At 37.5% G+C, this 72089-nt stretch overlaps 1 protein-coding gene and 1 long non-coding RNA gene across 2 annotated transcripts; one reads left to right on the top strand and one right to left on the bottom strand.

Annotated features, from left to right (window-relative positions):
• The first annotated feature begins 19854 nt into the window (after positions 1-19854).
• MACC1 (MET transcriptional regulator MACC1) lies at positions 19855-54220 on the top strand. Its single transcript, XM_040549358.1, has 5 exons — positions 19855-20006; positions 37699-37813; positions 40054-42092; positions 44572-44760; positions 50749-54220. The coding sequence occupies exons 1-5, from the start codon at positions 20004-20006 to the stop codon at positions 50962-50964; spliced, it is 2562 nt and encodes an 853-aa protein (XP_040405292.1). The 5' UTR covers positions 19855-20003; the 3' UTR covers positions 50965-54220.
• A 730-nt stretch (positions 54221-54950) lies between these two features.
• LOC121066217 lies at positions 54951-58974 on the bottom strand. Its single transcript, XR_005817594.1, has 3 exons — positions 58830-58974; positions 56161-56305; positions 54951-55259 (listed from the first exon to the last, which is right to left on the bottom strand). It is a non-coding gene; the product is annotated as an uncharacterized LOC121066217 (long non-coding RNA).
• Between the last annotated feature and the right edge of the window lie 13115 nt (positions 58975-72089).

Here is a 72089-nt window from a genome sequence, read left to right as displayed (position 1 = left end):
TCCCCTTGAGAGGAGAGGAGAGGAGAGGAGAGGAGAGGAGAGGAGAGGAGAGGAGACAGCATACTTCAGAGAATAAAAAAAGTTGTTTACTGCATGCAAACCCACATTCAGTTCCAAATATATATATATATTTTTTTTGTAGAATTTAAAATACACTGTATTTTGCATGACTTGGTTGCAAGGCTGTTCACCTACAAGTGTTTCACTTTTCAGTGTTTCCCTCCTTGTGCTGGTCCTCAGACGTGTATGAGTGCTTTTTATTCTGCCAAATAAATGCATGCTACAGGGTGCAATCACTGTTCCTAGGATCCTTTGTTGTAGGCTGTCACTCATGTTTGAATTTCAGCTCTTTATCTGAATAGAAAGAGAACTCTGAAGAGAACTGAGTTTTCTATCCATGTTTTTCTTACCCCTTTCTGAAGATTTGACAAGTTGCTTGGTTAAAGATAATTTTTTTGAAGCACCCCCATCCCAAAGTTTCCTGAAGTCTTAGACACACCATATCTCATATGGATGTGTTTGAGTCTGTTCCCAACAAAGTAAAACAGAATTTTTTCTTTCTTACTTGAATTCAAATCAAACACAGCAAACAACAAGCAACACAAATGCTGACTTCAAGGTTTTGGAACTGCAAAAGCTTAGACATAAAACTTCGCTGAAAGAAATTTTACAATAACCTTATGAAGTATTCAAAAGGTCCTATTATTTTAGGGAGTAAACACCATCAAAACAAAAATTAAGTATATAAATCCTATGTATTTTTACTAGGAGGCTGGATAAATGAGAAACATACAGAAGAAATACCACCAGTCTGCGTTTTGTATGAGATACTGTTATCCCGATGATAGGCCAAAGTACAAAAACCTAATGTGCAAAAAGCTTGTAGTCTCTTGGCTACTACTGTTTCTAGGGCTAAGAATTGTGCAACAGAGTCTTTAATATTCTGCACACTATCTGTATAGCATACATTAATTCAGCAGGTGAATAACACGTTCACTTATAGTCTACTCTAACCTAATATAATTCCCAATATACAAGATCATTTTTCCAAATGTTTAACTGCATATTAGTGATTTTATTTTAAAACATGGTCCTGTAAATTCCATGAGAGAGAATTATCAATTTCAAACCTGCTGAGCTAAAGGAGTAGTAGAGTCTGTACAATGTGCTCTGCAGTATACAAATGATTATGGTATGTTTCACTTTCATTTTATATATATAGGCTACATTTTGGAAGGGCAGCCCGTGAATACTGCATACACAGACATACATTAGGTAGGCACAACTATAAACTATTACTCATATGCATTCTTATTATTATAATGCACTTTTCTCCTTTCTCTCTGAGAGAGGCTGAGTAGCCAGCCAGGCAGCTGGGATTGGCTGCTCCTTCTCTTCATGTCAGGGAGCTGAAGCAGCAAAAGTTTCTCTCAGTGGTAGAGAAGCTCTGCAGAGTCTTGTGCAAATACTACATACATACTTATGTACATACACACATACACACAAAATACTATTATTGTACTTAAATGAGAGATCTGCCTTCAAATCTGTAACAACTGTCAGCTGTGACTTTTTTTTGTTTGTTTGTTTGTTTTTCTTTTCTTTTGGCACTGAGACCTCTGAAATTAAAGTGTGATAGTAGGATAAAAGACTGCAAAAGAAGGCTAGGAGTGAAATCATTTTCCTGTAAAATGAGAAGTTCTTGGGTACTAATCTTGATGAAAAAGGGACATTTTGGTAGAACACCTAACTTATTACAATCATCTTTCAAGGCCTATACTTCTTATTTTAAAGTGGCAAAATGTCACTACAAAGCACACAGTTAATAAGGATGAAAGACCTTCCAAAGGTTTCCATTTCTGCTTATCTAGCCAGTATTTTAAGCCACAGATTCCAGAACTATGGTTAGTCTTTGGAACAGGTTGCTCAGGGAGGTGATGGAGTCACCATCCCTGGGGGTGTTTAAGGAAAGGTTGAACCTGGTGCGTAGGGTCATGGTTTAGTGTGTGACATTGGTGGTTGGGGGACAGTTGGACCAGATGATCTTGGAGGTCTTTTCCAACCTTAATGATTCTATGATTCTATGAACTACAGCCTGTTGACCCCTGGTGGCAAATAGCTGGTCATACTGAGCACTCAAGTAATCTGCAAGCAAAATGTTGATGCTAAAGGTGATAGTTTTCTGTGAGAAACTGTAAAGATTGATAGTGGCCACTGTGCTATGAAGATGATCAGAGGGCTGGAAGACCTATCCTATGAAGACTGGTTGAGAGAGCTGGGGATATTCAGTTTGGAGAAGAGAAGGCTTTTGTGGCCTTTCAGTACTTAAAGGGGGTTATAAAAAAGATGGAGTGACTTTTTACACAGGCCAAGGGGAAATGGGATTAAACTATAAGAGGGGAGGTTTAGATTAGAAATTAGGTGGAAATTCTTCTTTCAGGGGGTGGTGAGGCACTGGAACAGGTTGCTCAGATAGGCTGTGGATGCCCCATCACTGGAGGTGTTCAAGATCAGGATGAGACCCTGGGCAACCTGATCTAGTGGGTGGCATCCCTGCCCAGGGATTGCAGGGGGATTGGGGGATTAGAACTAGCTAGTCTTTAAGGTCCCTTCCAAGCCAAACCATTCTATGACTTTATTATAAATAAATAAATAAATGGCTTTAGAGTCACCCAGAGTTACTGGGTAACCAGGAACCAAACATGCATTAAAGCCACCTTAACTGTTTCCTGAGCATTTACTTGCAGCTTGGAAGTGTTACTTTCCTCCAAACAGTTCTTAGGACGAGGAAAGGTGCTACACTTTATATCCCACAGAGAAAAGAAAAATATCCCACAAAACACAAGAAAACTGTTTTCTTTCCATCTAATTATGACCACTGAGAAGTGGTCTACATGCTCCTTTCTCTCTACCACTACTACTCCATTGAAAATGTATGTTGCAAAATCAAGGGCTCGGGAGCTGGGAAACACTGCCACTAAAATTCCTTTTGTATACAATAAATCTCTTCTTATATGATTTCAAACTACTTTTACCTTTGCTCCAGGAAGCAATTTCTTTCCAGAACCTGATGACCCATGGGACTAAGAGGTCTCAGATTCCCTTAGGATCTTGTAACAGTTCATCCAATGTGGGGCATTTCAGGCAACCCCCAAAATGTCCTCTCCCCCTCTTTTCTGTGTGTTTCTTCTGGATTGTAATTATTTTGAGACAACACAGCTTGTGCAGAGCTGAAAAAGGTATCCTCAGAATGTTTGTAGGCTTTCTGGAACAACACTAGAGTCGGTTTGCAGTGTATCTGGCAACTATCAAATATATCAAACAGAGAGAAAAGACCTCTGGAGTTTTATCTTGCTTAAAATTGTCAGTATTACAAAAAGAAAACACAGAAAAACTGCTCTGGAACAAGAAGAAAGTTTTTCTTTTTCCCTTGACAACATGTGCAGTCTGAACATCAAAGAACAAGACTGAAAAAGAAGCAAAAGAAAGCATAAACTCTACTAACTTGAAGATGTGTAGCAATGCTTCGGTTTGATAATTGGAGTACGTCATTTGCAAAACCCATGGATCATTTCCATTTAATGGGAGCTGTGTACCATGGCAGCAAAGACTCTCTTCTTGTCATCATTGGCTCCTGAAGCTGCTGAAGTTACTTCAGCGAGCCAGTGCCGCTGCAAGGCCTCAGAAAACACTGATTTGCCTAAGGCTATGTCACGACTTGTGTTGAAACCTTGTTGTGTGCCTACTGTACTCACTGTGCTTGGTAAAGAATGATATTAGAGGGGAGCTACTGACAAATTAAGCTTGACACGATACTGATGCCAAGAATCAGCCTTCAAGTATTTGTAAGAACTGGGCTTGTTCTCTTAAGCCCAATGGATTTAATAGGGTCCTTGTGTCTTTCTAAAAAGGAAAAATATTTTTTAACTATATTACAATTAACAATTACATGCAAAGTGTGTTTTCAAGGGAGGGCTCCATAATAAGCATTTTGTTGATGCGTATCACTCAGCTAAAGTTATCAAATGGCTCTACAATGCGTCTCTCCATCTTTCATTCCATTAAAAATTCCAGAGTTGATTTCTTTTAGCCGTCTCTCCAATCGCTTCAGCTGTATCAGCACAGTATTCTTTGTACAAACCAACCCTGACCCATTTGCTGCTGTAGTATATTATAGAGCCAATCCTGGCTCTATAAATCTCTTCATAGGCTTGGACATATCTTTGTTTCAAATACTGTTTTGGAGTTTATGGGATCCTTTATTTTTCATAGATCATAAGGGTAGAATGGACTGTTGTGATAATCTGTTTTGCCCTCCCGGATAAAACACCCCACACAATTTCTCTGAAAATAATTGCACTTGAACCATTAAACTTTGCTTATGATGGAGGATCTGCCCCAGGCCTCTCTAATAGCTCTCTGTAGGCTTCTCGTCCAGGCATGCCAGGGAAATATTTTGATATAATATTTTCCGCACTTTCTGGACTCATGTCTATTGGCACACTTTCTAACAGAACCTCAACAGTAAAGATCTGCATAGCAAATTGTATGATTTAGCCAAGGTGGCAGGGTGCCAGGTCAGTACACTAAAGGTCATCACATACAAATGATTGTAGTGTGCAGCATCTCTCTGCTGCTTTTTTTTTTAAATTTCTGGTACTGCAGCAGAAGCTGCAAGGTAAAAACATCTCATTTACATCTGCTTGCTTCACTTCAAGTCTAGTTGGAATATCCTTAGTATAATAATTTATCAGTGATCCAGAATGTAGATTTTGAAAGAATTTTATGTAATTAACACAAAGCTTAATTATGGTTCGAAAATTCTAAAAGTTTTTAGAAAATGCTTTATAAACTTCCATTTCACCTCTTTTTCTTGTCAATAACATTTAATTCTACATCTAATGATAAGCAAAATGTCTTCATTTAAAGTGAGTTAATTGCTTGACCTATAAGTAAATATGCTTGCCTTTCTATTTGTATTATTCTGCTATAAGGAGGCTCTATGAAAATGCACGTTTTTCTGGTGACTGAGTACACTGTGTTTCCAGACTTATATTTCACGAGGAAAGATTTGCTGTTTCCATAGGAAAAAAAGCTGGCAAAAGAATATGCTCTGGAATAGAATTATTCCACTATCAAACTGATGTGAGTTTCCAACAGTTTTGTGTGTGCGTGTGGAATAGAGCCCTGTTATAGCAGCTTTTTTATTGCAAAGCTTTTAAAATATGACTCATGGGTGTTTCGTCAGTGGAAACATTTGTAAAAGAAGTTAAAGCATTTTCTTTTAAAGATGTCTGGTAACCCTGATTTCAAATGTTTATATACGGCTCACATTCAATAACCTCTAGATTCAAATCATCTGAAAGCAAGTTGCTGTAGATTAAAATCACTTCATCACGTTTTTTTGTTCAACATCCCCTGTGACCTCTGTTACAAAATTAGAGACTTTTAGAATAATTCATGTCACTGTAGAAACAGAGTTTTAAATACGTTTTTTCTGTTTAAATATCTGACACCAGAAAAACATGTAAATGCACAATTCAATTAAATACAAACCTTTTAAATTTAACATACAACTAAAAATCTTTATCCCTCAGAGGTTAAAGTAATAATAATAATAATAAAGTATCAGTACCACTGTGAATTCAACGACCCATGACCAACTGGGACAAGATCCTTAGAGAAACAGTAACAAAAATAAACAGATCACAATATTGAAAAAGTTCTTAAGGTATACATGAAATCATCATGTGTGCTGAAACAAACATTTATTTTGTTAAGAAGCACACCAGTAACATCTAAAACTCAAAACTCAACACCTAAATCTCTATTAATTCTTGAATTTATAGAACAATGTAAGATTTTCTACTTTAATTGGGCTACTGCTTTTCTTCTTGGTAAACAATGACTAAGTAAAGGATAGTTTAGCAAAATCAGAAGGGGATTGAAAGGAATAGGAAGAAAAATATATCTTTCATACTTTCAAATTTGTATTTAGACCAAAAAATCTGGAATATGGCTCATGGCTTTTTCACTGTGTTCCTGGTAATGACATGAAGAAAGAACAGTTCACTTATGTGTTTTTACTTATTTTATTTTATTTTATTTTATTTTAATTTATTTATTTTGTTTTATTTTATTTTATTTTATTTTATTTATTTTGCTTTGTTTTGTTTTGTTTTGTTTTATTTTATTTTATTTTTACTGGAAATCTACTTAGTCCCATGATTTGGTAATGTTTTACCTCTAATAAAGTATTTGATTAAACAAACAAAAATATAAATGCTGAAATTATGATTTGGCAGCATACTTCTTTATCTCAGATTCATAAGTATATTTTTGCTGATGTTTAGAGTCACAAAGACATTTAACTTCTGGTAATGTTGCTCTTTCACGTGAAAATGAATCTGAAACATTTGGCAGGACAACTCCAAAAGTAAATAAATAGTAAGGTTGTTTCTTTTTCTAGACTTAGTAATTTTCCTGGTTTACTGTTTAATAAATAAATAAATACAAATAATTAAGGGTAAATTGCAATTAAAGCAAGGCTGACTGTGAAAATTTGGCCTATGTCATTTCGGAACATTATGTGAGGTACTGAGGTAAGGGTGGATAGTGTGGGAAGGTTAGACTCTACAGCACTCTTGCAAAATCTATGTGTGATTTCAGGAAGATACTTATATAGAAGAAAACAAAAGCTTTTATTTAAAACCTCTGCTTAATTACTTTTTGTTATTGGAATTACTTTTAAAGTATTTTTCAACAAGTTCTCAAACTTTTTGAGGACAGAAAGTATTCACAGAAAACGTCTAACCTTTTATTTCTCCTTTCTTCCTCCCCCACCCCTCCACCCGACACTCTATTTTAACAAACTGGTTATAACTAGTCTTCTTAACACCAAGAAAAGACAATTTTGTGGATAAATAGGAACCTAACTTTCTAACTTTCCCTTCTTCATTCTCCTGTACTTCGGATTACTGTTACTTCAGGTTACTGTATAAAGAACAGTTAATTGTAAACTCAAAGTGATCTAAACAGTTTGGTGTTTGCAATTTGTTAAATTAGTTAAATTTGTTAAAATAGGTGTCACAATTTGTAAGGTGTTCTACAAATTTTTAAAAATCTTTTAGTGATTGAGCAAAATAGAGGGAAAATGTATATATATATTTTTTTAGAATAAAATGAAATATATTTTAAAATGTTACTTAAACAAAAAGAAAATCACAAAAATTGAACATCTTATTTGTGTAGTGATGGGCTATATTTATAATCATGTGAAACAAGAATTGGTGTTCGATTCCAGCAAAATATCTGAGACATTTCATCAGAGACCACTAAAGCCTTTACTTCTGTATAATGATGGAAGATGAAACCATTCCTCCGCTTACTGTAATTTGAAGATTTTCAGGGGTTCAATTTTGACATCTGTGACCATGCACTTCATTTCTGTGGTCATAGAGCTTTTAATTGTAAATTATTTCTGAATAGAAATAATCAGAAGAAACATTTACTGTGCTGGGATCCTCTAATCAGGAAAAGAAGTCTGAGGCATCGAAACTCTTACTTTTTGAGCAATCAAAAAGAATTTCAGTGATCTGAAAAGTTTTCAGTATTCACGGGAAAAAGAAGGAAAAAGGAAAAAGGTAAAAAAAATTCTGAATGGTGTTCACCATCTTGCAACACCAAGACTTGCACCACAAGATCATTGTACTAACTAAGCTGAAGACATGCCTGCCTCTCAGAAGCTGAACACAACTTTATTCAACTGCCTTCTGAAAACAGATGTGATCCTGGAACCTTACAGCAACTGGAAAAGGATCAAAACAAACGCACAATTCCAGTTACTCAGAATGAGATAACAGAAATCATGGCTCTTCAAATTGTGAGAGGTATTTTCGCAATGGTTTCTTGTAAACAGTGTCCAATTGTGGTTGATGAAACAGCTAACTTCCCGAACAAAAAGCAATTGACTTTGTTCAAGCCTACATGGGTAATGACAGAAGGTTCATATAGAATCCACAACATTACTCAGTGAGGAGAAGTAGTCATAATGGTAAAGACACAATATTTTATCAGTCCTAAGGCTCAAAAACTGTCATGGAAACTTCTGTGAGGATGCCAATACTATGGAAAACTTCGTACCATACATAGAAAAAAGAAGGCAAAAGCACCATTTGCTCCTTGCAATGGCCATGCTAGGAATTTGGCATGAGTTGAGGATGAAAAATACTGCTATTGTACCTGATATCCCTGTAATTGTTTACCAAATTCTCAAGTTTAATTTAAGTGACACAAATGAGATGTTATTCTTCAGGCCACACAAAGAAGAGCAATGATGACGTCATAAGGAATTTGACCAAAAAGACTGCATATGTGTAGGGAAGCACTGTTTTTAATTTCTGAGCTGACTAGCAAATGTTGCGATAGGAAAACTGGGAGAGATGTAGAGAAATAATTTAAAATGATAGTTTGAAATGATTGCAAAGTATTGTGATTTTTAAAAATCCCAGTCTTTCACACTAAGTATATGGAAAAGTTCCAAGCAGGGTAGACTTACTTTCCAATGCAAGTTGCAGCAAAGGAAGGAAAATCTTACTTCTGTCCACTCAAATTGCTGAAATCTGGAAATAAGATATCAAGCAAAGATTAACACTTTGTAATTTAAGTGGTGGAATGGGACTGCAGTAAGAGGTTTTTCATAGTACAGAAACAGTTTTTTCAGACTATGTATGCAACAAGGAATACTCACCTGATACATTATGCTAGAAGAGCTCTAGCTACAGAATTCTTGGCACGGAAGCAAGGATAAAAATCTGTGAGAGGTGTAATTTCTGAACTGCCACAGAAATTTTGGCAGGAATGGTTTGCCCAGGGTTATATTCTAGGACAAATCCACCAAAAAAGATGTGAAGTGAGAAATTTTTGAATGTGCCTGAGATTCCAAGGATGAGGAAAGTTCCAAAGAAAGTGTGGCTGACAAAAGTACACAGTCAAATTCAACAAAGTATTTTATGAGTTTTTTGGGGACTCAGATAAATTCATTTACCAATGTCCAGCACTCAACCTTTGAACAAAAGAGGCATCAATTATATAAGATCTGGAAACTTATAACAATGTCAACCTTAATAGAAACATCCAGACATACTTTGGATGAATGGTTCTAATTGCAACTCTGATTGACTGATTTTCCAACTTTATCAGTATATTTCCTTTCAAGATTCATTTGACCCAAGGTGTAAGATTCTGGATGATGGAAAGGGGGATGCGAGGCTGAGACCTGAGTGGAAGGGGCTGGAATGGAAGCAACACTGTTTCAGCCAGAAAAATGAGTCCTTGAAGAAGTCCTTCCATATGTGGCAATTATTAGCAAACACCTGTCTTCTCAGCTTTAGCACTCACCCAGCATCACCCAGCATACTTCCCTACCTGTAACCTATTGCTCCAGTTGCAGCTGGTCAGCAAATAAAGAGCAGTAAAGGAACCAAGGTGAAAGTATTGCACATCCAGTGCATGAGATGCAGCTCAAGCTACATGGAAACAGAAGACAGGAGTCATGAGTATAAGCCTCGCTCTCAGTGAGTGAGACTTGGCAGGTCATATCTGTTACAAGACAGTGTCAGCTCACAACGAGATTTTTCAAGTCAGATCAGAAATATGTATATTTGTTTAACCCCAAAAAACAAATACTCTCTATTTTCAAAAGCAGTGAAAGCAAATAACAATGGACTTGGTGGCACTGATAATAAATGGTGTTTGTGGGCGTATTTAAGTACTCTCTTCATCTTAATGAGCTGTGGCTTTGATCCACAGTTTAACAATCATGACTGAACTTGTATATGATTTTACTTGTTTATGAGGAAACAAAAAGATGACTTACAGCTTGCAGATGTGGCTGAAGAATCCATTTCAAGACACTCATCAGGAAGATCACTATTTGGACCTTTTTCAGATCCATAAGTTGTTATTTTTCCTCATATTTAAAAGATTTATGTGTTAGTGGATAGTATTTTACTATGACTAAATTTGTCCACTATTAATAAAGTGAGATAATGACCTCCTATTCCAAAAAGTGTTCCTTTATATAGAAATGCAGTCCAAAATGCCAATAAACTAAGCAAGTGAAAAGAGTGGATAACAATGTGAAAGCAAAAATGTGGGTTTTTATATGGGCAAATATTTATGAGCATTTTAATTATTTATTTTGCATTTGCATTATTGTAGTCTAGAAATTTTATTGAAATGTGCCAGCATCACTGCCCAATTTATGGATGTTTCTGAACTTGGCCTTCAGCAAGAAAGGCTTGCAAAGGGAATCCTTGTGAATTCTCTGGGATCCAAACTGTTATTTGAAACCATCTTATTTCACAGACATTAACTGTTGTATGTGTGTTTACTGAAATGCAACTATTCTTTTGTTACATTTGAGATAGATTTATGTCATTTTTTATTTGTTGCTCATACTTGAAAAAAAAAAAAAAAGGAGAGAGAGAAATGTGTACAGCACTGGAAGATGCTAGGTTAAGTGATTGCTGATTGTGTTGTTTTGCTGGAAAATGTTTCCTGAAACCACCCATGTCACATAATGAAGTCTAAGGCAGATAATTGTTTGATCTTATCTTGCTCCAGTAGGTGTCAACAAAGGTAAATCATTACATTAAAAATGAAGACAACAAGAGCAAACCTTGCAAGATTTCTGAGTGAGCACTCCCTTGAGCCAGTCAGCACCAAAAGCGTTCAGTGTACTGCAGAACCTGCCTTCCACAACAAGTCCCATAAGAGACTTGCATGTGGGCTTCAAAACCCAGCAAACAGGAACAAAAATGCTCCTATTTCCAGAGCTTTCAGTTATCAGGGACCTCGTGCACCAAAGAAATGTTCCATATTTAACAACTTTGGTGGCAGACATTGGAATTGGATCCTCAAAAGATGCAAAATGGAATTACTCCCTTTACTTCAGTGGAGTTGCTCTGATTAATGGCAGCTGAAGATCTGGCTTATTTTTTATTTTTTATTTTTAAATAGCTGTATCCTCAGCATGTGCTGTACTTAAATTATACTATTTATTACACCTTGCGTATTTTCTGTAAGCTGGCAATTGATTTTTAACCAGAGCCTCTGAAAGCCCTAAAAGAGAAAACTTAAAACAAAGAGAAATGTGATTTTGACAGAGAATGAGGTCAGAATATTATCTTCTTGTACTACTGTTATTGCTTTATTAACAGCCTCAATCCTCAAAATGACGGTATGTGGTGGTACCGCTGCCTCATACGCTGGGAGGAAGTGCCTGAGGTGCCGGCCATGGGTGGAGGACTTCTGTACCAGAACGCAGCGCTCAGGTAACACAGCCAGTAATTAGAGCCATTATTGTCATCAGGGGCAATTGGTGGTATTACTGAGTAAGAGGATTTCTTTCAAGTTCAATGGGCCCAGAGGTGGCAATTGCTATTCCCAGAGCTGGTCGGTTCTGGGAGTGGCTCTTTTGTGGAAATACTCTTCGGTTCTGGTGCTATTGCTCCCAAGGCATCCAGAAATGATCTTCCCTTTTGTTAGGCAACATTAAAGGCCTTCTAGGAAGGTCTCAGGGCCATCATGTGTGCTTCAGATTAGCCATGTGAGGACATTTCAGCTGCAGAGGAGCATGTAGCGGTGGTAGACCTCCAAGTACTCCGTGCTGTGCCTGTGCAGAGCTGACACGGGAGCAACCCCAAGGGTGTGCTGCAGCGTTCTGCCCATGCAGGGTTTGCAGTTCCTTCACACAGCAGGGTGACAACTGGAAACTTCACCTGCAGATCTGCCAGGCTGCTTTTGAATTATTCTGTAGATGTAGCATTTGAGTAATGTCTGAGCAAAGGTCTGCAAAGGTCTTACTGCCTGTGTGGCACTTGGGAATTAAAGTTAGGTCCTGCTTTCCCCTGTGATGATAATGCCAGGCCTTTTCCAAAAGGAGGGGGATCAGCCTGCATTATGAGGAAGCATGATACACTCATAGTGCACCGGACATTTATTGTTATAGAAAAACATATTGCAGTTCCAGAAATAGTGTTTTGCAGATCCAGTGGATGTTCACAGAGCTTTTGGAAAATTACACTGCAGTTATTAAAAGGTGAGGCAGTATTAGCAGGCTGATGACGCTGTCTGGTTCATATCAGTTGCTTGTGTGGCTATGAGACACATACTCCAAAGTTTAGATTCCAACTCAGGAAAAAAACATGTACATATGCAATGCAAGTAATGATAATACCATTCCTAAATAGCAGAACACCAAAATACATGATTAAATATGTATCTGAACTGCATCAGCAACAGCAAGATTAGCTGATGTTTTGCTGACTCAGAAACTTAATGAACTTCTGAATGGTTACATAGCTGAATAGTTTCTTTCTCAGTGGTGTTTTATTTCTTTGCTTTGCTATAAGATTTTTGCCTTTCCTGCTGTACCAAACAGTGAGAAACCATGTGCCTTTTTCTAGGTAATAAGTCCAGAGAATGTGAGAGCTCAGATCCACAGTTCTGTATCTCAAGTCTGGGACAAAGGTATAGTAGAATTTATCTGATTAGAGTTGCTATAAAAAAATAAACATAATAAATTATCAAGGGAAAATAAATGAAAAAAATGCATCTCATAGCTATATATTTTTAATTTGCAAAATTTTACGAAAGTAATTGATTAATAATATGTGATCATTCTATGCTAGCTTTGCACATAAATTGTTTTTCATGCCACAGACATCATATAAGCCATAAGTCCTATTTCTAATTGAATGCAACATTTGAAAGGAAATCTTTACACTTCTTAATCTGAAATACCAATGCAGTAAATATAAATAATGAATTCTTAAGGTATTAGGCATGAAGCACTGGGTGTGACAGGTCAAATATGTAATAGACTTAGACTATTGCAGAAATGTGCTGTCATCTGGTTTATTGTAATTGACTGCATTTCAAAGAAACGTCACTCTAAGCAACAACATGATCTGATTAAGGATCTTGGGTGACTAGTCCCTTCTTGCAGTGCCACTTACAGCTTTGCTGCTGACTTGTTATTTTGCTACTTTTTAGGGTTAGCAAATTAGTTACATTTGAGTTTATCATTAAATACAGGCTATAAAGCAATATTAAACTTAAAATGGGAGAAATGTTTTCTACTAGACTGGGGAAATGTTCTCTACTAAAAGAATCCTCACTTTACAATGAAGAAAACATTGAATTTGTGCCCCTAAATTTTCAGGGTTTATTAGATCCCATATTAGTGGAGATATGATCTGTGATAAAGGAATAAATATTTAGTTTATAGGTAAATTATGCTGTAATGTCCTGGTAGCTTACATCTGATTTTCAGAAAAACCTGCTTTCCAGCTAGGCACTAAGCAAAGGTTTGACTTTCAAAAGCATCTGGTGTCTTATGACTGCCAGTGAGGCACCTGTGGCCAGATTTTCAAGTTCATAACATTGTAGTTGTTGAAAAACTGGTCCATGTTGACAAACTATATGGTCAAAGCCAGGCACATACTACTTAATTCAGTAGACTTGCTTGGGATCTACAGTGAGATTAGATTCTAATTCTTCATGTTTATGTTGTATAATTGTACATAAATACCTCCTCCCCCTCCCCCCTACATGAACATTGACTAACAAAATGAAAAATAAAAATTAATTCCTATGAGGAAGTGGAGCTTCTGGAGCTAATTTTTTTTTTCATGAATTTGTGTTTTGAACTGGATTTTTCACCATTAAAAAGGGACAAGCCCTGAAACCTTTCTATAATTTGTGCTGTCATAGCAGGCCATCTCTGATTGTTTTGTGTGATCCTCTGATGTCTAATAATACAGTAAAATTTTCTCCACTGAGATTCTTAACTATCGCTCTTTACATGGATGAATATTTTCATGAAACTTGCAGCATCCTATCAAATCTGAGATTTCTGTCCCTGCATTGAATTGAATTGAGCTGAAATGGCTAATGGATTCACAAAATAGTGGTGAGGATAGACAGTCACAGACAGACTTAGGCATGGCATGGCATGATTGTATGTGCCTTTTTTTTTTCCTAAGGAAATCAGGCTAAAACCACCAGCAGCAAAAACCCTATTCAGTTCTCTAGTAACCAGTTATTTTCTACCAAAGTACAGCTGAGTACAATGTGTTAATCATTTCTAAAAATATAAGAAAATATTCTGAAATGGAAGAGTTTTTCTTGCTTCTCCATTTATTACTCTAAGACATGAACTCCTTGGCCTGGACTCTGTTATTTTGCTTTCCCACTCCTATGTGCAGAACTTTTGTTTACTGTCATGTAGAACATTTTCATTTGGTGACATGCAATGTAAGTTAAATGATCCATATCAATTAGTCCAGGGGATTTAATGAGAAACTAGGAGGAAAAAAAAAAAGACATTTCTTAACCTGAAAGTTGTTATTCTTTTCCCAGTCTAGCTCTATAGGAATAAGTCTTATGTGGCGCTGTCATCTACTGCTGTTTATGCCTTGGTTCTGGAGGCATTACTGCAAGCACTTCTCTACAATGGGTCTCCCTAAAACACAGCTTGGGCCATGGGAGCCTTTGCCTGTGCCTTATTGACTGAGTTTGAAGGCTTGCATGCTAAAGCCAAATTTGTTTTCCTTTTCTTGAGGTCACCTGGCGCCTTTTCTCTGTGGGAATGGAGTGACTCTTCCCTGCAGAGAGCAGCAGATTCTGCTGTGGATGAAAGAGGTTTACTAGCGACAGAGTGAAAATGGTATAAACACCAAAAAAATTGTTTGTTTAAGGAACTGACTTTGCATAATGCAATCTAGCAACTAAGGAAACTAAACAACTTTAGTTTCAGAAAGGAAATGTTTCCATGTCACAAAAGATACTTTGTGGGTCCTTCCCTAGGGCTCAAGTTCCAACCCACTTGCTATTTCAGGAGAGAAAGATTTTTCTTTACCACTGTCAGAGACCTTCCTCCAAGTTCCTTTTGGCAAACATGCTCCCCATTCAGGAAAGCTCTTGCTCTGGTATTTTTCAGTTCCAATTTTCCAGTTACCTGTTCACATTAATATTTTGTTTAGATGATTCTCTTTAAAGTTTTCTCTTCACTAGAAAACAAACAAACAAACAAATAAAACCACACCTCTTTTAAAATAATAATAATAAAATTATTACATTTCATTAATGTAAGGCCATGGTATACTTATTCTTTCACTAAGATTAGTACTAGAGAAAAAACAACGATTTCCTGATTTCCCTCAAGTTGTTGATATATGCAAAACAGAGCAACTGTGTTTTCACCTGGACTTCATGATTTATTTATTTATTTATTTATAAACAAATTTCAGTTCTTGATTCAGCTCACAGTGGATAACCTTTTTTTTTTCTTTTTTCTTTTTTCTTTTTTCTTTTTTCTTTTTTCTTTTTTCTTTTTTCTTTTTTCTTTTCTCTTTTCTCTTTTCTCTTTTCTCTTTTTTTCCAGAGTACAAACAGATATAATAAACATAGACATAGTTCTTGCTGCTTAATATATTTTCCTTACTAACTTCTATGCTGCATAGTGTTGTTTCAGTTTGACCAATTGCCTTCAGCCATTTTAGTATACATTTCTGCTGTGGACTTCGGCTGTTTGGCTGTTGTTTCCCATATAGTACTGATGCCATCAATTCTATGTTCATTAAAACACAATGAAACAGACTTTTTTTTTTTTTAAACAAGTCTTCACCTTGACTGAAGTCTAAAAGATGTCCTGCTTCAGAGTTGTCCATGCATTGAGCTGTCTTTCTGGGGTTTAAGGTTGCACAAGGCTGTATCCTGCCCTTCAGAAACCAGGTGAAGGCTTTCTGATTGCTTTGGGCCACTGTTTATCAAGAAAGGTGGTTTTGCCTGCTTGGGTGGAGTATTCATTAGTGTTTGTATAGCCTGCATTGTATTAGAAACTTTTGTTGGCGTAAGTAATGTCCCTTAGGAATGTGATTTTTGGCAATGTTTGATACTGGCAACAACCCTAACATGGATGCAGAGCTGGCAGCATCAGTGCTTTTGCTGGTATAGATTATACTCAGGGTTCTGGAATCAGTAAAACCAGCCCAAACTGCTTCTGCCAGCATAGCTATGCTATCAAACATTTTCTAGCATAGACCTGGCAGAAAACCAGCTCTCACCCCCACACATCTCTTGGTTATTAAATATTATTTCACTGGGAGTTAGTTACACTCAAGCTGTTACCCCATGTGTAAACATCTTTGGCCAGTATAGTCTCTGTCATGGAAGCTTTTCTGCCACTGACGGGAGGAAAAAAAATGTCTGTATTTGACCATGTGTGAGTGGCTTATTTATATACAGAATGGCCTGATATTGTCTTTTTTTTTTTTTTAACCCCTCACACACATACGCATAAATGATGTTGCAGTGGCCACAGCTAGTTTTCATTAAAATCATCCTACAGGTAACTGTCATGCAGTTTTGTATTTATAATGCCTTTTTTCTATTGGCACAATGGACGGGGGCTTCATATTTTCTTCATATTTGCTGAAACAAATGGGATGAGAACAATATGTAATGCACATTGAAACCCTAGCGTTTGTCATTCTTTTAATAAGAACTGCAGCAAAATTAAGATCAATCCAAAAAAAGATAGTCTGCTTTCTGCCCAGCTATCCAGTATTTTGAAAACAAAATTTGTTTACAGACAGAACTGAAGTGAACCCTTTAACCCTGTAATCATTGCTGGTTTTAGCCATCAAAATATGTAATTATTTAAGCAAACAAACAAAAAGGAAAAATCACTGAGATGGAAAGCACATACTGTAATCAAATAAGAAGTGAAGACATGGCTGCCACATCCCATATATGTTATGTTATATCAAGCCGGAACACAACTCTTTACACTCCCAAGCTTTCCAGGATCCTGCCACCACTACCAGTAAGGTTGCAAAAGCCAAAGGATGTGGTTTGGTGGCAATCCCCAGCTTCTAAAGTGAGGTAAGTATCCCATGATGTTGCTTGTGCCCAAAGTTGGCAGCCTAAGCTGCTGCTGAACAGTTCTGCCCTTGCTACACTAGTCAATGTTTTCACATCAACTGACCCATTGTGTTCAGCTTTCATCTGGGGCTTCCTATACCTCAAATATATTCCTATACCTTCCTATACCATGTGTTCTCAGCTTCCTAACTTTCCATCTCAAAATTAACATAATAAACCACACTTCTTTCCCAAAATATTCCTCCAAATTCCATTGATTTCAATGACAAAAACATATCTGAGAAGTGGATTGAGCTTAGCAAACAAACACACAAACAAACAAACAATAAAGTGAGAAATATATTGCCAAATGAGCCTGTGAACATCTGCTATTGCTTTTGTCTCCATGTACAGCTTGTGGGTTTCCCCTCTACGCAAACTGTGGTTAATTAAACACACAAAATTGCTTACTAACAGTCCACATAATACTTAGCATTCCTAAAACCTAGCAGTCTAAATGTGTTTTATGGAAGACTTTGCTATGAAAATGAGTCAAGCTGCAGAAGACTACAGTGTCTCATCAAATGATATTCAAAGAAAAGTTGCAGCAGAGTACGGGTTACTATGGTCTGGAAAAGGAAGCAGATGGGTCAGACCTTTTTCTGGAGAGGTAATAGGGTTGCAGTGTTGTTTTTTAAACACCTACTTTAGATGCCTTTAAGGTAAACTCGATTATGTAACATGACAGAAGTAGAAGACTTTAATAAAAATATGGGAACTAATCACTGGTCACCCTTGTACAGAATACCCAGATAAACTCTGGAAATACTCAAGCCCTTTTGTGAAGACTAGAGGTGAACTGGAATTCTGTAGGTGCTTTATGTGGGTCAGCAGGGTCCCACAAAACTACAGGTACAGATATCCTCTATAATAACTTCCTAGCTGAGAATCATATTAGATTGACTGAGCTTTGTTTCATTCTTATGAAAAGAGAAGCTACAAATAATCAGCCTAAACTTAACCCTTCCTGTTTAAGGTAAAATACCATTAATGTTTTTAAAATTGTTCTTTGAATCAAAAGAATGGATTGTCGAAAACATTTGGTTCTACCAAGAGAAATGAAGTCTGAGGTATTTTAGCTAAGTAGAAATTTTAAAGAACAATCTAAAATAATAGAAAAGATTTAGAAATTTAGAGGTTATGATACCAATATCTTCATTTCTAAATAATGGTATTAGTATAAAATGAGCTTCAACAGGTTTGGGTGTGCCATTGTCATCAGTATTAGAGACACATGATAGACAGTTCCTACACACACACAAATGTGTATATATATATATATAAAACAAAAATTTAATATTTGCTTTCTCAACAGCTCCAAGTAAGACACCAAGCATCCCTGGAAATGTTTCCCATATCCTTCTTGTGTCTAATGGAAATTTATCTGAACTACATATTCTATTTCCAGACCTTGAGTTTCTAAACTAGATCTCTAGATCTTTACAGAGGCAGGGGAAATAGAAATCAATTAATTTTTATGTAACACTTTTAGTACAAATTGAGTATCCCTGCTGTGTTGTTTCAGTAGTACTACTTTGGCCTCCTACCTCTGACAGGACAATTGAGCTCTCTCAACAGCGTTATCTGGTTGATTAGGGCACTTAGAGATGGGACATCTCTTTTTTTCATCTCCATCACAGTCAACACCTCAGTTTGTTGTATGAAATAGCAGAGGTTTCCACCTTAAAATCCCCAAAAATCAGGTAGGAAAGGCTGTTTTCTGGATTAAGGGGTGGGTGAGAAAGCGTTTCATTCTGTGAAGGAATTGAAATGTTGTAGGTGCTGCAATGGATTGACCCTTTAGTAGAAATGATGTTGGCACCTTTCCTGCTAATACTTTTCCCCTTTATTTTTTCCAGATGAAACTATTTGCTGAGTTTGACCCCACTTTGCTACAATGTTCCTCACTGAACAAAACCACACATGTTGGCAAATAATAACTTGTTTGTTGGAAATTGCCCTCTAGTATTGACATCATCTCCTCAATAAACAACCAGGATTCTGCTTTTCTCCACCTTTTTTATCCTATTGGCTTACACTTCAGCTTTTTTGGAGGCAGGCTTAGAAAGTCCCTTTTTATCAAAGGAGAGCTTCATCTGTGAATCTTAAATGCCACAAAAACACTGCCAGCAAATAAAAACAGGACAGGAAAATCATTTCTTCTCCAACTCCCCGTGACAACCCTGCTTCAAAGGCCATTTATCTTATCTCTCTGTGGCTATGATCTTTGTCCCTCTAATCCTACAAAACGCTGAAATCAATATTGCAGCACTTGCAATAAAATGTTTAGGAAAACTTACTATTTCCTCAAGGTCACAGAGCCCAAAAGGAAATATTTATCCCTGAATGTCTCTGCCTCACCTCAACGGTAGATATCTTCTCAGGCCATTGCCACCCCTTGTTCATTTGCTTCCTCATACCCACTTGTCTGATTACCTTACATGCACAGAGATGCCCAAACCGGTCCTACAGGTTCATGCGATTTTGGTCACTGTGTTCATTACCTGTAAATCTAATTATTTCTAGCCTCAAACTTTATCAGAAAACCATCCTTTGTCCCCCTCCCAGGGTATTCCGCAGACCTGCAACATGACATGAAAGTACAAAACCTTAACCATTTTCTAGTGTCTTATAAGGAACATACATATCCTTTTTCTTTTCCATGTGTGCCTATCTCTCCTCCCCAAGGCGAAACTCCCACACCGCCTCTCCAGGTTTCAGGTGTAATCATAAACTAGCTGAAGGCAATTATGGGTAATGTAGTTCCTTCACTCACTGCTGTCTGTTTGCACAAGTGGTGTCGGGTACCTGCTAGACTGCAAGTTCCAGCAGGCATTGCTCAGCACCCCTAAGAGACAGGCACACGCCAGGTGTGCTCTCAGCAGCTAACCAAGCCCTCAGCACGCTGGAATTTTTCAAAGCTGGAGCAAAAAATAGGTGCTCTTTCAACAGTGCTGATGTCCTGAGCCACGGCTTAATTTGGATCTAGGAGAAGGCTTGTAGTTTCCAGAATGGTGAGTTGTTTGCTTTTCATTTTTTCTTTCAATATTTTTTTATTGCTTCTGTTTAAAATACTTTGGAGGGTCTGAAAGACTGCAGTAATTATTAACCTGCTACTAATGCTGCAGTCTGCTGCCTTGTTTCTGGACATAGCTAGTGCCAGGTACCTCTGGAGAAGGTACAGAACCTGTGTACGTTTTGGGTTGTGTGATATTGTACCCTAGGGTGGTCTGGGATGTTTGGAGGAGGGCACCATACTTGCTAAGTGTTGGTCATTGCCTTTCCTGGGAGCATAAATAATGGTGAACCTCTTACAATTTTAAATCAGCTGATTTTAAGCTGGCCTTCTGTGTCTTTCTTCTTTTGTGAAATAAGACACGGCTGGTGGGTGGGTGTGCATGTGCAGTGCTTTTATTTACCAATTTATTTACCAATTTATTACCAATTTATTTATTTATTATTTTGTTGTTGCTATTCAGTTCTGTTTTTCTTTAAGCACTGTATGAACTGAAGTATTACTGTTGATGTGTGCAGCAGTTGGACTGGCCCCTAGCTTTGTGAGTTAGAGATCTGGAACATGCAAAAGGGTGCTGAACACCACATCGCCATCCTCTCTGTTAACAAGGCAGCTATTAGAAATCGGAAAAATAGAGTTTAAATAGCACATATACTTCTGACCTTTAACATATTTGTACTGTATTAAAAGAATCCTTGAAATGTAATATCTCTAGGCTAAACGCAGTCAAATGTTGACAGACCTTGAACAAACTCACTTTATGGCTAAAAAATGACAAGTAGAGCTGGCCAGTCTGTTTAAAAAAAATAAAAAATAAAATTCCCACCCCCGCAAACAAAAAAACCCAACCACACATTTAAATGAAAGACAAGGGAGAAACAGTTCTTGTTCTCTTCCCACCTGCCGTTGCGACTCCTCTAATAACACCTCTGCTTTGATATAGATTTCTTTTTTAAGGGAGACTGCTCAAAATCTTAAGAACTTGAGAATAATTTCTGGCTGCCTTCACTATGAAATGGCAATAGGTATCCTACTAAGTAAAGGAGGGAGGGGATCATTATTACTGGGTAGATCTTAGGGAGGCACAAATTACCACATTGGCAACACTCTCCCTAGCCCAAAACCATGTATTTGACGGAGGTTAACGTGAAACACTCCAATGCAGAACTTACACATTAAAATTAGTTGCACAGTGTCTGTGTTGGTGGGTGATATACAAGGGGCTTTACAGCACAAGTGCAAGCTGGGTATTGTCTTCCTGGAAGCCATAAAATAGTGTTTACCTTGGGTACATTAAAAACAAGGAATATCTATAGTCATATCCACTAAACTATCTAGTGCAACGATATCCTCTGGGAATGTGTTCAACAAGCTAATTATATGTTGCAGTAGAAGGCTTATTGAGTATTAACATGTTTGGTTTAGAATGTACCTCTTCCTGCCCCTCTCTCTCTCTCTCTCTCTCTCTCTCTCTCTCTCCCCCCCGCCTCTGTATGTCCTCCCAACCTCCTTACAAGAATGGTTAATTGGGTTCAATTGCACTCTTTGCTGTTATTCAGCTTCCTTTTAATTCTTGATCATAGTGACTTTCAACTTGTGGCGAAAGAATATCTGTTAGGTGGACTGTCTCTGAAGGGTTTCTATGAAGGTATCCTATGGAAGGAAAAATTTTGAAATTCACTATGTCTCAAGTCAGATGCCTTTGCTTTCTCTTTTCCACAGCAGATAAACTCAAACTTCTTGAGAAACCGCTCATGTTCATGCTATTGTAAACTTTGTTGTGAGTCCCTGCAGGGGAAGTTCACTCTTGAAAAACAAATGCAAAATAAGTGGATGAAACACCAAAACACATACAGTGGAGGAATATAAGTTGTGCTAATGTAAAAGCCAAAAGTCTGAATTCAAAGAACTGATTAGTCAACCCAATCTGATGGTCACTGAAGGATCTCCTGTATGAATAACTGAGCTCTCTGGCAATGGCAGCTGAGGCATGTCAGACTTCTGCACCACAAATTCTATGTGGTGTACTTGGATGAAAAAGAAAATAAATAAAAATCATAGAGTAAGCATAACTCTGCCTGGAACTGTAGGAAAAGAGATAGAAGAGACTATAAGATACTTCATAGGATCCTAAGTTACCTCCCAGATCCCATGATGGGAAATGGAATGTGGTTGGAGAAGCAAAAAGGAGCTATGTCAACAATGTCCCTTTCCTGATATTTCCATACTCTGCTGCTACCACTATAAGCTTACTCTAATTTGACCTTACATCTTTATAATTTCTACTTCTTGCGTGCAAGCCTTCTCCACTCATACCTTACCCTCTTTCTTGAATTCTTTTCAGTCCTTCTTCTACTCTGTATTATCAGTAGACAGTTTTCTCAGAAACTGAACTCCAGAGTGAAGTTGAGGCCATGTACTAATATAAAACATATATACATTGGTTTTGTAATATTTTCCCATATTTTCATCTGCTTCTAAGTACAGCCCAGTATCTTATCTGCTTTCTTGGTATCTCTGGACTTCAAGAAAACGTCCTTATTAAACAGTCCAGGATCATGCATAAACTTTTCCTAAGAAACTACAGTTAGTTTAAAACTCAGTCTACATGAATAATTTTAAATGGCTCCTCCAAAAATGCCTCTTCATGTTCTTATCTGCAGCAAGATTAATCTCATGCTATCCAGTTTATTTAGATTTCTGGTAGTTATTTATATTCTGTCCTAGCATTAGTAACTGATGTAAATTTATTTATTTATTTATTTATTGTGAGCAAATGCTTTCACTTCACTTTTCACTGACCTTAACTTCCTACCCTCAAGAACTTTATTTAAAGTGCCTGCTATGTGAGCATAGGTACTGATGTACCTGCCAAGGAGTGGTAGCAAAGTTGAATGAGGATTTTGAACTACTAAAAACGTCAGCAAATTGAAGCAAAGTCTTATAAGTTGCAGCAAGTGATGTTTTGGATTCGTGGTGATGGGGAAGAAAGGCTTTTAGGTTTGGATGTGTCTAGGTATTCCTTTTAAGGAATTTTGTAGGAGGTGTGTGCTATAATGGTAGGAGTCCCTTTCCTGCATGGATGAACTTCACTGTTTGAGCCAGTCTGCTCAGGAGGAAGCCAGCTGATAACGTGGTTGAAAGTTGCATTATGTACCTTTGGGTGCTGCCTCCCTCTTGCTTTATGGGTGACTCTGAAGGATGGAATGCTCTGGAAACCCAGTGAATATTCTGGCAGCCTAGAAGAGGCTCTTCTAAACCTTGTGATATGTACTTACAAAAGACTCTGGATGACAGTTATTGGAATCCAAAATGTAAACAGTTGAATCAGCCATTTTCTTTAGCTTGCTCAATGGGAAAAAGACCTTCAAGTTATCAGAGGAGCTCTGTGAATCCAAGTACTTAATAATCTTTGTATTCCTCTTTACAACATACCTGTGAGATGGGGAACTTCCATTTTACTTTCAGTAAAGACTTGCTTTACATTTAAGTTGCTCTAATGGCTACCTGCTGTTGAATGGCATAGTCCCACTTCTTGTACCTTGACATTACTTCCCACAGACCAGCACAGGTGAACACTGACTCATTGGTGCCTGGGCCAGCTCACTCTAAGACCAGATAAGTAGCAGTGTTGATGCAAAGGAGGAGTAGGACTGCTGTTTTCTGGAGCAGCCAGACAGATGGCATCCCCAAGAGCAGGCTTAGCCTTAATCACAATGCTGGATGAACTTGTCTCTTGCCTGATGTCTTTAAAAACTTGGGGAATTTGACACTAGCTCTATCCCAATCTTGCTCTGAATGAATTCTCTAATGTCTCTCTTTCTCTGGAAGCATATAATACTTACCTGTTTTAAATGGGAGCTCACAAGTATATAAGTTAATTCTAAAATATTGGCTCTTACTTTAATTTGCATTGATCTCTACTTAAAAAGTAATGGTATTAATTCAGTTTACACTTTAATTTACTAGTCTAAACTGCTAACAACATTGATTGTTGTGCCAGTCCTCTTGCCATCACACCAAAGCAAACAACTCCTTGCCTATTGGCTGTATCACATACATGTAACGACTTGATGAATTGTTGGAGTTCCCACCTGAGCCTAGATCTGTCAAGAACAAAAATTTCACCAGTAGACTCAAAGCTTCTGACCTATTGCTGGAAGATCCTACAGCCTTATTTCAATCCTATAATCTAATTGGGATCAAACCTTGGGTATGTATTTACAAGGAGAAGAAACTGTATTTCTACATATGCTAAGCTGCGTAATTAAAAGGAAATGACTTTGCCTGAAATAAGTAGGGAGAGGGGTGGGGCAGCTGGCAAGACTTTTAGGTGGTTTGTTTTTATTCATAGGTGATCTCATGCAATAGCAACTCTGAGTCCTGGGATAAAGCCTGCAATTCAATGATCATCTTTTTGAATTCCCTCGCTTTGATCCACTAGCCCTAATTTAGCATATCCTCTGTAAAGGTGGGGGATGCAATACAGCAAGGAAACAAGAATTCTCCATTTATTTGTAGTACTGTCCTAATTTCTGCAGCATAAATTGTCACCTGTTGCTCCATGTGAAATTATAGTGCCATGAAACTGAGTAATAGCTGTTTGTTCTTCTGCTCAGTGTGTGCATGCATGCTTCTCTCTCTTTGTTGTTGTTGGCTTCCCATTTGAAATTTGGTCTGTTTAACTTGCTTCCTGTAAACTGTATACAACTATCGAGTGAAATGAGCGATGTGACAAATACATTTGTAAAAATGCATTAGATTTCCAAGGCAACATCTAACAATTACCAGCAGAAGCAGCTGAGAACTGAGGGTGGGGGTGTGGAACAGATAAGCACAACCCAAGACAAGTCCCTTGGCTTTCCATGCCTATGACAAACTACAAGCTGGCAAGGGGAGAAGCTGCCCAGTTCTTCAGCTAGATGGTACATAGGCCATGGATTACACTAATTGAACAAGCTCAAAAAGCCCCAGTGTTAAACTCTATATAGCTATATGGACTGTGGGAGAAGCCAGCTTGGCTTTCCTGGTAGGATAACAGCTTTTTTTTTTTTTTTTTTGTGTGTGTGTGCGCTCAGAAGCATCTGAGGGGGGTGCATGGATCTAATTGTAAATTGTAATCAACCTAACATAAGATCATAATTTATCTATCTGATCCATGGAGAGCAAAAGGTGCATATAGTGGCTCCTGGGTTACCTGTGCTCTGGCAGGCAGCAAGGCACTTACTGCTCGCCAGCTGGATTCCTCCCACAGTGACTTGCTTGGCTTGCACCATCAGGTGTCTGCTAATGTGGCTGCTGAGCAGAGAAGTGCTGCTAATCTGGAAAATATGTAAGAGTCCTTTGCACCTTGGAATTCCCCGGTATGTTCTTAACAGTCGTGATTGTACACTAGTCACAAAACATAGTCAGGAGGTCCTGTGTACACTACTGGTGTGCTCCCCCGAAAACTTTTTTTTTTTCCCTGAGAGTTTTCTTGCCCCTCGTGTTATGTATTGTACAAGAAACAGAAGGACAATTTGCTTGAAGGCTGTGCTTTTTTTTTTTTAATTAAATTTAATGTTTTATAAAGTAATAAAATGTCAGACTTTTAAGTTTGGCTGCTAGTCAGTTGTTCTATACAATAAATGAAAACGTGGAAGAGAGGAAAAAAAAACAACAACTGTGTTTATTTATCTACATAAATCAGTAATTTTCTGCCACCTGTTATATGTAACTACCATTTACTTGTATGCAATTTTGATAGGTGATTTCTCCTCATAGCTGAAAAGTGAGGCCAAACCTAGCCATGCCAAAGGCTCTCAGGAGGTGTTACGAATACTTGCCTTGTTCTTAAGTTAATTGCCTTCTCAGAGTGTGAATGCTTTGGGATAGAGAAGGGCTCTTGCGGTATTTATGCAGTGACTGTTAAAGTCCTGATCATAGTGGCAGTTTTCTTCCCAAGGCACCCAAACACCCTGTGCTCTGTCACTGGTTTCCTGTGTGGTCTGGGACAAGTCGTTTGGAGCCAGATTTTTTTAAGGGGCTTAGTGCTTGTTTATGCAGTTCTTACGGTAGGAATGGAAGACACGGGAATGTGGCTATCAATCTCTTTGTGTTTTAGTTTTCCATCTGTAAACTGGTCTATCTCCATTCCCCCTCACCCCCATCCCTGTCCTTCCTTGTCTTGTGTATTAAACAATCAGCTCCTTGTGACCAGGATGTGCTTGCTATATATTTGTACAAAGCTTTGCAGAGGGATGCTGTTGCAACTAGGCCTGCCAAAATATAAATGAAAAAGTAAACCAAAACCCTAGTTTGGATCCCACCATAATATAAACATCAGCTCAGGCTCTCAAGATTGGACGTCTCTAATAATTTCAATTCAATAAAAATGTATTTAGCTTGGCACAGTAATAGCTAGGTGAAAGTCTGTGGCCTTGATTCTGCATAGGGAGAGTAAAGATAATTGCTTTGTTTCTTTTGGCTTTGAAATCCTTGAATAAATCAAATCTAGCCATTCTGAAATAAAACTGGCAGCTATAGGAGCTGCCAGCTTTTGAACTTCTGTACCTGTTGCCCTCAAATCTATGTCTCAAGCCCCATTCCTCTTGGGACAGGTAAGTTTGGGCAGCTGAACTGCCTATACATTTCTTGGGTGGCAAATTGACCCTCTCCTAATATGGAGAAAGTGGAGCGAAAACTTTTTTTTTTTTTTTTAACATTAATCTCTAAAGAATATTAAGACAAAAGTATCTGTGTGGATGTTAGTGATTCAGCATACTGAATGATGATGACAGCCATTGAGTTAGCTTTGTAAAAACTTGCTAAAATCAGTAGTGTGAGGTGAATTTAATGATCTCACATAAATAACGTAATCTGACAACTTTCAGAACAGAACAAACTGTTCTATTACGTTTGTCAAGGCAGTTTGGGCGTATAGTCATGGTGTGAAGCTGAGCACAATCTGCTCTAGTTCTGCAAATCATAACTTGCACCAAACTCGACAAATGTCTTCTCATGTTGCTATTGATGAACTACTGACTGATACTTTTTTTTTTTTTTGGTGGGTGTGGATGGCTATGCAATAGCTAGTAGAAAAACACTACAATATATAAAGTTTTTTATGCCACAGTTAATTCAGATTTTGAGCAAAATTGTGCACATTTCTGCTTATTGCAGACTGAGTTACTATACAAATAAAACCCTAGGCTGAGATGTTAGTAGCTGACCTAAACCAAGTTAATGCTTAGGCAACATTTGGACAATGCAACTCTGCAAATACTTGCCAAATTAAAGTTTAGATGAAGCTTTGGAAGCAGAATGTATCTCCTTGGAGCTTTGATTTTCATACCTTCTACTCTTCTTGCTCTCTGTAATAGACTGCTCTCGGTTGGAGAATCCTGTGTTCTGCAAATTTCTGCTTCTCATCATCAATGACTTGAAACACAGAACGATTACCATAAGAAGGGGGCTGAAAATCTCATGTGATAAATTGCACAATCAGGATTACATGCATCTGTAGCAAAGAGATGTGACAGGAGTCTCCTGTAACAACAGCCAAGGAAAAAAACTTCTTAAGCAAAGTAACTTGCCATCACAAGGTTGTAATGCAAGGTGTGTTTGGTTTGAAGTTGATAAGTTAAATGTTCAAATTATATCTGCATGTTTTGACACTTGTATACTTTAATCAAGGAACCCCTGACAGTGATGACAAGGATACATGTATAATGATAGGAGTGAGTTGTTTGATCTGAAGTATTTCAGCTGCATTGTACATGTGCTCTGTATGTTTGCTTCTATAGAAAAGGTATAAAGTATGAGACTTCATTTAAAAAAGTGTAATTTCACATATATGAATCTGCGGTATTTCACATAACACATTTTGAACCCTTATTATCGGGAGCAGTAGGAGCAGGTTAAAGGTGCAAAAATCCAGAGTTCCTGCAACGAGATGAGATGGGTAGGGAAATGTTTGATCATCAAAGGCAGCAACTTCACAGAAAAGCTGTGAATTCTTCCTCCTACAAGTGGAGCAAGGACAGTAAGCTTATAAAGATGATACAAACAAAAAAAGCATTTCTTTAGGGGTGGCATTTGGAAGAGGTTGCTGCACAGGCTGAATCCTCAGAGTTAACACATGGCAGATACCTCCAGCTTCCCAAATAAGAAAGTCAAACACTAGAAAGCTATTAAACTGAAATCTGGGCCACAGGTATATTCCACTTGTAACCTTTTACCTGGTTTCTTTCAATGTGAAGCAAATGTTACTCTACTATTACTGACCAGACTGAAAATGGCTGTTTAGAGGAACTCCAGCTCCATGAAGGCAGTGACCCCACACGAAATGGCCTGTGCTGGTGTCTGTAGGGCCTCTGAAGCCTGGGCTAAGTGTTCCTTCCAATCTGCTATAACCAATGTATGAGACGCTATTGGCAATTTCTCCCAGCAGGTAGAAATTGGCCTCCCGTTCTGGAAGAAGAGTATCTGACAAGCCTCAACACTTGGCAGTGTATAAGAATTATCTGTTAAAGTAATATTTGTGAAACTAATGCAGCTTTGCATGATGCTTAAATATCCTAGTAGTCCCAGACCAATTTTCTACAACTTTTCTTTGGTAATAGCCTATAGAGCTGGAATCAGTGGAGATTGGAGGTAGGGTGCCTGTAGCAGCCTGAGTGGTAGGGCTGTTAGAAAGAGAAAGCTGGAGCTGTGTTGTTGCTTTTGGGGGTGAATAGAGGCAATAGAGGTTAAAGGCAGTATAGGAATGCCTGGGCAAAAATGGGGGACTCTTCCTATTTGAATAGTTTCAGAGGTCAGCCAGCTCTCTGTGAGAACCTCAGGAATGGTTTCTGCCATTCCTGAGAACTTCAATGTTCTTCAAGTGTTTTCAGTGGGTAACCCTACCTGCAGCATTAAAATATATATATATATATATTTTCTGGTTGGGAAACCTAGCTTTCCACTGAGGTATTGTATCCATGCTAAGGGTATGTATGACAAAAGGGAGAACTGCTGGGAAAGACACTGCCGTGTAATGGAGAGAATGAAGAACGTAGGGACTGGAGGAAGAGGAGAACTGGAACAACTAGCTCACACAACGCTTGTTCTCACTTTTTCTCTTTGAAGTATGACTTTATCACCACTGCATAAACATAGATGAGATTGGACATGCTATTCTAACAAGCAGTAAGAAAAGTATAGATTGCCTCTTCTCAACATAGAGGAGCAACTTGTAAAACAAGATTTAAGAACTAAATTTTGACATGTAAGAGCATGGAATTTATTGGGAGCTTGTTGTCTCAAATCTTCTTGAATTCAACTGTTTCCTTAGAGTAACATCCATGGAGATACTGTAGACCAATTTTTACATATAATAGAATTGTTCCTATTCCAGATTATAAAACTACCAGCAATGTTAGAAGCAGCCCTTCCTCTGTTTTCTTATGTAGCACTTCTTAATTCTTCATCTGAAATATGTAGTCTGCTGTGATCAGAGATGGATTATTAAATGGGATCTGATATTATGTGGCAATTTATCTTCCTCAGACTTTTTTTTTCCTGGATCATTACCACTTCAGAGTCTGTTTCTATTATTTCATATTAATCATATTATTTCAGTAAAAGTATGACATTTTTAACAGTACTGTTGATAAGAAGTAGTTAAGGGTACAATTTAGATTCAAATGTCCTTCATTAGTAGAGAAATTACCCATTTAAACATAAATCGCTTTACATTTAAGAAGTAAGATTACTTAAGAAGTAAGGTTTTCTTTTCTTTTTTTTTTCGTCTTGTGAAAAGCATGTATAATTGCTATGTAAAGGGAGAGTCTGCAGTATAACAAGAGGTACTGGGTTTGGCTTTTAGAGAACAGAGTATGTTTTTATGAATTCCCCTCCCTTCTTCCCTTCAAAATTGACATTTCAGCAAACAACGTCAAAAGTAACTTCAGAATATTGGCAGGTGTAACATAATGGACAGCTCAGCCAGTTACTAGCAACACAGGCACAGATGTTTTAAATGAAATGACATCTTACTGCCAGAGAAAGTTTTAGCCAAGCTTTGGGGACTATAATTGCCATAAAAAGCAACAAAGAAAATGTGAGCTTTCTGCAGTATACCTTGGAAAGTGTCACAGTGATTAAGACTCCATCTTAAATGCTCTCTTCAGAATGTTTCTAAAGTGCCAAGGACTATCAAACAAGTTCTTCAGTCAAAGCAGATCAATACGTGAAAAACAGGCTTTTTTTTTTTTTTTTTCTTTAATATATATATAATCACAATCTGTCAAGCATATTATTTGTTCTGTCACATATTCCTGTCTCTGTTATCTGGTCAGAAGTAAAGCAAAATGTAATTTGTGGTTGTGCTGAAGAACGATTATGCTTATGGTTATTAACTTTTTAAGCTAACCTCTAATGACAGCGAGAAGAGTCCTTGCCAAATGGATTTACGTTTTACTATGTTTAATACAGTTATTTTCTTGACATGGGTAGCTGTTTTAGTCATTTGTTTCCACATTGAGCTTCTTCCATCATTTCTGTTCTCTCTGTATCAATCTCCCCTCATATTTCTTGGGAGAGCCAGAAGTGTATTACTTGATTTCCTCCCCTGCCCCATCTGCAGGCACTCACCTCAATTTCCAGAAACTAGAACACCAGAGAAAAGGTACTTCATACATGCCTAGATACCAAGCTGAATTTATTTTGAGGTTCACATCGCTTGTTTTGCCTGTACAACCTCTTGCTGTCCAAGATAAAGCGTCGACATGTACCCAGACAGGTACAGCAGGCAATCCAGTTTCACAGCTGAAAGTTCAAGATTGGGTCCTGGCACAGTGTCAGCAACATTGCTTTGTTGTATCCATTTTAATTTGGAGTAGGAAAAACACATGCAACCTTTGCAACCTATCCAGCTGATACAGGTGCTTAACATCACTTGTTAACGTTAATTGTAATTATAATGTTAAGAACTTAAAAGCATTGTGAGTGAGTAAAATGGTGACCCTTCTCTGCAGGTGGATTCCTTGGTACTTTGACTTAATGCCATGAAGAAAGCATAATGTTTGTATGGTTTCCGTTATCACATTGATGGTCCAAATGAGACATATTTAAATGTTGAAAGTCAAGAGGAATTTTTCCCCTGCCTGTGCTCAGCCCTTAAATTAAAGAGTAATTACTTCTGTGAAACATGTAACTCAGTGAATGCCAGTTCATAATGGAAAACTTGTTCACAACTTTACCTAGGTTTGATTTTCTGGGAATTGTTGTCCTTAACTTGCTTTATGGGTGGCTAGTGGATGTGCTGTTTTCTCTACAAAACTGTAAGTGTCAAACAGCAAGACGCTACCAAAATTCGGTCTTTGGAGGAGAGAGAGCTTTTTTCTCTTTTTTTTTTTTTTTTTTTTTGTCATGACCTTGTGACTCTGAGACTTTTTTTTTTTTTTAAAGAAATCTCCTTTATTACTCTTGAAGTCAGCCATGATATTGTAAATCATTCACTACTGTTAAAGTTATTGCTGCCCCTCTTCCCTCCCTTCCCCAACTGCTTCCTGCCCTCAAAGACCACAGTTTATATCAGTTTGTATCAGTCCCTTTGCAAATAGTCTTTTGTCACTACTAGGCACAGGCAGGAGCCTTTTCCTGCTAAAAGCATAATAAACACTATGCAGGAAAGTTAGGAGTGCTGCTTAAGCAGAGCCAATATGCAGGTGCCTGAGGTTTCATCTTCACTGACAGGTGAGTTGATCAGTTAACTACCCAGTGTAATTTCTGCATGCAGCTTGGATAGGAGGAAAGGTCTTATTTATTAGAAAGAGAAGAAAGTAGGGGAAAAATACTCAATATAATGAGTATTTTGGAGGTATCTTGTACTTACAAACCTTGTCAAAAATTGTCAAGTATCTAGGACTGTTTTCACAGTACCTCCAATACTTCCTTGCTTCCCATGTATGTATGACTCAATGCGTCCACAGTATGTATGTTTGTATATGGTCAGTGAGAATCCATTGTGGTTTTTAAAATTATTATTGGTCTTAAAGGCTCTCAAGAAGTAGTAAGAAAATGAGTTTATAGAACAATTAAGGTAATAAACTTGCAAAGTTGGTTGCTCTGTTCAGCAAAAAGAAGAAACATTACAACTTAATGATACAAAGTTGGAACTTTAAGGGCATCCTTACTTTCCATTTTCAGTTCTTAAAAAAGTTACTTAGTGACACAGATGGAAGGCAACATTTTTTTTTTCCTAATGTTGAAGAGAAACCTTACTATATTTCAAAGCAGCAGCTAGAACCTAAAACACAACATCAAGGTTTATGTGTGTTTTTGAGGCTTCTGGAAAGCAGTGTTCCCAAATGTGAGGTTTATAATAAAAAATAAATACCATAGCCCTTATGCTTACTACAAACAATTTTAGAAGCGTAGATGTGTGGGAGGAAAGAAAGGGTACTTCTCTTGTAGAGGGAGTGTAGTCATTTCTGTTTGCATAGTATTCTCCAAACTGGCTGTAAAGCAATGAGTCTTAGGTAGCACAGAGCTAAGCAGAGGTTAAAAAAAGCCATTGGTGAAGTTGTGGAAATCTAATGAGAGAATGACCCACTTCAGGTCCCATTCTTATGTTGTGCTAAGACTACTAGCCCTACCCTTTAAAAGGTAGCTCAAACAAAGTATTACAAGCATTGATCACACTAGTTACAAGCATCTCTGTAGAGAGATGTTTTGGTCTGCGGAAACCTTAAACCCTGAGTTCAGAAAGGAACGTGAGCAGATCTGCGGTACTGACAAAGTGGTAAGTTGCCAGAACTTTGAAAAAGTAGGTATCACATAGTCAACTATTTAACACTGGAATAAATTAGTACGTATATCAATTAAAAACACCTCACTATCATTATAGACAAAGCGGCAAGTAAGGGGGTTGCACTAAAGCACTGACGTTGCTGTTAAGTATCAGTAAGGTAGGTAACACAGGACTTGGAGCTCTTTAGCTGGAACATTAAAACCACTTCTGTCTCAGTTCAAAAGAGATATGGATGCAATCCTTAACTGTCTCACATGCATCAGGTTAAGAGAGTAAGTCAAAGACTTTATCACTTCAACTGAAAGCTTTGCTTGCTGTCCTGTACTACCATTGACTGTACTACAGTATCACAGTCGAGCCCTGTAATCAGAGATTGGTAAACTCATATCTAACAACCTGTCCCCAATCTCTGAGCTGTGTAAAGCTCTTCCAGATCATGAATAATAAGGGTCCATTAAAATATGTCCCATTACTGTAACTGATGTTTAGTTAGGAACATGTTAATTTGTTGAGATCAGGCAGTGTTTTAGACTTGATGTGTAGACCCTTTTGAAACCACGTCTCTCTTTTTTTTTTTTTTTTTTTGGTAATTGCTTTCTCTTTATAAATCCTTTTCTTCCCTGCATCTAATGGAATTTAAATAATTCAGTATACTCAGTATTTGGTCAGGTCAGGAACAATGTATTTAACCTTCTGATGAATAAGCCTTGCTTCCTTTTCAGAAGTAAACTCGTATGTTTAGTAACTCAGCCTATATACCTAGCAAGTCATCTTTCCACACGACAGCTGAGTGAGCCTGAGGAATGAAGCACATCTCTATCACCTGCTTGTGTTGCTTCTCTTGTCTCTGCAAATGCCAAAGCTTCCTCCTCTGGATACAAAGGCCATGAATCAATCATTGTGAATAACGACATAGCTGAGTATCAGTGTGTGTGTGCAAGTCCATGGGGTGACACTGCCACAGCAGAGCTCTGCTATTAATACAGCCTGCTCTTGAAGAGGGGCAAACAGGGCTAAGGTTGAATGAAAGGCATATTGCTAGTGTCTTGCTCTGGGATGTTGATCTTTTAAAAACACAAAGGAATGTCTTTGGTTTTGAGAGCAGAGGCAGTGGGGAAGTGTTTGCTTTTAGGCTTTTTTGTTTTCTTCCTTACCACTATTTAAAGCACAGAAGGACATGTTTTCATTGGTATAGACTCGGGGAGGGGAGGGAGTGCACTCAAATTTTAAAAGACCTGGAAGACATTTCTAGAGGCATTGCATGCTGCAGTAATGCAGTTTGCAGCAAATCTGTCTCCTGGCTTTTCTGAAAATTTAACTGTTCTACCTGCAACTTTCTTCTCCCTCTAATATGTTTTTCTTCCTCCGTGACCAAGTTGCAGCTTTTTGCCAGAAGCACTGTGGGTCCTGCTTTCCCTGCTCCTATGGGTCACACAATGCACTCTGAGCTTTAAAAGCAGATTGCACCTAGCAAGCTATTTCTTGGCCTCATACAGAAAAATGCCACGTCTCTCAGCAGTCACTCAGGTTCACTCACTGGTCACCTTCACAGCTGATCTCTTTCCAGCCTCTTCACTTCTTCGTTTCCTGCTCGCTTCACGCTGTGAGCTGACATACTATCAGTCAAATAATTCTCTGTATGATTAAGTACTTGTCAGGTTACATCTTTCTTATTTGGTAGCTACAACAAGTGAAAAGCTTAGCTTCTCTTTCTTCCTGTACATAATTCCGTCTTTTTCACAGCAAAAGGGTTTCATACCTTTCCTCTTCACTTCTGCTTAGCATGGCTTTCTATACCACATGCATTAATCTCTCCTCTCTTGTGGGTGATCATTCTTCCGTATTTTCCCAGGTAAGTTTCTAATTAATAGGGCTGCCCCATCAAAAGTTTTAGATAGGGTGCTGTATTTGTCATAGAATTTAACCATGGAAAAAAGGAGGAATATTAGATTTTTCTTATTTTACAAGTCTTGTACAAAAGCACTGGGGATTTAAGCATTTACAGCACTAAGGCTGGAACACAGAATAGACAGGATCCAGCCTGCAGTCAGATCATTTAACTGTGTTCAGGAGGCACATTTCCCAGTACCCCACAGCATGTGTACAGCTTGTCCTCAGCATTTCCCACATCCCTTGGCATTCTGACAAAACGTGGTCATCTTTTTTGCACAGAAACATCTATGTTGTCCTCCTTCCCTCCTCCTCTTCCTGGCTGGCCTGAAGACGTGCCTAAATCACAGGGGCTCCCTCATCATGCTCAAATACCAAGGAATGCTTTCTTGAGGGGGGTGGTGGTTATTTTTGAAAGTAGTTTTCCTTTTCAGTATCCCCCTCTTCTGTCCTTGTGCCATGCTAGTGCTAAAGGTTTTAAGGAGTTCCCAGAGGGAACTTTTAGGAAATGGCTTATTCTATTTGCAGAAATTCATAGCTTGTATAAAACTTCTATGTGCAATTTTGTTGTCATGTCTCTGTCAATATACTCCCACTGTGTACGAGATTTGTTTTTCTTTTTCATTTTCTCTCCCTCCCCCTTCCCGTAGGGGTTCCTATTTTAGCTTTTCTGCAGCTACTTGCACTGTTGTGTGCTCTTTCCTCATCTTTACTTACTGCCTCCCATGTCTCAGAGCTACTGAAATACTTGTGCTTTTTATTAACTGTTTAAAGAACTGTTCTTAGATTAATATGTCAGTTGATCGATAAATCATCAGTCAGAGATCAGTGCTGGCAACACATACACTGGTACTGTAAGAAGTGAACTTTCTTTTTATACACTTACTGGGAGTTTAGATTATGGATACTTTACACTGGTGATTAAATAACCCTAGTCCGTGATGTAGAAGTCTGAAAATCTTGCATGCTAATATGTGTTCAGTTCTTCAAATTTTGAGTTGCAGCAGCAATGCAAAACACTTTCTTTGTAGTAATGGATATGCATTGTCAAAAATACTGCCATTTACCACAAATGGAAGGAGCAGTGACATTTTTATACAGGTGTGGGATGTCAGATGTTGGGATGACAGTGCTGGGATGAAGGAGGCATCTTCAGTTCCAGTTTGGCATTGGTACGGCATTAGTACCAGAAGCTGCAAACTATTAGTCTTGGATGCTAGCTTTCACTGCCGTCTGAAATCAGACCTTCTAAGGCCAGAGGCTGAGGTTTCTGGCAACAGGGGAACCTGAAAGTCCTTACTGCCCTGCAACAGCAAAACTGCTGGGTAACTTTCAGCCTTAGCCTGACATCAGCCTTGCATCCTGCCTGAGTACAAATCCACATCTGAACAGATTGCCATTTGCTGAATGTAGCCCTTGTGGTAAGAATAAAAAGTACCAAATTACATCTGTAGTGCAGAAAAAATCATATCTTCAACCATCGCCCCGTGCGCAATGGAAACAGTCAGCCAGTTTCTCATTCAGTAATGCTTTGATATAATGCATGCTTCCTTTTTCCCATAACTCACCTACTAAAATTGTAACTGAAAATTCTTTTTTTCTTACAGTCACAAAAAAATCAAGCCCAATACACACACACACACACACACACACATACATACATATATTTCATTTTAATCATAATTAATCAAGTTCTAAGCAGGCTGCAGTTGCTGCTGAAGAAGTGGCAGTTTGCAATATTTCAGACTCTTGAACAAAGCTAGCTTTTCTATCCTGTGGATGCACCGCAGAATTGTGACTTTGTGACTACCCCCCACCTTTATAAAAAAAAAAAAAAAAAAAAGCTTTAAATCCATATGTCTCCATGTGTTTATTGGTAATCATCCTTTACAACCCCAGTATGTGTAAGGACAGTCAGAGCTTTCTTGGAAACTCACTAAGTGATCTCGGTTTATAGCACAGATTTAATGAACTCTCCTGTACAAAGAGGTCTAGAAGACTGTATTTCCTCCAGCTTCTGCTGTTGGGATGCAGTAACTTTGGCACATAGGATACCCAACACTCCTTCAAAGGCCTGCAATTCCTCTTCCTGGGCAGCTGAAAACAGCAATAAGCAGTAGTACCTGTAAATGTTCATTTCCCTGTCACCTGCCTTAGAGGAATGTCCCTCATGCCCTGCCTTTGTGAAGGGTTTGCTCTCGACTCTTTTTTTTTTTAACCACAGCACCTGGTTTACAGCTCTTGTGTGGCCATATGCAAATGATGTCAAAATCAAACAGAACTTCTTGTAACCAGAAGAGAAGAGGAGAGACCTGAACATCCTTTATTAGGTTGTTGCTGTGCTGGCATGCACCTCTTGGAAGTGTGTTTTAAGTCATGCGTTTACAGACTAACAGGAAAATCTGACCTGATGTTCACTCGGGGAAGAGCATAGGAAGAATAATAAAGCAGAAGGGGTCAGAAATATTTTATATCAATTGACAGAGGAAGGAATGGACCTAGATCTTCCCCTTCTAATTCCCGTTTTTAGATAAGGTTGGCTAGAAACTTTGGATGTTTATTTGACCCGATGATCTGCGTGACCTAATCTAGGTGTTCCTGCTCCAGCAGAGGGATTGGACTAGATGATCTTTCAAGGTCCCTTCCAAACCCTAACATTCTGTGATTTTATTTATATATTAATTTTTCATTCAAGACATTCAGAATGGAAGTTATTGTATAATCTTCTCAGTTCCAACTGCAAGACATTTAGTTGTGTGACGTATTGGACTTCGTCAGGGCCTGGGATACTGCATTGTACTATGACTGTTGCATCTGGTATTTTTGCTGTAAATTAAATAGGAAGACTCACTTGGGATTATGATGCTCTTGGGCAGACTCCATAAATTCAGTCTTACACCATAACTTCGCTTAGGATTTTTTTTTCCATTTATCCCATCACAGGAGCAAAGCTCAACTATTCATCAGTTTCTCCTTTTTCAAGTTACGTATTTGCTAATGTTTTATACATTTAACTGTTTCCTAGGAGGAAAACACTTCCAGTAGTGGAACAGCCTCCCTCCATAACTCAGAGATTCCTCGGAGCAGGTCAGAAGGGACTTTGATTGATGTGGATGACCGGACGCCTTCAGCCACCTACAGTATGCATCCTCTGTTATTTTCTTTACTAAGGCTTTCCACCTAAGTCTGTACTTCTGCAAAGCTCTTGATAGTGTGAAGAATTACAGCTACTCTGTAAATCCCTGCACAACAGAGGTTTTTTGTTTGTTTGCTTGTATTATTTTTGTTTTGCACTACCCAGGCCATCATGGATGTTCCTGGAATCAGAGTGCAAGAAGTTGTCAAAAAGTCCTCTAGGAGAAACTTGACAGCATAAGACAAGTCCCCTGTTATAATAAATGTGAGTCAGGCAGGTTGAGAGGAATTGCTGGAACCATTAACTTTACATGGATATGTTTGTTAACCAAGCTCCTTTCATTTAAGGTTTCTTTAAAATACCAGAAATCTGGAAGGATAATTTCGGAGCTAGTCTAGATTAAAAACTTCAGTTTTAGCCTGTAGAAAACTGTGTTGAATGTCAGCTGTTAACCTGAGTTAAAACAAAAGTTACTTTAATCTCATTGATATGTTAGCCAAAAAGTTAAGAGACAAGATAGATCTTCTCTTAGCTTTTGTCCAGTAGCAGATGTGAGTAACAGTGAGTTTGGCACTTGCTGTGCAATTTGGAGAGTAGGAATTTTTTCTTCGCTAACCTACAGCACCTCAGTAACCCGTGCTGTTACCTTGGCTTGAGAAAAGACTCCAGCCTAATGATTTGGGCTCTGCCAGAGTTTTCAGCTCAAACTTTTTCTGTGGATACATACCCTTTAGGAAGGGGAAGGCTGGAGTATTTTTATTTTTATTTTTATTTTTATTTTTATTTTTATTTTTATTTTTATTTTTTAATACATATATATTTATAGAATGTTACTTTGGGGATTATTTAATTTATTTTCTAATAACCGATTCTACTGTAATAGCAACACAATGCAGGGAAAGCTTTTGGACATTGGGCAGAAATGAAAAGCCTTTTCAGCTGGCCCTTGAGCAGTCTGGTGTTCCTGGCCAAGCCCAGGTCAGGAGCTGTCTCCAGGCTCGCTCACCCCGCCAACAGCATTCCAGATAAATTCCATTTTGGTTCTTCTCACTCAGGATTTTTCTGGAACTGTAGAAAAAAAAAATCACTGTTTGGGCTTTTTGTCACAGTTCATGAAAAATTGGAAACGAAAAGTACAAATGCTTCAGCATTTTTTTTTTTTGGTTGAGTGCACTGTCATTCCTACATTTGAGCAGTAATTAATAACTTTGGAGAAGGTGGAAGCTATTATGGGTAGCGTAATAGTGAAGGATGTAGGTATGCTGAATGAATAGCAGTGCTGTCTTTCCCCTCCCACATTAAAATTATTTGTAAGGATGTAGGAAGAAGGGATGGTATAGAATAATAGTGGCAAACTATTAGTGACAGAAAACTTTTGCATAAAAAGTTTCAGTCACTGTTTGTTGCAGGAAGTGTGAGTCTTAACCTATAAATCAGCTTTTGGGAACTGTTATTAATATAGACTTGAGGCAACTTACATTCACAACAAATAGACGTTGTTAATAATGAGTATTTTTATTAGAAGCCATATTTAAATATTACTTGTATCCTTATTTGCCTATTTAAGTGCAATCTCAAAAACTAATAGCCACAAAAATATTCCTCTCAATTTCAAATTGTGCAATTCATAAATTATACCAATGAATTTTTAAAAGGAAAGATAGTGTAACAAATTCCACTAAGACTGAGATGAATTGTAAGAGTGCTGTTATCAATTAAATGCATGTGCACTACCGTGAAAGGGAATCCTGAATAATGCGTTTATCTGTACTGTCTACGGTGTTCAAAAAATGAAACAGTAGTTGTTTAATCTTTTTATAGAGAAAAAAAAGGAAAGAAGGAAAGAAATGCATGAAATTTTGTAATAGGCCAAAGATTACTGAAATGTAAGGGTTTAAAGCTTATGGTATCTTAGTATACTTGATGCCAATTAATAGTTCTAGGAGTTGGTAATGATCAGCACCTTGCAGATGATGCTTTACATCCTTCAGCACTAATTCATTTGCACACTTTTTTTTTTTATTAACAAAATTCTTAATGTTGCTTAGAAATCAATACTGATGCTCTTTAAAGACCTGAAGAAGAAATATATAAATGTGTTCCTTAACAACTTGATTCGTATGCATTTTAGGGGGATAAATTTAGTCGCCTGTCATCAATTTAGTAGAGTATTGGTTAGAAATGAATGAAATGTGTCAAGTTTCTGTGATTTAGGAAATACTTGTGTTTTTTTCTTTTAAACAGATGTCAATGAAAGTAAATTGGATTTGGATATTGACTGGTCTGACCTATTCAAACATGCCCATGTTGTTTCCAAGACCAATCCTTTTTGGAACGAATTGTCAGCCTCCAACCCGTTTGTACATGACATAGCTGCTTCCAATAGAAATGAAAATAATAAATACCTTTCTGTCTTGAAAGAAAAACCCTATTTGTTCTCTAAAGTTTCTAGCAATAGGGATTCTTTGGCTTCCTCAGGTGATGAGCTTGATATTGATTGTCTTCTAAGAAAGACCTCAGCAAGAAGATCTGGACGATCCAAGAGTGTCTCTGACTTCTTGGATATTATTGATAACCGAAGATTTAATCCTTGCAAGACAATACCTCAAAAAACTATAACTTCAGACATTACATGTCTTCAAAATGACCGCGAAGCCTACAAGATGGCTTGGTTGAATCACCGACAGCTGACTCGGTCTTGCCTAGATTTAGAAGCCATGAGCCATAGTCCTGGATGGGCACAGACGCAAGCTACTGACATTCATATAGTTTGTAAACTGAACCATGAAGGGGGTTCAGTTCAGCTACCTGACTCTGATATCAATGTTCACATCCCCGTGGGTCATGTATTACCTGGAGAATTCCAAGAAGTTGGTTTAAGGGCTATTCTTAATCCTCCCTCGTCATTTAACAATGAACTGTCTAGCACTGTAAGTCCTCTGATAGAACTCACGCTGAGCAACCTCAACACGAAGGAAGCTATTTTCCTAGAGGTGAAAGTTGCAGCTCAAGTGAAGAATGATCCTCTCAGCCAGGTTATGAGTGATATTGTGTGTTTTTTTAGTTTCAGTAAAGAAGGACCTTTTAAGAAACTGGAGAATTGCTACACTTATCAAGATACCATACAAGTGAAACTAACGGACCTAAGTCATGTGATGTACACAGTGATTGCAGTCCAGGCAAACAAACTGCAGCCTCCAGCCACTAATGTCTGGGATTATGTTCATAGAACTGTCTCAGTTGGAATTTATGGTCCCAAATATATTCATCCATCTTTTACAACAGTTTTTGCAGTGTTTGGTCATAACTACATTCCAGGAAAACTTACAATTTGTGATATAAAAAAGGGGGGGAAAAATATGCCTCCTGTTGTGTTTCAGCTGTGGGGAAAACATACATTTCTGCTGGAAAAGCCCCAGGATCTAAACATTTCTTTGGTATCCTGTGATCCAGATTTTGAAATAAAGATGGAAGACCAAAGCAAAAATATCAAAGAGGAGGAACTGAAAACTGGTGAAATGGTCCGACACCAATTCCTGTTTTCCATGCTAGGATGCAGGGAGATGCATTTCTTTGTTTTTCTTGTTCAGATTAAAGTCTTAAGAAGTAGCCAAGTAATGCAGTTCCATGTTACAACCCCTGATCCAGCCCCAAAATTAAGTGGAATTATCAGTAGGCCAAAACGCTTACAAAAACGCAAAGAAATCAAGTCTGCACCTTTATTTTTAATACCAACAATTAAATACCCAAAGTTTCAAGACAAAATTTTAAATGTTAATACTTACGGAGTGGCTTTGAAAACTGTGTTACGTCAAAATAAGATTGACTATTTGTTAGAATATTTTAAAGGGGATACAATAGCACTTCTTGGTGAAGATAAAGTAAAAGCCATCGGACAAACTAAAATAAAGGAGTGGTATGTAGGAGTTCTCAGAAAAAAGATTGGTCTGGTACATTGCAAAAACATAAAAGTAATTTCTAAAGAGCAAGCTATGGACACTACTGACAGTGAGCTAACAACCAGGAATCTTGTTGAACAAATCGTATTGCCATTTAAAAAACTGACTTATATCTACTCAGTAGTTTTATCTACAGTGTCAGAGAGTGTTTATGACTGGAGAGCTTTGTCTGACATGCTAGGGTATTCACATATGTCTTTGGATGACTTTAATGAGGCACATGGTGATAAAGAATCAGACAGAGTTGCACATGTTGTGAAGAGGCTAAAGGAAGACTGCCATGCTAACAAAAAAAAGAGACTATTCCTTTATGAGCTCATTATTGTAAGTATTGCATGAACTAACTTGGTTATTGGGAATATATTGCCAACAGGCTACTCAACAGTAATGTATGAACAACAAAATGCTGTCCTGCACCTCTACAGGATTCTTTACAAACCCTAACATATTACTGAAACTTGCAGATACCTATAGGTGGAAAGTACATCTAGATTCTCATAAAAAATAATACTACGATCAATTCATTCTAAATAGTGCTCTGTAAGAGTGCCAGGAGCCTTGCTCATGTGTGATTACTTATTTAAAAAAAAAAAAAAAAAAGGCCAGGATTGAAATAGTTCTCTCTTGTCATGGAAGTCATGATCATGGTAAACGGTTTCCCTGAGTAATTCACAATCCCAATTGGAAGCAATTAGCAACTATGTAGTTTGGGAACTCTATTATTAGTATATCTGCTGTAATATGCATCTCTAAGATTGCGTTATGTTTTTAAAGCACGGAAATCATGACCCACCTGTTGAAGACAACATTTTCGTTCTATACATGACAACTTCATAGTTAATGTTGTAGCTACCTAAAGACAGTAATAAAAGTATTTTAATACATATTTTCATGGGCCTCATTTGCAAGCCACTGAACAACTTCTACCTGATGCAGTACTGTTACATGTGAATTATGTGATTTACTCGTAAATGCTTCCAGGTTATTGGTTGCATTTTAAAGCATATTATTTTGCCTGCAAATAATTAAAATATTTAATAATGAAATAAATATTAATCTAAATCCTGAAAATTTACTCATAGAGCTGCGTGCACACTAATTCGGAATTCAGGATTACTCAATACTGTCCTTGGCTCTGCCTGAAAGTGTTCTAGTATATTTAGGGACAAAAGAAGATTAAGTTTTTCATTCAAAGATGAAGTGTGTGTAAACAAAAAATGTGTGTTTAAAAATTCGTATTTTAAAAATACGTGAATTCAGCCTTTCATCTGAAACCTTTTGACTGTCCCTGTGAATTGCAAACCTCAACAGGGTGTGCTTCTCATAACTAGTTTGTTCTCTTTGAAGTGCTGACAGCAATTTCAGCAAAAGGATTCAGAAAATTTTGGCAGCAGTGGTGATTTACACAATTCCTAAGCCTGCACTAAATGAAATAAAACTGAACAAGTACAAAGTACAGTTTAGCTTGCTGTCTCTGTACAAAAAATGGTGGGAGAAGTTGAAAATGAAAATGATCCAAACTTTTGATTGAATATGATGATATGAAGGGGTCACACCAGAACAGGCAAAAAGTAGGGTGCAATTAGATTAACAAGATTTTTTTTTTTTTGAGATGTATATGATTATGAGCTACGAAATGCAAAAACAGTTCCCTGTTTTTCTAAAGCTAGACTTAAAGACTTATCTTTTATGTTACTTGTTGGTAGAATTTACTGGTTAGTTATTTTAAGTAATTTCCTGTTTTCATGTCTAATAAGGTTCTTGGTTCTCATCAGATCAAAGGCAAATTGAACAGCTTGGTGTACGCTTTGCTGAAGTGTAAAGGGATTTGCTATTGTACACTATAGTCTGCTTCTCGTTAGCGACTTCAGTATTTTATTCTAGACAGGCAGTAGCATGAGAGAGTTTGGGATCCATATTCAGTATTTTCTAATTAGTTAATTTATATTAGACATCTTGCATACCAAAAATTCTACTGTTTACAATGAGAATTTTTATTTTATATATTTTTTTTTTGACTAAATTTTACAAATATCTATTTTATAGAGAAGTGCTTGATATTTTATTGAAAATCTGGAAACTAAGGAGCTTTTCTGGGTTTGGTTCTTGATCTTGCACTGAAAAGTCAATATTTACAGTGGAAGATTCTGCTTTTAATTTAAGGAGAAAAAAAACCACACCTATTTATGTATTTTTTTATTAGCTCTTGTGTAAGCAAATAAGAAAGGACAACACAACATAACTTCATTTCAGGGCTTCACTGCTGGAAACACTTTAATTTGTTTGTTCTTGGAAGATCATTTAGCATACAGGAATGAAGACTTTAATGCTTGCATTTCTGTGAAATGGTCAGCAAATTATTGGTTCTGTGGGGGAGTAAATCAAAGGGTACTGGCCATTGTAATCAATGATTTTCTGGAAAAGTAAACCAAGGACCGCACTTTAGTATAAGAGTGCTCTAATTTCATTTTTAAGTTCCATGTCATTCTTTAAGAAGCTCAGTTTGATGTCCCAGATATTTTTGCTGAAGAAAAATGTTTTTCCTTTAGGATCCTTGAGCTTGGCAGCACCCATGTGACACTGGAATGTTGAAGCACATGAATGCCAGCCAAATTTTTTTCTTAAGTTTATGGGCAGTTTTCCTATGAAATTATTGACAATACCTTTTGGGGAAAGTAAAACCTGAGGAGGGGAAGCTGTTCTGTCTGCTTAAAATTGCAGAGTAGTGCTGCGAAAACAGATTATAATGATGTTTGTAGGAAATTCCTTGGTGAAGGAACACTAATGAAAATGATTGTTGCAGGCACTTTTGAAAATAGATTGCCAGGGATTAGTGGCACGTCTTACCCAGGACACCATCATTTTGACTTCGGCTGTGAAGCTTGGCAAATACTGGCGGGAGCTCGCAGAGAAGCTAGCCCGACTCACAAAGCAGCAAATAGAGGCTTATGAGGTACCCCACCAAGGAAAAAGCGGAGCAGTAGCTCTGGAGGTAAGGCTCTGCTGTAAAGCAGTGTACATGCTTGCTCCTCAAATGCAGTCAATGACCTTTCTTCTTCCTTGCTATGTGCAGAAGAAACGCTTTTCCATTTTGTGTTTGTGTCAGATTTGTCACCTTTTAACTCAGGCAAGACAAACTCTGACAACAATTCCACCTCTGTCCTATTATATGAACGTGACAAACCCTGTTTTAATTGCTTAGTTTGCCATTCAGTTCATGCTATTTACCCTCCTTTGTAAAGCACTCTGGTTAAACAGAAATATGACTTCTAAATAAAAATCAAGTTGTCCTCTCAGATGTATTTTAGTGTGTACACATTTAAAAAGAAATTCAGGTACCTAAATATATCTCTAGTGCTATTTGAAGGTGCTCAAAGGTACCCATGGCATCCATGCAATGTGACAGAGATGTCACAAGACTTAGGTTGGGCTCACACTCATGCTTCTCAGTTGAGGGCCAGCCTGTGCTCCTGACACACCTTTGCCTGGGCATCCAAGTTGCTTCCTGTATTTCTCTACTTTAACACCAAAGCAATGGGATCCACTGTTGGAACTGATCCAGAACTGTGGGATCCACAGAGTTGTGTGCCAATGACTACTAGGTCTCAGACTAGGTTTTATCCTGAGCATCCTCTTTTTGAGTGTTACTGAATGACACTCATAAATGGACCTTTCTGTTTAGCTTTTGCATTCAGGATAGACTCTCCCTTTGCCTCTACTATCTATTCCCTCGTTATTGCAAATAATGCACAATATCAAGCCTGAATTCCTTTTCTCTCAAATCTCAGTACCTAATGAACTGCTTCAATTTCCCATTCTTACCTGCACAACAACTTGAGATTAAATTTTTATTTCCCTTTTCTTTCCCTGTAGCTGATTCTCCCTTTTCTCTGACAGGGAATTTTCCTTTCTGCAGTATGAATCCACCGAGTCTTTCATCTCAATTCTGCCTGCCTTGTGATTGCTATCAAGAGATTTCTGCTCTGATCATGAACCTCTTACTCCCTTTAAATGCCTCTCCCCCCCCTCCAGTCCAATGTTTGACCAAAACTCCAGGCATTCCTATATAAAGTTCTGCATTTCCTACAAAATTCTATCATTGCTGTTTGCAAACACTTCCTACTTGTATGGTCTTACTTTTCTCTTTGAGCTATTTCAGCTCTTTGAGCTGTTGTTGTTTTTGCTTGTTTGCTTGCTTGCTTGTTTGTTTCTCCCGTTGTTTTGGGTACATTACTTGTGCATGGATGCACCTTCCTCCTTGTTTTTTTTTTTTTATAAAACTCTCAGCTCCACCAAACCCTAGTCTGCTACTTTTTTTTTTTTCAGTGAAAACAAACAAATAAACAAAAAACACCCCATTATTAGCTCTTTTTGTCCTAGCCTATTCTAAAATACTAAAATCCATCCAACTGTGAATGCTTGTCACTTCCATTATGCTTTTTAATTTCTGTATTGCCTCAACTAACTTCCTGGTTTTTTTTTTTTGTTTTGTTTGTGTGTTTTGTTTTGTTTTACTTGCTAAACTTCCTATGTTAGAAAAAATCCCAGCTTTCTGAAACAGGAATCATAGACCTAATTATACCTGAGCAATATGCAACTCCACTTGCCTCCATGGTGTTTGGAAATTCTTTCTCCTTACCTGACAGCAGAACTCTAACTTTTTTTCAGCACCATAATCAAATAAAAATATATAAATTATATATTTACTTTGCTTTATATATCATATTTACTTTAAATATATAAATATATATAACTATATGTATCCTCATATTATGTATAATATTTAATGTATTTGCTTTGCTTTAAATAGGTATCTATTTCCATTAAGTCCATTTTGTACTGGATGTTTATTTTTCAGAAATGCAAAATTTATTAATGAATGAAATAGAGCTTATTTGGGGTCTGAACTATAAAAAATGAAAAGTAACACCAGCAAGCACAGAAAATGATGTTCCTTATGAATTCAGTGTAGCAACATGCACTGACCCTCTGACCTCTGAGTTAGGAAAATGTAATCCACCACCATATTTTTTTTTTTTTTCCAGAACAAAAATTGCTGATCAAAGAAAACTGTTTACATGAATGGTGCTGTCTGCCATTCCTGCAACTCTTTCTTCCTTCATATCAAGTTAGTGATTTGCCTGAATCGGAAATGTTAATGGAAAAGTAGTATGTAGGACATAGTGTCCCAAATTTGATATAAAATAATTATTTTCCTAAATGGAATTTGGAATCTAAACAGATCTTCTAATTTAATTGATTGTGTTATTGCTCATAAGCAACATCTAAGCTAAGTTTTCATGGAAGGTCTGATAACAGTTACTTCCAGAATTCAGTTTCAAAGTTGCATACACAGAAAATGTTAAGGTTATGTTTGTATCAGTTGTTAATAGGAATACTCTCCAAGATTTCAGATGAGCCATATCAGTGTCTTGTTTATATGACAATGTGTATTTAGGCACTAGAGAGAATGAATTTTTAGGACATCTAAATATTACATAGAAATTATATTTTTTGTAACACAGTTGGTGCCAAAAGACCCTCCATTGTATCATGATCATGATCTACAAGCTCCTACACCTTACTGTGGTGGCATCTGATGCCAAGAGATAAAACAGTCAAGCTCATTATACAAAAGGCAGTAATAGAGCAAGTTTTATTTTGAAGAGAACATTCGAAAAGCAATTGCTTTATTTTATTTCATTCCTCAAGACCTAGGATGGGATCATGGGGAATTTATTGACTTCCTGTGAGCCTTGTAAGTGTCTGCCTGCACAGGTGCGAGTTTAAAGCACGCCAGGTTTCTAGCACTGGTATCTCACATGGAGAATCAGCATCCTCCCTGTCCTGTGAATCTAAGCTTCAGTTTCAGTGCTTTCTACTGACCTTTGAAATTGCCAGTGATCTAATGCATTGGACCTCTGTACACAGAAAACAATCCTCTTCTTATAAAATTTCGTGTATATTGTTCAGCAGGAGTGCCTATATGGCAAGCAAAATGAATGTAGCTAATGCAGTGTAAATTCATACCTGTGTGGGCAAGCCCCCAGTGTTGTTAGAAAGCTAACATTAGTCTGACTACTTATTTCAGACTGATTGGCGATCGCTGCATTTACTTAGCAGCTATAAAAGAACCCCGATTAAAATCATCTTATCCTAGCCTGGAGTTTTCTAATGGAAATATTTCTTGTTGACAGTAGTTGGTGTGCAAGTGGGAAACTAAGTAAAGATGAAAGAGTAATAAGTTTTGACTAATGATTGACTATTGTCTGAAAACATGAACCAATTCTTTACTCATCAAAGACTATTCTACCATCAAAAGGATTGATTGGTCAAAAAATGTTTTTACTGAATATTTTACTTAGTGGGAGAAATCTTTTCTCAGATGATCACAGAAGCAACTTGAGGTGCATACAATCGGTGCCTAGCTTTTGAAGTACTTTTCATCAGTAAATTCCAAATCACTTTACAGAGGATGTAGGTATCATTATTACCTACTCAGCAGAGGTAGGGGGAGAAGAGGGAAAGTGCAGGCATGCAGCTGAGGCATGACTTGCCCAGCATGCTGCAGTGATTTAATAGTTTGCCTAAAAATCTCCTTTGATAAAATTCAGGGATGTCAAACGTGATACACTTCAGCCATTGCATTAGAGTATGCAGATGTCGAGAAGGACCTACCTCAGAAGCCTGGTCTGCAGTATTAGTTAGGTATGATGAGAATGTAGACTACTGCTGCCTTAATTGGTCATCATCACTGATGACCAGCTCATAAAGTTTTTAGTTTTCTATTTTTTTCTGTTGTCCTAGGGAGGGGAAAAAAAAAAAGTGCTAGAGTTGAAGAAAACAAGGCTTTTATTTTAAACATTTCAGCTGCTTCTCTGATTGTGCAGCATCAGTCTGACCTTCAGCGTAAGTCAAAGAATAGCATCTTTTAATATTCCCTGTCTTTTCACGTACTAGTGGAAATCATCAAACAGAAGGCTATACCCTAATCCTTCAAATAGCCTGGTCCAACAGGAATATAAGGAAAGGAAGCAGGAGGCAGAGAAAAGCACAGCCAGCAGTAATGTATCAGAAAATCCTAGCTTCTCTTGTTGGCTACCTTGTTTATCAAGCTAGAAATAGGAATAAAGAAGCTTTCTGATCTCAGCATAAATGCAAACATGGTGAGGTGTTTTATTTCACTAAAATAAATTGTAATATCAAGTATTTACAGTAGTACATTACAAACTTTTTTCTTCTTTTTCTTCTCAAAGTAACATTTGATGAAAGAATTCATCTTTTTCCATTTCTTCCCACAAGACACCAAGTGACTTTTCTTCCATCCTTTTATAACCTTATGGTTATGATTTATGACTGACTTGCATAAAGTCTGCAGTAAGCACCGTTCATTTTGGATAAATGGTGATATCCTTCTCCCCTCTAGAGCTAAAATGGCAGATTTCATTCAAAGCATGGGCACTTTCGTATGGCTTAAATTAAAGGCAGAAACCAGACTAATCAGACTGAGATACGCTACAGAGGAGATGCGTTGTATGAGTTTTTCCATTTGAGGATGGGGGAGAAAGGCAGCAGAAGATAAAGGAGATGTTGACAAAAACTACAGTAGAATGAATCTTGGGATAAATTCTTAGCCCAAATGTGGAGAAAAGCTCAGCATCATGGGCAAAGAAGTTTCCTGCAGCTACTTAAATCTTCTAGAGATCAAATAAATAGAGCTCAAATCAAGTAGAGCTTTATGTTGTGTTTCACTTCTAAATCACAGAATCGTATTGAAAAAGTAACCATTTTTCTTCTGAACCATCAAAACTGCTTTTTCATTAAAAAAGAGATGATGCTAAATCTTTTAGAATTAAGAGACTTTCTGATCACATCTGTGTGTACACATACATGTGTGCATATCCATTCATGTGCTTTTATCACTATGCATGACTGTATTTCTTTTAAAACAGCATATGGTAGTACCATTTAGGAAAGTGAAAGATTTCTTTGCCTTTATGCATCATCCATGCAATTGTTAACTCAATTGCTGTTTGCAAAACCTCTATTGCCAATGAGGAGAAGGGAACTAGTCACCCAAGTTAAATCTGTAAAAGCAGCAGCTGGGAAAACAATCCTTCTGTTTGTAAACAGAGCAAACTTACTTTCAACATCAGCACTTTGAAGGATGCAAGTCCAGCTTGGTATCTGAATCATGCTGTCATAGCTTCATTGATGTCACTCGGCAAATGACAAATTACATTTGGGAAGGATATGCTCCATATTGTTTGGCATAAAATAATTAAATGTACTGTAATTTGCAAAAAGGAACAGTGGTAACCTGTTTTTTATTTCCTTCTTTGGTTCCAGGACACTTTAAATTGCGTGTAATTTTAAGAAGTTAATTATAGAAACTTCTCGCTCCCCTGTTCCTGGAATGTTTTTGTTTGTTTCTGTTTTGTTTTGTTTTAATAGGTGTATCTTCCTACTGATGTTACCAGAAAACATTTTTGTAAAGATAAGTATGTTTGAAAGGTCCTGGTTAAGTAATACAGTAGGGGGACAGTGAGATCTTAATGAGACAAAGTGGGTCTTTAACTACCAAAAGCACAGTGAAACTCTAAATAGGAAAACTGCTGCTGGGTGTATGAATTGCAAAGATGATCAAGTATTTTCCTTCTACCCCTGTGCTTTGAGTTTTACTTTCAGATGCAGATATATTCTGACTTGGTGATAATCACCTGAATGAAGAATTTTTCTTTCCCTTATTTATCTCTTAGAGAATTCAAGACTTTCATATAAATGAAGTACATAAGGTTACCGGAGTGTTTTTGTTTGTTTTTAAATGAATATGCCCTACATGATAAAGGATTTCAGTGTGGCTAGGGACCAAATACTTATTTTGTTTCTTCTTTTCTCTTAATTTTCCACAGTTGGTGAGATTTAGCTAAATAATTTGATTTCTGTAGCTAAGCCTTATCATTTCTTCCTTTATTTGCAGATGATGTGGAAACCTGCATATGACTTTCTCTACACATGGGCTGCACATTATGGAGACAGTTACAGGGATGTCTTACAAGACCTGCAGTCAGCCTTGGATAAAATGAAAAACCCGGTAACAAAACAGTGGCGAGAGTTAACTGGAACATTGATTCTTGTGAACTGCATGGAAGTTTTAAGGGCAAGTGCTTTCTCCAAAATCGAGGAAGAAGAGTAGACTACCAAATATGGTTTTGGAAATTTTCCTGGAAACTGTACGGTTATTTATGCTTCATCGATGGTTCCAGAACAGGGCTAAATGAAGTCCATTTTACCTGAGTTGATGCTGAGTATAGGCCCATACTTCTCAACTACAGCTACCTGAGATTACCAGAGCTTGCTAAAAACTATCAAGGAAATAAGAAAAGAGTGGGGGAATAAGCTGGTGAAGTCAACAAAAATGGCTGGAATTCTATAGGCCACTAGGAACTATTTCTGATTGCACTGATTTCTAAGTGGAGATCAGTTCTAGAAACGGAGCCATGCACAAATGAGTGTAGCCCATAGGGCCTAGGTTTACATTATTTTCAGGGACATTAAAATTTAAATATTTAATACATTTTAATTGATGTCCAAAACCCTCATCTATAAGACCAATGGCTTCAGGGTAGCTTTGAAAGAACTTTAGGACTCTTTGTCCTCAACTGGGGCAAAATCTATCTTGTCCCAAAACAGGAATTCAAGTTATTTAATATGAAATACTGGCTTGGTACATACAGAGAAGACAGGCTGTAGACAGTTAATACTCTCTTCTGTTTTATCATTCTTTTCTACTTTACAGTATGAAGAATATGAGCAATGGCTATTATTTTCTCAGAAAAAAAAAAAGTTAACAGTGGGGTGCCTTTAGATTTTTTTTTTAATGCAGCAATTAATTCTCATTAGTCATATGCTCTAAAAATAACCCTGCTTAGATACAAACAATAAAAATCTTGCAATTACTAAGTTTTTTATCAAAGTAGAAAATACAGGTCGAATAATGACTACAGGCTAACCAGACTTATTTTAATAATTTTTTAACATAAGCTTTTAAATAAATGTTTAGTTAAGTGGTAGCTCCAAAAAAGTTAAATCCCTTTTGACTATCTTTGATCAACATATATTCAGAAACATCAGCACATACTCATGACAAGTAGTTGAAAAGAAAAATGGTGTTCTGTCATCACTTACAGTTGACAAGACAAAGCCAAATTCTTTCTGGAGTACCACAAACTAGTAGCATTACGGTCCAGAACCTGTGCTTCTGCTCTTTTCTTAGATGGCGTCTACTAAGAAGGAAGTTTTAGTGACTCTAAAAACAAATAGCACATGTAAAAATTTTTCTTCCCCTCCTCTTTCTTCCAACCTGCTTTCCTTTCTACTTTCATTAAGCTTTCCCAAAGTACGCATGGCTCAGGAGGAGCCATGAGCAAAAGAGCACTTTCCCCAGTAATGGAAGAGCTCACTCACCAAAAGACCCTTAAGCATCAGGGCATGACTGAATTAGCATGCATGGAAGTCATTTGGCTTCAGTGGACTTGCTCCTGATTTGCAACAGCGTGAGGGATTCAGCCCACAGAACAGTAATTGTCTTTGCTGATCAATGAAACCTGGAGAACAAGGATGAAGATTATCAGAGATTTTTGTTGTTTCAGCTAGCACCTATTTTATACTGTGTCCTTTGCAGTTTTAAAAAGTGCTGCAAAGTAAATATAAAACAACATTCTCTTGTTATTTTGTGCTCCTGTGCAGACACCAGCTGTTCTTTCTTGCTTGCTGTAATGAAGCCCCCCAAAGGGGAGAAAGTAGCTGTTGGCTTCCTCTGTCATGCTGCTGAGTAAGGAAAAGGTGCATACTGGCTCCTTTTAAAGTAGGATTCTTTAAAGGTAAAATGCTAAATTGAAATATAAAAACTATAAATTAAAAAAAAAAAAGAATTTCAATTAAAATAAATTCTTTAAAATAATATTTACAACCCAGGGACATTTTTTGTAGATTTTTCCAGATTTAATCTCAAGGCCTGCTTCTTTCATTGCCGTGAAACAACAGCAAAATTGTTTTTGCCTAGAACAAGAGTTGAATTTGGCCTGGTAGATTTAGCAAATATTGACTTAGTGAGTCAGTGTTCTCCTTAGCTTGCAGCATTATGCAACTGGTCTTGCAAGTATATTTCTTTAAAAGGGAATTTATGTCTGTCCATAGCTGTGCTGTACTCCAGGGTCTGTACTGTAGGGTTTTGTTGCTAATTGCTCTCCCCATTTCAGCTTTAAGTTTCTGCTCATATGAATGAAATGTGCACTCGTGCAATATTCTGTTTACTTTAGCAGCCCACACTGGATAATTTAAAAAAAAAAAAAAGGGTATTAAAACCCCATATTTTATTTAGTGCTCTAGTATTCAAAACCACAAAATGCCAGCTGAGAGTGGAAGCAGCTGCACTCAGCAGCAGCACACAGCGAGGAGCACATGACTTTGGTAAACACACTCTGTTCTTGACCTTTTCTCCTTTCCTCCCACCCTGTCAAGAGAGAACAGCTTTCCCATGAGCCTGCACACATACCTTCTTGGGTTTCTGCGAAGCAGGGTGAGATTAACAACTCTTTGAGAGGAGACAAGGAAAAATACCCTGGTCTCCACCTTAAATGACCTCTGCTTCCAGTTTCCATTCAATTTCCCCTTATATGTGTAGGCTTACGAGACCCTTTCACTATCCTTCTAACATCTGTATAAGTGTTTTTCTTAAACAAACAAGTGAAAAATGTGTGAGCACCCAATAATTTTATGATTTCACCTAACCATGAAAACTGGAAAAATGATTCCTGCAGCTCTGTCTGCCCTTGGATGGGGCAGACACGCTCCATGGTGGGTAGCTGTGAGGAAAATCTAGCTGCCACTTGCACTAGAAACAATGTTTTTTCCAGTGAAACTGGAAGACACTCCTGTTATTGTAGCGCAGAGGCAACTCAGCTCTGTGCCATTCAATGGCATGGTGAGGTGGCATGTGTCTAAATTAACAGCTGTCAAGAAGGCAGAGAAAAAGCAAATTATTCCCCCAAAGAAGTTCTAGTCCTCCAGCTGGATTTATAGAAGGACTCAGTTCTTTAGGTTTCACTTGCTTTTCTTTCGGAAAGCAGAGGCTTAGGGAGGGCAAAGAAAGTTTCTTTTAAAATACAATCAAAGAGCTACTCCCCAAGACTTTCTGTGGGTTGAGGGGTGGGTAGTGGCATTCTTCATTGACTTCTCCAGGGAAGAAAAAGGGCCACCCTTTTCCTGAAGAGGGCAGAGAAATGGGAAGGGGTAGGAAAATGTCATTTTTAAGTCACTTTCTGTGAAAATGACTGATTTTTCACAAATTCTTCCTGTTAACCTAAGCTGTGTGAAAAGCAAACACTGAGCTGCTCCAAAGCAGCAACACTGTTTTTTTTTTTTGTTTGTTTGTTTTTTGTTTTTTTTTTTGGGTTTGTTTTTTTTTTTGGGGGGGGTTGAGCTGGCTCTAAAGCTCTATTCCTAAAGTACTTCTGGATTTGGTAAGCGATCAAGCCAACAATGGCAGATCAATCTAAACAATAAAGGCTATTCTTAACAAGTACAAATGGCAATGCCATGTTCCCAGCTAAACCCAGTGAACCTATTCTTTCATCATCATCTTCAGCTACGGACAGCTGAAACAAATAGGAATAGAAGGCTGTGCTGTTTTATTCTGTTTGGGGTGTAGCTATGAAAATTGTCTATGAAAAGATAATGCTATGGAGAATAAGAGGGTTGGATTTATTTATTTATTTTTTCCCCTATGAAGAGCATATAGCAAAAGGTATTCTGCGCAGTAACAGGAGAGAGCATCTCATCTGTTAAAGTCGTCAGAGAAGTTCTAGACCAATTGTAGATCTGTAAAGAAACTGTTAGCCTAGAGTGGTTGGTGACTCTTGTTCCTGATGGTTCTCCTGCTGTCAGTAAATGTCTAAAGACAGTATGGATTGGGATGTAGCCCTTAAAATAACCTGGTGATTTTTCTTAGTACAGAAAGTACTTTTTTATGTGTTGCAAATGTATATATGTTATCTATTATTTTTTTAATAACAGTATATATTTTTTAAAAAAATAAACAAGGGAAAATGATATTGTCCACTGAAATCTTGCATGGATTTTATTTTGCTTTTGTAAGACAAAGAAAGAGGAAGATTTCCAGAGTGAAAGATCACAGTTGGATTAATACCAGGGAATTGAGTAATACCTGTATGCACATTTTCCTTAATTTAAAAATTCTGTGTTAAAACATGGATAGACACTCCTTTTAGCCTGTTCATAAGCAAAAGTAACTTGCTTTTATCACCTCCTGGGGCAGTAGAATGAACCCACTGCTGAGAACAGGGCTGTCTGCGGAGCTTGCTGGGGTGGCCAGACCTTCTCACAGGGTTGTTCCCCTTCTCCTTTTTGTGGCAGAATCATGCAAGCGTGTTTGGAAAGGTCAGTTAAAACTAGCAGGAGCTTCTGAACCTTTGGAAGAAAGAAATAATACTGCTGATTGTTTTTAATTATATATGTATTTCAGTTCTCTCAAATCAAATTGTTACTTGATACCCTTTCAGAACAACTTGTCCAGGAATACAGCCTATACCTTCAATCCTAAATTAATGATCTGGATTTTAATTTAAAACTAAGTAGCAGGAATTACTACGCCAACTGGAAGGTGCATTTACATATTCATTCTAAATCCCAGGTTTTAAAATGTAAATGAACTGGCCTGCAAGGAATAAGGATGGAAGTACAGTAGTCCCAAGAGACCAGGCAAAGACAAGTGCATTCAGCTCCATTCCAAACTCCAGCATTTTAAACATTACATTTGTGGTAAATTCAGAACAAGATCTAAAATGCAGCCTTGGCAAATGCAATACGCTGAGAACAAAGAAAATCAGGACTGACAGGGAAGAAGTGAATAAGCAATGACTATTTGGTATGTCTTGTAACAATAAAGTTATCAGGCAATGGGTTTAAAAATAAGTTGAAGTAGCTTTTCACGCAGTGAGGAACTGTGGAATGAGTTGTTATGGGATGTTTTTGAAGGCAATAGCATAAATGGGTGCAAAAGGCAGTTAGTCAGCTTTATCGAAAAATGTGATGGCCTGTGTACAGCCACCAGCTGAGTACAATGCAGAATCAGATACTGGGAATGTGGCAGGGACAAACATATCCCGCTCCTGCCTGATTTCTCACACTGCCCTGGAGGTTGCAGGGCTGGACCAGGCAGGCACCTGCTCTCACGCTGACCCTCCTGGTGCTCTCATTAGCACACGTCTCACACAGTCCTCACATCCCAGCAGGCTCTTTTACACCTCCCTTGTGCCCCCACCCATGAGATAGCTTGTGAATTTACTCTGCAATGACCATGGCCTCTTACCTGGTACATGGTTTCAAGTGCCAAGAGCTGCTGGTTGGGATGAGTTGTCATCCTCTGGCCTGGATGCTGAAGTCTAGGTAGGGAAATGGCACCCCAGCCAGACTTTTTTCATGGACTTTATTATCTCTCAGGATCCAGCAGAGCCCTATGTCATCCATCAGCGTGGAAAACATGAACAAAGGATGCAGGGGGGGTGGGAAGGAGTGACATATTGTAAAGGAAATCTTACACAAGAAAGCTCATGTCATAATTCTACTCACAAAAAAGAAATTATTAGAATCTGAAACCATTTCATATAATGCCACCTTCTATTCTTACAAAAGCCTTTATTGTTATTAATAAAGGAGTTTAAAAAAACATACAAAAACAACACACAAAACAGCTAGTGGATGGTTTAATAATGCTCTTTATAAAACTAATTGTGTGTAACTGAAAAGCTCTCCCTGGGGTCCCATTTGCAGGAGGGTTAAATAGGATTATCAAATCTTAAAAAATAAAACAAAAATTAAAAAAACACCAAAGCCCCGAAGTTCCAGCAAGAAGACGTCACAAAACAAGAGGGAGCTGCAACATTTTGCTGAATAAATTACGAAGCTTAGTCATGGTGTTAGGGGATTATCTCATAGAAACGGAAATCTGAATTAGCTCCATATGCCTGCAAGCATAAGTGAAGGTTTTAGGTCAGAAGGCCCATTTTCATACATATGGACACATGACTGGAGACCTTTAGCTGGCAAGATAACTTCAGAGGCAGTCTGCATACGCTGCAAGCTAGGATATCAAACTGATATCAAACTACTGTAAAGAAACTAAATGGACCTTGCTCTTTCATCATTTTTGTCTGTCTCTAAAAGGCAAATATTACTCCATAGAGCAAGAGAGCTGGTGCAGCTGAGACAGGGAGAGTGATGTGTGGGAGCTGTCTCTGTGCACATCTTCCACTGCAGGTTTTGGTTAGATGTGCTCATGTCAGTGCCTTGTTTACAGAGACCCCTTTGTGCCCCATGCTTCCAGCCTGCCTTCCCACGCCTGCCAATCTCTTTAAAACCTCTTGTCCCTCTCCCTGGCAGTGCCCTCCCCTTCCTCTTGCCCTGGCTAGCAGCCATTCAGCACAAAGTCTCACCCCACCTCTGTTGTCCTTCCTTGCCCACAGCCCTGGGTCCCTGTCTTCCCTGAGATCCCAACCCTCTGACCCCAACCCTCTGCACCTTCTCCCTCCCCCAAAGCTTCTCCTAAGCTTGGCCCACCTCTGTCAGCTTCTCTCCAGCTTGACTGCCCCCCTGCCCACTGCCTTACAGCCCTGTAGGTCCTTGCTGGGTTTTTACAAACCCTGTCATCACCCCTTCCCACTCTGACCAACCGCATGCGATGCTCTGATGTGAGCACCACAGCAGCTGAGTCCAGCCCTTCACTTGGCTCTTTGCTCAGGGAGAAAGGCCAGGATCTGGCCCCTGATGAGGTTGAAAACAACCTGGATGCAGGCTGAACCAGCCAAAAAAAATCTGCCCACGCATAACTTTGAGGGCAGGAAAGAAGAACTTATCCAGATGAAAATTAAAAGAAAACACGGACATGTGATAGTCCTGTATAGACAGAAGCCAAACATGCAGGGTGATTTTTGACCCTGGACAAAAGACACGTTCTCACAGGTTCCTGGTTTCCTGCTATTTTATACATTTTTAAATGAATTAGGCAAGGAAATTTAGGAACAGCACTGTAGTTAAGGTTAGTCAACTGTTTTTAACAGTGCCTTTACCTCACATGGCTTTTGTTCTTTTGAAAGACTTCACAAGTAGGATTATGCTTTGGAGATTTGGTTGCATAAAGGTAAGCACTGCTGGCACAGAAACTCAAGTGTTAGAATTTAAGAATGATGTTGATGAAACTTACGTGTGACTATTGCACTCCTACTGAAATTCATGTCACATTACTTCAGTAGGGAAAGAAAATCTGACAAAATGCAGGGTGTGGAAGATACTGTAATTAAAACCACCAGAAGATATTGACAGCCAATCAACACATTCACAGTTTGTGTCTGCTCTAAAGTATGTCTGGAGAGGAGGGTAAGGAAAAAGAGGTGAGGGGAGGGGGAAAGGAGTTGTTATTATTACTTGAATTATTGTTATTATTATCTGTTTGTACTACATCAATGGCTTGTTTAACATTGAAGATCTATTGTACAATGATTTCAGATAATATGGAAAGTGAGGAAAAAGCACAAGAAGTAAAGTGAAGGTAGAAAAAAAATTTGAAGGTCACCCAAAGGATATATCAATTCCAAACTCCAGTTCAGGCCTCATCCATTGGGCATTCCTGCCTTTATATTTACCTGTTATTGTTAATTTGTGTGTTTGTTAAGAGATATGGTTCATAAGGCTCAGGTTGAATATTAGCAAAAGGTTCTTCACTGAGAGGGTGGTCGGGCACTTCCCCAGGGAAGTGATTATGACACCGAGCTGCCAGAGTTCATGAAACATTTGGACAACACTCTCAGACACATGGTCCGATTTTTGGGTGGGCTCCTGTGAGGGGCTAGTGACACCCTAGCACCATGTGCAGATGCCTTGGGGGCCTTTAGGACAGAGAAACTAGCCTGTATTGTAACTGTAGGACGTAAAATGTGATGAGTTATAATATTAACTGTGTAAGAGATGTTTTTATTCACTTACCCGTGGACCGCTGAGACAGGATGTTTTTGTAGAAATCCAAACTGCTGTAATTCATTTATTTCAGCCTTGGAAATGTACATATGGCCAATAAAAATAAAAGCTGGGAAATATCTTTAGCAGACAAAGACATTGATAGAGAGTCTGTCTTTCTGTGTCAGACCCAACTGTAAGTAGGATCTGAGATGCTGTAGCACCCAGTCTACAAGTAAGAAAAAAAATATTATTGTATTTTTTTCTAAATTTTCAATTTTTCAGTTAAATAATTGCAGAGACTTTAAGTAATGTCAGATACATATCTGGAATGTGCAGTAACAAGAATTTTGACAATATTTTATTAATTGAAATATTATTTCATATTTCACTATATAATTGGATCATTACCAATGTGGACAGCTTTCTTATAATTTTCAGGTGAGCTGTCTCAAGCAGTGTGGTTCTTTCACTGAATATAGGAAAATAACTTCTTAGGCTTGTTAATCTAGGTGAGAAATCTTGAATTGGGCTCACCTACAAACTTCCAAATAGGGTACAGGCCTTGCATACAGTTTTTTCCTTCAATTCCAATTATTTTTGTCCTCAGGGATACCCATTAACCTAGAATAGTGCTACTAGGCCTCTCTCTTTCTCATTAATGCAGTAGAGACTCATTAAAATTGTGTATAAGCTGAGGATAGTCTGGCCTTTCATTATGTGTAGCAATAATAATTTTCACTGGACCTATTAAAATATCTCAGTTATATAGCCACATTCACCTGCTTTCTGCAAGTTTCATTCATTGTATTACACTTTTAAGAGCATAGTCTTGCAAATGCTAGAAAATATACCCCCCTCCCCGAAAAAGCTACATTGTTTTCCTGTTCTTACATATACTAGATAGCCCATATCACAAAACATTTTTTTTTCTTTTTTTTTTTTTTCTTTCTCTTACTTTTTAGAAAAGGAACTTAAAATTCCAAATTTCTTCTCCTCTTCATCTTTTCCCTCCTTTTTCGTGCATCAGAAGGACACAGGATTTTGTACTCAGTATACAGGAACATTTTTGTGGGAGGTACTTTTTGAAATACTGGCAGCACATGACTGAGATTGCAATGAGGCCAAAAGTGCTTACACAAATCCTAAGAGGAAACCAGGATAATACAGAGTAACAGGCAGAGAAATAAATGCTGAGGTTAGTTATAGAGTTCCTGTATGATGTTATTAGTTATGGCCAACCAGAATTTTGCAAAACAACTTGAATTAATGGAAATAAACAGTAATGTCAGCCATTGTCTGAAATCACAGACTAATAAAAAACAGGGTGACTCTTCATCATTCTACAGTTATTTCTTTTTCCTGTATTTCATTTAGTGAAGGATGCCTCACAGTTTCCATGCATGAATGCAATAATAAAAAAATATGGATTCCTTGTTTGTCTCATATACACTTCTGGAAAATATTCCTCTGTGGCTAGTACTCCCCCCAAGAAAATCAACAATTTCCCAGCACAATATGGCAATCAAAATCAAGCTTGCATAATCTTTCCCATGATCCTATTTGTAATTAGCTTAATTAATGCAGGAGAGGCACAGAGGAAAGTTTAAAAGGTTTAAGTACCTACAAAGTACCTACAGGCATTAAAGTGATGGCATCCAAAATCTGTCTTCAAACTTATCTCCTTTTTTTTCTATCCCAGTTGTTCTAATTTTTTTTTTTTTTTTTTTTTTTTTTTTTTAACACTGGTTTACTGGTTCTCCCTTCTCTGTCACATTAACATTAATTACTTATTATCATTAATTTAAGGTCATGTCCTTGTTCCTTATTATTCTTCTATCACAACTGCACCTCCTCCCACCTCTTTGCACACATCTTTGGTATTGATGTAAACAGTGAAAAAGCTGTACTGTGAAAATCTGTAGTCTGATGCTGATAGGACCAAGTTGAAGGTCAGGAGGTAATTTAGACCAACATATTTAAACTGATTTATTGCTGTGCTGCTTTGTAGCAACTGATCCAGAAACATGCAGCATCAGTACTCGGTTATGCTAGGCATTGAGTAAACTTGGAGCAGAAAGAAGTTGTCAAGAACACCTTAAAGCAACTACAGAATTCAACTATAAAGGGCACAGAGATTTTTTTTGTTTATATAGAAAGGTCATAGACATCCACTAATTTACAACCATCATAGCCTCTCTGAACATAACTTTTAATACCATTAGCCACCTGATTCAGCAACAGCGGTTTGAGTACCATGGACATAGTTCACTTGGACACAGACATGAATAATCATGATCCATTGCATAGAACAAGTCAAGGTGATTGGCTTGAAGCAAAGAACAGAAACTCATGTGTTCTAGTGCCAGTCATTGCCCCACTCATTCTTCACATTAACTCTGCCTATGCTGTTGAACATACAATGGTCAATCTTTTCCTAATTTGAGGGTCCAGACTGACCTTTCTACCTTGTTTTGAGCACTCTCAGTCTGTCTGCTCTCATTACTCACTTATCAGAACTCACGTAACTGTCAGTATAAATTATCAGAAACAGCAAATGCAAACTCTTTCCAGAACGGTCTATTTCACTAAATCCTGTGAGCTACTTCTCTAGGAGACCTGGGGGCCAAGCATGCGTCCCACTACAGTGGTACATGTTGAAGTGCTTTCATGGTCACCACCTTTTACTGGAATGTACTTGTTTCTAACAACTGTGGCAGCAGATCTTTAACTGGCCCATGCAGCTAAAAGAGTGCTCTCACTTTATAGATTCTGTGGGGGCTATGCTGCAGATCCAGGGTGCTCCAGCACAGAGATTTGCCATACTGCTATCTAAGGAATGCTCTGCTCCTATTTATATACCACAAAGTCACACTTCAATCAAGACAAGTCAAAGTAAAATTCAAATGAGAGCATGCCTTCATATATCTCCAAACTGGGTAACACAGTTGCACATATTTAAACAAAACAGCTGGCCAGACAAATGGCTTCAGTGATCCTTTTTTCTTTCCTTCTTTCTTTTTCTTTCTTTCTTTCTTTCTTTCTTTCTTTCTTTCTTTCTTTCTTTCTTTCTTTCTTTCTTTCTTTTCTTTCTTTCTCTTTCATCCTTCCTTCCTTCCTTCCTTCCTTCCTTCCTTCCTTCCTTCCTTCCTTCCTTCCTTCCTTCCTTCCTTCCTTCCTTCCTTCCTTCCTTCCTTCCTCTCTTTTCCTCTCTTTTCCTCTCTTTTCTTCTCTTTTATTTTTTTTTTTTTTTTTTGTTCAACACCACCTCATGGATGTATGGTCCTTCCCTCTCCTTTGCAATTCCCTGACTAAAATCTGAAATTTGCTAATCTGAAAGAAAGCCAGTCACTCATTTTCCTAGATTAGTTTCCTACTGATTCAGTGAGTTGAACAGACTGACTTCAGTGTCAGAGCATAGCTCAGCTGTCTTGTGAAATCCCACCTTGAATCTGTTTCTTTCTTGCCACTTTCGATTCATATAAGCATGGTGTCATTTTCTTAGAGAAAATGGCAAGGGAAAAGAGAAAAAGAAAAGGGGTTAGGGCTAACGACAATCTCTCTCTTTCTCTCTCTCTCTCTCTCTTTTTTTTTTTTTTTTTTTGAGGGTAGAGCAATACATGCTAGCACAGATACTGTGGCATGTAAACATAGGTACTCAGCTAGAAAACCTTGACTTTACTGCCTACAGCTAAGCATCTTGCCACTGCTGCAGGGCTTGTCTTCTGCCCAGACAAAACAGGAGAACAAACACTACATGGGCATCTCAACACTGCAGGACTCAAAGCACACCGAATGGGGAAAGTTGAGGAAAGAGCCACAACCCTCCTAGGACAGCACCATCAGTTCATGGCTGATTCATTCTGTACCAGAGGCTATGTCCAGAATCTTCCACTTAAACTTTCTGCCTGTAAAACAGATATAAAATTTTGCTTATCAGACTCACATAGATAGTAATCATAGGTCAGATGCAGAGCTGACATGTATCAGCCCAGCTTCACTGACGCCAGCATACACAAAGGCTTGGGTCCAACATCTTTAAAGTGGCTATAAATACATACAAATGTTATAACTTAAAACAAACTAACAAAACCCCACACTATCACAATGATTTTAAAAGTCTTGTTCCGAGTGTACTTTGATTTTACATCCAGTGGCTAAAAAGAGCAAGCCACCCCACTTGCTGTCCAAACCAGAAGCAGGCTCTGCAGCTCCCTGAACCTGTGGAGATTGCCATTGGAATTTTATTACAAAAGCCATCATGTATTTGGAGACACATTATGAATGGTTTGTTGGTTTTGCTAAGATGCTTTCATATGGTTAGCCTCTTCTGGGACACATATATCTATGACACAGCCTAGGTAACTAACTGCAAAATGTCCATTTAATGTCAGCAGCAGAATGCAAAGAGCAGAGTGAACTGGATACAATTTAAAAGCAATGCACCTGGGGACAAAGGACTCTAATTATTTTTCAGTAATGCTCTATTTGTTTGGCCATGAGCTCTTTTCTTTTCAAAATATTTGCTGATCACAAACTTTACCCGCTTGATCCCACTGCTGGGATCTTTTCCAATCCTTTTACTTTTGTATTGTAAAATTAGCTGAAAATATGTTTAAAACGGTAATGAAGAAATACTGAGTTTTACTCAACTGCCTGAAGTATATAATAAATCATTCTCATGAAGGATAAAAGAGTCCAGTGCAGACTATGAACAGAAAGTATTGGCATCACTTGTTGTGCTCTTAATATCTGGGCCTCAGGTTAAGCCTCCTGCATACATCCAGATTATATCTTGGATGCTCACCATCTTTAGATATTTAATTTATTCTTTGAAATGGCATATGCAAGCCACTGAATGAAAAGAAGAAATGCTTCTCTCCCTCTTCAAACAGGTGTTGTGACAAAGAAGACCTGAGAAATACGGAACAATTTTCAGAGATGTCCAGTTTGTCTTAATTTTAAGATCTTGTTTTAGGAAAGGGTATCACCCCCTTACAGACTTTGAATTACAGTTTAGTTTTGCAGCATAACAGACCATAATAGTAACTGTTGTTCATTCTCAAGTCAGCTGAAGGATGCCTAGCTTTGCACACAGCCATATGGCCCCTGGTAAGACATTCCAGCCTAATTGAAATGTAAAGCAAGAGAGAACATATTGTTTGTATACTTTTTATTCTAAATAGGGATGTAAACTTGTTTAGGTGGAGATGAGAAATTTTGTAAGCACTGGAGGATATATTATGTTGTCACTAAGCCAAATGACCTCTCTAGAGTTTTCATGGCTCATATCAGCAAGGAATTTGACTATATTGGGCACGTATCTTTTTCCTTCTTTTAATAAAAATTGCAAGTGAGAAAAGTCAAAAGACTGAGCCATATTCCTTCTCTTAGTTTGCTGACTTACCATTTGCTAGTATTAACTGAGCAGCAGAGCTATCAAATATTACAAGCTCCTATTAGTATTTTATGCTGAGAGACTATTTACTGTCTACTTTTATTTTTTCACTGTAAAACTTTTGAGACACCTAAACCTATGCCTGCATCATAATAACTGCCTTCAGTTTTAAACCTTCCAGCCACCTCCTTCAAAGTTCTCAGTAGCTGCTCAGCCCTTTAGGTTTGCCATATTAAATGTGTCTTCATTACTATTCTGTTGCTGACAAGAATTCTGCTTTGTCCTATAAACAAAGCAGATGCAGCAGCCCGCATCTCCGAAGTGGCACGTTGTTTGGAAGTGGTTTGTTTCAGAAAACTGTGATAAAGAAAAATATCCAGATCTTTGACAGATTTTTGTTCTTTGACTAGAATAAGAATTACAAATTTTAATTAAAAGGCCATTTGTTGTAATAACACTTTAAAAAGTAATCAAAGTACATACACGTGGTATCCAAAAGATGGATACCACAGAATTCTGCAGTGAGCAAGCAGAATCATGGCAGGAGATCCAGATTCAATCAAAACAATTCAGATTTCCAGTAACAACTAATCAGTTCAGGATAATGTTGTCTTTTTCAAAAAATAATAATAATAAAAAAAAGGACCATACATTTTCATATGGACAGATTTATTTTTTCTTCTTTCATTCATGCAAAACAAAAGAACAGAAACTTGTTTATAGGGAGGAAGTAAATTATATAAAAATAGCCACAGGTCTTCAGAATACCGATGCTAACCATCCTAAAATTTCTATTATAGACTGCTTAAGTTAAATGCTCATATTCTTGTCATGTTACTATTTGATCATACATTTCTTCACATCAGGATCCATCTACTCCATTTTACCATATTTTTAATAAATCTTACAATTCTTAATTTTAACAAGGATTTTCATACAATAATTTTATGATTTGGTTACATTACTTCTTTTAAATCAATACATTTATTACACTTTTTATTTACATGATTAAGAATAAATTATATTTTGGCAAAAAAAGGGTTCGAAGAATGTTGATGAACTGATTGAATGTGCATTATTTATAAGAAATACAGAGAGTTTTACTAATGATCACTGTACTCTATAAGATCAACTTTTATGCATTTCTCTTAGGCAAGAAGTCAAGGAACTGAAGTTACTTAAGGGAAGGTAGAATGATGATGGAAAATTTCCATCATGTATTCCCTGTTAACCCAGTTTAATAAGCTGACTAGAAGTATCAATTTTCATGACTCCAGTGAATGAAAAGTTACATCAAAGGAAATAATGTGAAAGCTGTCAATTCTGTAATATTAGCTAAGAATCATTGCAGCTACAGTGTAACTCAGAAGTAAAGGGTTAATTGGCCCTTTATTCATTCTTGTTATTTCAGGCAGATACCTTTTAAATCTAAATGTTAGTCATTAAACATAGGTAGAAATGTAAGACTTTTTCTGCACTTTCTCATCTGAAAAATGCTGTCCCCAAATGTAAGAAAATCACAAAACTTGAACTAAACTTAGTTGTAGCAGAATGACTGAAGTACCTGAAAATGTGCACAATGGTTTTATAAAATGGCTGGTAGTCTCTGGAGAAATGAAATGAGAGAGCAGGGGTGACTGAAAAACATTTCAGTACTGAGGGACTTGACTATTATAATATTAGATGATATTTCATTCAGCAACTTCTCTATTTATTTATTTATTTATTTATTAGGATTTTTGCACTGTGCTATCATGGAGTTTTTATCTGTCTGCTGAGCTGCAAGTAGAGATTACAAGCTATACATGGCTTGTAGTTGTGGCACTTTGTCAGGCTCACTGAACTGAAGAGTTATTAGTATGTTAAGCTATAACACACATTCGGTACTAGCCATATTTTGCTGCATCTGAAAGCAAAGCCTAAACTCTTACTTGTAAGGTCAATTCCTCATCTGCAAGAAGCCTTGCCTTATTTTTGTGGTATAAAATACACTCAAACTACACTCATATCCTCATAAGTGCCCTGAGCCACAGATGTTTTATGGGACATCTCAAGAGGAAAAGGTGGAAAATATCTTTTACCTATTCATGCTGAAATCAGAGCATTTACTTCTGGCACCATCAAAGACAAAAAGCCAGGTCCGGATTCTCAGTATGTCCACTTTGTGCTGCTCTCCTTATCAACTTCTTATTTCAGAGAAAATAAATTGGAGAGTAATAAATACAGCTTCTGCTGTGAATTAGGCATTTTAACACTTCATTTCTTATATACAATTGTACATGATTAAATTCACTTAAGAACCTTTTTCTTTTGATATGAAGGATCTATTATTTGAAATGAGAGTACTTCAAAGGGAACAGCTTTGAAAGTTTTCTGTATATCTATTTCAATACAGCTTGCAGTATTTCTTATGATGGAGAAATCTGAATGACAAAGACAATTTTTAGAGGACTAAACAGTGCCTTGCATTTCATGTACACATATTATATAAGTGTGTGTGTGTGCATATATAAGTTGAATATTACTAAAAAAATATTCCAAAAACAGGTATTGAGAAAATGTTTATAGTTTACGCCACACTCACTGGGACCACCACAAAGGAACAAACAAACAAACAAACAAACAAGCCCACCACCAGCACCAACAACAAGCCAAACCCCAAACCAACTAACCAAACAAAAAAAAATCAACACCCCCCCCCCCCCCCCATATTTTTCTATGTTTCAGTAATAATAATTTGCTTCTTAAGACAGGGGGAAGTATTTTCTATAAAAAAAAGCAAACAAAAAACACATTCCCCATGTGTAAGACACAGGTGATCCAAGTGCTTAGTAAATGCCAGAATTCAAGGTATTTGCAGTGCTACTACAAACCACCTACATGATTTCAAAAATTCAAGTTGACTCTCAACATAAGGAGTAAGTCTCATAGGATTTTTTCTTCCCTTTCCTCTTTTAAGAGAACCTCATATCTATCTATCTATCTATCTATCTATCTATCTATCTATCTATCTATCTATTTTAATGATGCCCAACAAGGAAACCATGGCTTTGGAGCATCCTCATTCCAGTCTTCTACAGAAATGCAAAACCAGAATATTTTGCTTCTTTTTACACTGCCATTAATCCCAGACTAGGGGGGAGCTCTTGAACACATTAATCAGTGCACCAACTTTTGCTGCCTTCTCCTTCATTTCTGGTGACAGCTCTGAATAGAGACACTGAGAGGGTGAGAGTTATGTCCCAAGAAGAGGCAGAAGGAGAGGGGACAGAGTTGAGCCTCCCTCACTGTACATGATTTGCCTGACGCCTCTAAGAGCCATGGATGCATGGCAAGAATTGCAATGGAATTATATGCTCCAGCAATCAACCACAGTCATTAATCTTTATTTTTTACCACTGTATGGTGAAAACACAATTTTTTTTATTTTTTTTTACTTCTTTTTTTCTCCCATACTGAATTTGGGCAGTATCATTCTTTCCTGGCTAAGAGTTAACAAAGGGCAGAGACTCTAACAAGCCACTGTGTACAGATAAATTTATCTTCATGTCATCTGCTGGTGAACAGCATGGACCACTCATTTCTGACAGTGCTACCATTTGAGTATACCCAGTCTCAGACCTGGTCCTTGTGCTGAAGGGAAATGAACAGAGGACTAATGATATTCATTTCATGGTGTGTTAAATAATGTAATAAAATTAATGTGAGCAGTAAGTCCCACTGGATCACTAGGTCCCAGAATTGTCTGAGGACTATGATGGGAACCAGAAGGACGATGAAAACTCTTCAATTGCAAAGACACGTTGTGAACACAAAAGCAGATTATTCAGTTGCTGTTGTACTTACACTGTAAGTACATAAGATAAGAAATCTAATGCACTTCATTAGAGTTACATGTGGGAGTCAAGGCTGAAGTAGGATTACGATGTCTAGAGAGCAGAACTGGTCAATTAAGTGTAACCAGCATGAACAGGGTAATTGGGAAGGAGTTTTTGGGATATGAGACCATCCGTACCTCAGGAATTTTATCAGTAATACCAGAATGAGCTGAGAATACCCAAGTAAAACTGTCAGGCTTTCAAGGTGTTTCTGACACTGTGTTTATGTGCATGTGGCAGAAGTGGGAACAATGAGGGAAGAAACAAACAAACAATCAATCAAAAAAAAAATCACCATATTTTGGAGCAGGCTTTTGGATAAGGAGGTGAAACAGAGCAATAAAAAAGAATAGGCAGTAGACTCAGGTAGAGAATAAAGACGCGTGGTGTCTCAGGTGGTTGTGAAGTCCCACGGGATGCTGGGAGGATGCCTCCTGGACAGCTCAGCTCCCCAGCAGGGTTTTGCCCAGAAGACTTGAGATGAAAGAGTGGAGTAAGCAAGGACCTTAGTTCTAAATGGAGAAATGAAAACTGTAGTGCTTGTGTGTGACTTTCCATCGCACTTTTCCAAAGATTTTTCCATCCACTCCAAAGCAGTGCAATTGTGACTTAATACTACCAGTAGGTGTGTTCGTTAGATAATTAAGAAAGTACTTTCCTGGTGATGTGCTTAACCAATAAGCACAATAAGCGTCTAAATCCATTACGTATCAAGTCTGAAGTCTAAAGGGGTAGAGTCATATCTTGGCAGTAATTGTTGCTTTCCATATTAATTGGGGAGAACTGTGCTGTTCCTAAGGCACAGACTTATCAAATCTCATAATCTTAATTGTTTTTAAACCTTCAGTTTCTGGAGGTTTGTGATTAAGAAAATCTCAGCTTGCATGTTTTCTCTTAGGACTTTCTTGAAAAGAAAATGGTGCAAAAAAACCCCAGAATGTCATATCTAAATGCTCAGTAGCTAGAAAGTAAATATAAAATATTTAAAATTTATTTAACAATTTTTTTCTCCAGATAATATCATCTTTTTCTGAGATTTGTCTCACAATTATAAAACTCCTGAGATAGGCAAGTGTTAGCATAGAAAATGCTTGAACCTTATGATACCATATTAAACATCTTGTGTTTCTGATGAGAAAAGATAATGAAGAAGCCACATAGTTGTTAAATAATTTATGTGAACTTTCTGATACAATTTTAAAATTGGTAAAGCAACATGGGTAACAATTGCCTAGAAGCCATAGAAAATAATATGTCAAGTAGAGACTGTTAATCACCACAAGAAATGAAAGATATATGTATATTGTAAGGCAAGAATGCTGTCTGATAAACCAGGACATAATTTAAAATGAGAGATTGTTATCTAAGTTAAACAGCCATTTTGGCAGCTATGTAGAAACACGGATTTGTATTCAGTATTAAATTACTGAAGAGTATCAGTTCAAGCAGAAGAAGGGAATGTGTAAACAGAGATATGAAGAATTTTAATTAACTAATCTTTATAATAAGCTCATTTTCTTTAATAAGATTAAAGACAGAACAGAGAATAATACTTCTGGGCAAAAATAGAAATTTCTTTTTAGAATTCTAAATCCATATTTAAAGTCCCCATGGGCAAAATTAAAAAAGAAGCAAGATCCATTTAATTATATATATATTTTTATGGTTACAGTGATTTAAAATATGACTTCTTATTTTTTATTGATAATGTTTTATTAGATCAACACTATGTCCTTAACAATATTTAAAAATATTTTATTACATTATATTAAGTTTTCAGTTAACATTAGAAAAATAATTTTGAAATGGATAAAAACCCTCCAATTTTATTGGAAATCAGTATAAGCTCCATAGTGCTGAGAGTCTTAGTTCAAATTTTTAAAAATTATGTCATCTTCCCATAATTTTGATGATGTCAAAATCATCATGTTACCATGGAGTACATTTCTAGGTTTTTGTGAAATGAAATGAAAAATAGGCTCATGTGACAAAAGAAAAGCTTTTCTTTAACATCCTCATCCTCCCCAGCTTCCCTTTGATGAGCCAACCTTTGCAGATGAGAAACATACCTATTCCCGATTCCTGACCAGCCTCACAGCACATTCAGTCTTTGAGATGTTCAGCAAGACTACCAATAATGGAGTCAGTTTTCACAGTGATTTTTGTTTAAGAGTGATGTTAAGCAGATTGTAATGCTAAAGACTGGACAGAGAACACACTTTTTAAATAGACCATTGAACAGACCTAGGCACAACTTTAAGATAAATGATTTATTTAATAAATTTTTTTTTTTTTATATATATATATATCAATCTTCCCCTCTCACAATTATTCAAAATGTTAGGACAAAATTTATTACTGAAAAATAACAATGTTGGGTAAGAAAAAAGCTTGTGAAGTAGAAGAATATTTTATTTTGTCATTTGCAAAACAGAAATCTAAAACTTTTTCTTAAAATTTGACTGATACAGGCATTCACTAGAGGGACATGACTTTCAAAATTTGAAAATAACTGAAAATGAAATGCATCCTTTTTAAAAAAAAAAAAAGTTATTATTTTTATCTGGGAAAAATGTATTTTGAGTCTACCTGATCATTCCTTTTGGTTGAACACTGAACTACTATAAACCCACTATAGAATGATTTGCTGGTAAATTTTTGGGATCCCAGAGCCAGAAGGTAGTTTACTGTATTCTATATCAAGTTTGCATGTCTGATCCTACTCTGGAGCTTTTAAACTTGCCAGAAGACTGCAAAAATGAGAATTTTACCCATGCTGTGTGAGAATTCAGTTTGCATAGCTAACATAAGGTCTCTCTTTCACCCATTGTATCTAGAAATAAAGGGTAAGATTTTTCTCTAATATCTGTAACATCCTTCTTTTCAAAAACAAGCCCCAAGCTAGTCATTCACATCATTTCTATTTTTATTTCCCCTTTCTTTCCTGTAATGATAAAGGAAGTGTTTACTCAGTGCATTGCAGCATGCATTAATCTGGGTGATCAGAAAGGGTGATGCTGTCTCAGTGAGAGGGTCTGTATTACAGTATTGATTTAACAGTACAAGGTTAACACTGTGCCAGCCCTTCTGTTCTATGCACTTTTTTTTCAGATTTTTAACTGTATTGGAATTTGTGTCTAAACTGAAACCTATCCCCATAACATATGGTGTAGAACTTGCTTACATTAGCTATCATGTCCTTCACTTCTGAAGGAGAGGTTGTAAGAGCTCTTTGAATGCAATGGATTCATCAGAATAGCAATCTATTCTAAGATGGCCTAATGACTTGAACTAGCTACTTGTGAATCACCAATCTGAGAGAAATTTAAAGGATCATAGTTCCAAAAATGGTCTTTTTAAACTGGACAGCTGAAGTCTTTAATCTCCAAAATGGCTTGATCAGATCAGAGGTTTGGACCACTCTGATAGCATTATATTGATGACATGAATGCTGTTCTTCAGTGGCTTAAGCTGCAATGGAAGTCTAACTACAGCTCTTCTGAGTTTTAATGCATTCCTTCCTTTAAACACCTAACTATAAATAGTTTTAAGAATGTTAAGAATTATCACCTAACATTAAGTTTCTAGAAGACATCATACTGATCACATCTCTGAAACACTTTAGACTGCTGGTTCCTGAGCATTTGATACAAAATTTCACAACATTTCAGAGAATGGGAGACTATTTTATGTCTGAAAAATTGATTTACCTGAGGTCAAATAGGAAGCTTGGTGCAGAGGAGTACACTGAAATTGGCTTACCCACTGGCAACCTAAAGCCTGGCATATCCTTCATGTGCCTATTCTGCTGTTATAATACTGGAAAGAGAACAGAACGATCTGTTTCATTATTTCAACAGTTACTAGAAGTACAGACCGAATGCCACATTTGACAGTTAGGATGTAGTGGTGTAGGGTATTTTTTATTATTTTTTTTCCCCCTTCAACTGTTCTGCAGATATGTCTTTTCTTTTATTCTAAAGAAGTAGCACAGTAACAAATAGATAGATACAG

The sequence above is a fragment of the Cygnus olor genome, chromosome 2, assembly GCF_009769625.2.
Source record: "Cygnus olor isolate bCygOlo1 chromosome 2, bCygOlo1.pri.v2, whole genome shotgun sequence".
Classification (NCBI taxonomy): domain Eukaryota; kingdom Metazoa; phylum Chordata; class Aves; order Anseriformes; family Anatidae; genus Cygnus; species Cygnus olor.
The sequence above is the reverse complement of the archived record's forward strand: the minus strand, read 5'-3'. Positions and strand labels throughout refer to the sequence as shown.

What these genes read in the sequence shown, in the direction of transcription:
- MACC1 (XM_040549358.1), top strand. An exon ending in TCCTTTATGAGCTCATTATT is followed by an intron (nt 42,093 to 44,571) that starts GTAAGTATTGCA and finishes TGATTGTTGCAG; the next exon opens with GCACTTTTGAAAATAGATTG. An exon ending in GCGGAGCAGTAGCTCTGGAG is followed by an intron (nt 44,761 to 50,748) that starts GTAAGGCTCTGC and finishes CTTTATTTGCAG; the next exon opens with ATGATGTGGAAACCTGCATA.